Consider the following 59,214-nt stretch of genomic DNA (forward strand, 5'->3'; position numbering starts at 1 on the left):
GATACTTCTGCTGATACATGCTGCTGTTAAGGTGTATCCTAGTGTCTGGGAGATTTGAGGAGAGAGTGCCCAGCTTGGAAGAGGGTAGGGCTGGAGGAGGAGGGTTGTCAGACAAAATTAGATGGAAGAGATGACATCGGAGATGTTTTGAAAGATAAGTGGAATTTTCCAAGTGGAAAAAGGAAGGAAGATCAGTCAGACAGAAAGGCATGGAGCATTTGGGAACGACAAGTATCATTTCCAAACGACAGGGTGGGAGATATGGCTGGAGAGCTGGATCAGGGCCAGTTGTTGGGCATCGTGTGTGTCTGGGCAGAAGATGGGAACACCAAGAGGCCACAGGAAAGCCCACGGGCAGGGCTTTTTCACCATAAGGGTGAAAGCCCTATGGAAGCCCAGGAGCTAGAAAGACTTTCAGCTGTCTCAAAACTGACACCTCAGGCCTTGTTTATCAGCATCGGGACTACCCATCTAGGCAGGCTGCACCACCCAGCCACTTCTTGGGGGCCTCTTGCTCACAGCCCTAGTATAATATTTTGCCTCCCAGAGCTTCCAGGGGTTTCCAGTCTGGAAGAGACCCAGGGATCTCGAGGAAGGACTGAGGTGAGGGTTGAGTGCTCAGGCAGCAGGCAGGAAGCCTCTGAGGAAAATAAGATAAAGCTCCAAAGCCTGTGAGTTTGAATTTGGAGGCAATTTGCTGACTGCATTGGGGAACGTCCATCAGACACACCTGCAAGGTGCAAGAAGTATTTATAGAGAGAGGCCCTTCATGGACCTATCACTGCTTAACGCCAGCTTGAGATGTGGTCTTGCCCTCAAGAGGCTTACAGTCTACTGGAAAACTAAACTAACCCAAGGGAAAAAATTAGTGAATAATAAAGGACTGAACCGGTTCAGAGAAGGCATTCAATAGATGGCTGCCAGTTAAATGAATTAAAGTGTGAATGAATGAAACTGGAGGTACTCAGGGAAAATGCCCCAAGAATCCAGGTGAAACAGAGAGCCTTGGGGGTGTCTCCGAGGAGGTGGGACTGGAAGGGTCCAGGCAGGGGCCACAGGCTTCTGGCCTTTCTGGGCACGCCAAGTGCCCAGATGGGGACCCCGGGACCGGGGTGCCCTCGCGGCCCCGCTCCGGGCCGCCTGGCCTGGCTGGCTCGCAGGCGGATCCCCGTGGGCGGAGGCGAGGCGCTGAGAGGAGTCGCGGTTTCCCACCGCTCCCTCCCCGGCGCAGGGTCCAGAAAAGGGCCCGAGGGGAGGAAGCGCGAGTCCGCGGCCCGCCCCGTTGCGTCCCACCCACCGCGTCCCCTCCCCTCCCCTCCCGCTGCGGGAAAAGCGGCGGCGGCCGCGCTGGTTGCCGTGGGGCGGGCGCAGCGCGGCGGGCGGCGGGCGAGATGCGAGCGCGGCCGCGGCCCGGGCGGCTCTGGGCGGCTCTGCTGGCGCTGGGGGCGCTGGCGGGCGTCGGCGTCGGAGGTGAGTGAGCTCCCGCGCCGCGGGGACGCGCCTCTCCCGGGATCCGCATCGCCGTCCAGTTTGCAGACTTGGAGCCGCGGAAGCCTTGCTGGCGGGTCCCGCGGGCGTGCGCTCCAAGTGCTGGGGGCCCTCCCGGCCCCGCGGGGGAGCGGCTGGGGGGCGCGCGGCGCCCGGGGGCCGGTCCTCCGGGACTCCGAAGCTGTCAGCCAGGTTGGGCGCCTTCCCCGGGCGCCCTCGGCGCGCGCGGTGCGGTGGGCGCGTCTCGGAGCCCGGAGTTCGGCTCCTGGGCGCGCGTCGCCGGTGGTCCCACCGGGCTAAGGAAGACTGGCCCGAGACTGGCCGGGGTAGCAGAGGCGAGGTGGGGCTTCCCGGGGCTGCTCCCGCGCGTTGGCCGAGGGATGCGTCTGTAGCTTCTGCAGCGAGGGCGTGCGCGCGCGCGGGTTTGCCAGCTACTCCACATTTGCTTTTTCTCCGAGTGTTACACTTTCTTCCAAGTTATTTATTTATTTATTTTTTAACTTGGTGGCTCCGTGCAGGCATGTTTTGGAGCAGGATGAGGGCTCTGCCTCCTGCAGTGTCCCCGGGTGGCAGCGGTGCCTCTGCTTCCGGGACAAACCTTGCACCCCCAAAATCTCTGGTGTATTTGGGGAGCCACAGCGAGGCTCCCTTGGGCTGGCTTGCATCCCTGCCTTTGTCTCCCTTGCTGCTGCGCACACCATCAGCCGCCTAGGCAGGCGACATGTGGCCTCCTCATTGCCGGGGTCAGGGATGGAGGCATAGAGCGGGCACAACCCTGGGGTGCTGTCGGTCATCTTTCCGGAGCCCTTGGGGATCTTGGGCTCTGGTTCCTGGTTCCCTGGGGCCACTCCTTTCTGAGGACACCACAAGAGTACATATATGTACTTTTAATGTGCTCATAAAGTACTCATAAAGCAATTTAGACCCTGCAGAAGGAACTGTTTTCAAGGTTAAGATTTATTGATAAGTCCATTTGAAAGACAGACTATTCTGAAATACTTTGGCGATCGACCGCCTTCAAGAATCTTCTATGTATGCACAGGCAGATACCAGACAGGGTAAGAATATCTTGGAAGAGTTGCAGTCGATGTATACCGAGCTGTTGAAGTTGTTACTGTTGAACTTCCCGTGTGGTAGAGACTAAAACAGGTCACCTGGTATCTTTAGCTTGCAGGGAGCAGCCTGATGACCTTTGCTGGGAAATAGAGTGTCCAGCACTTTGCCCTGGGAGATGTGAGAGCCTTTGGTGAGATGCAGGGCAACTCAGCTTCCTCCTGCAGAGATGCCGGCTTCCATGAACTCAGAACAATTTTTGCTTTCATGTAAAAAATTTTTACATCCACAGTTTTCTAAGTTCAATTCTGAGTGTAATCATTATATTTTCTTACAGTTTTGGAAGTTATGAGGTAACATAAGACAGTGCCTAGCTGGTGCTTGGCTTGATGTTAGTGAAGATGAAGAGTGTATATATTATTTTGGTGTCTCCCTCCCTTTCCCCCACCTCTCTGGAGCCCCAGTATATCTTACCTTGGTCTGGTTCACACAGTTGTAATGGTCCATGTAGGATTCTACTGCATTCACATACTTAAGTTTGCATTAAAGATCATTTAGGCAATCTGTTCACAGATTTATCTTGTGATGGGGGCGATTCCAGGAGTGTGATGGGTTGTGCTGAACTAGCCCCGGACCCCTTCTGAGAGGCAGGGTAGAGTAGTGTTTAAGAGCAGGGGCTCTAGAATCAGACTTCCAGAGTAATAACCACCCCCCACCCCCAAGCAAATTCTATCATTTTTACATCCGCTATCCCAGTGGTGGTAGCAGGGTTGCAGATATCATTAGGTCCTTGGGGAAGCAGGTTGTGGGATGAGCATGGAATTGTGTTGGGACACAAAGTGTTGAAGGGACACAGAAAGAACTGGGTGGGGTTGGGGATGGCAGAGAGAGGCTGTCCTAGAGTAGGAGAGTCTGGTGTGGGTAGGTTGTTGAAAGGTTGTTGGGGGATAGCATTAAGTTTTTTTGATTTTATGTACAAAGATGGTCTTTTTAGCTTCACCTAAGAAGTACTGGGTTTTGTGGCTTCCCCATATTTAGGTTTTTATTTCTAACTTGTTTAATTCAGAGCTGAGGTGCTTATTTCTCTACCGGACTTTATATCTTAGAAATTCTCGGCCGGGGTAGTGGCTCATGCCTGTAATCCTAGCACTCTGGAAGGCTGAGGCGGGAGGATCGCTCAAGGTCAGGAGTTCGAAACCAGCCTGAGCAAGAGTGAGACCCCGTCTCTACTATAAATAGAAAGAAATTAGCTGGACAACTAATATATATATATGTGTGTGTGTATGTGTGTGTATATATGTGTGTGTGTATATATGTGTGTATATATACATAAATATATACATACATATATATATATATATATGAAATTAGCCAGGTGTGGTGGCGTGTACCCACCGAGTAGTCCCAGCTACTTGGGAGGCTGAGGTAGGAGGATCGCTTGGGCCTATGAATGTGAGGTTGCTGTGAGCTAGGCTGATGACACGGCACTCTAGCCCAGGTGGCAGAGTGAGACTCTGTCTCAAAAAAACAAAAAAGAAAAAAGAAAAGAAATTCTCCAGTTGAAACCCTTTGTTGGACTCCTCAAGTCTTAGAAAAATTTGGGAGAAAGCCTTGTTAACTGGGGAAAGGGACAGCTATGGTTTAAAGTCAGTCGGATGTAGGTTTGGTTCTTGATTTTGCCCCTTATTGGCTGTGTGAACTTAAGTTACCTAATCTCTTGGATCCTCAGTTTCCTCATCTGTAAAGTGGAGAAAACAATAACTCTGTGATTATGCTGATTAAATGAGACAAAGGCACAAAATAAGTATTCAGTAAATGGCAACTACTCTTGTCATTATTCTTCCCATCCACGTGATCTACAGTGTACTGGAGGCAAGAGCTGTTACTGCTTCATGCATGAGCACTAGGCAGGCTCCCAGAGTGAGACTGATGGGGTCCTTTTGCCCACACCTCTGTGAGCAGGGCCCTTCTTCTTTCGGCCCCTTTCTCATGGGTGGTTTGGCATACCTCAGCCACTCTGACCCAACAAGAATCGGCAGAAGAGGCCAAAAAGTAGAGAGGCTCTATCTATGAGAAAACCTCAAGCCTTGTCTCTGGGAACGGAGGAAGGTAAACAGCATCTGCAAGATTCCAGTTCCACGAGAGGGACATGTCTATTTTATTCAAAACTCTATGCCCAGTGCCTGGCACATAGGCAGCAAAATAAATGTCTATGGGATGCTATGGCATCTGGAGGTGACGTGCCTCACCTGAAGAAAACCAATGTTTGAATATTTGCATCGTTCTGTAAAGATTCTCAGGTGGGAATGTTCTGGAGGATACACAAAGTACAGCCGAGACCATGCATTCTTTGGGCATTTGGACTGCTGTACTGTGGTACCATTTGCACCTCTGATCTGAAGGTGCTAGAAACTCAAGGGATCCTCTGTGAAGTGTCTGCCCTTTTTTCCTCTTCTGGGAGGAGCCATCAGGAGAACAACATTCTCCTTTATTGGGCGGGCAAAGGTGAGGAGTGGAGGAGGTCTCCATAAGTGGGGAGACCAGAAGAAGGGGCAAGGAGGTGAGAGTAAGGAGGGGGAGCCTGGGTATGACTCTAGAATTTCCTAATAGAAATTCCTCTTCCGCAACTCCCCACCCCACTTGGGATCTCTGGTTATCATCCCCTCTCAGCCCCAAGAATATTTCTGCCCTTGTTGGCAGGAATGGCCAGGAAGCGTGCCCACAAGAACCACAACTCATGAATCAGACAGATAATTAATTGGCAGAGTGACTGAGCTGCTATGGGGCTAAACCACATGGCTTTACCCAGCCCTTGCTCTGCCCACAGAGCGGGCCTGCAGCTTAACCCCATCACCTCGTCTCCCTTTCCCTGAACCTTGGCTCTTCCTAAGTGGGAAGATAATTCTGCCTGATGGAGCTCAGGCCACTAGTGGAAATGAAGGTGGGAGCAGAGAAATGATGCTGTTTGAAACTGCCTATTCCTCCTATGTAAACTGCTGGCATTTATCAAAATGTGAGATTCTCCAGCAAAAAATGACAAAATCTGCCTTTCTTTCCATACACACAGTCTTACCAGAAACATTTTTTTTTTAAAAGTTAGGTTGTTGAAGTATTATTTATGTGCAAAAACATTCATCCTGTTTAGGTGTACAGTTCTATGAATTTTGACAGATGTATAAGTTCAAGTAACCATCAGCATAATCAAGACACAGAATATTTCCATTGCTCCCCAAAATTCCCTCAAGCTCTTTCATAATCAATTCCCTACCTCTGTCTCTAGTCCCTGACAACCACTGATCTGTTTCCTGTTCCTACAGTTCTGTGTTTCACAGAATGTCATATAAATGAAATCATACAGTGTGTAGCCTTTCAGTCTGGCTTCTTTCACTTATCATAATGTATTTGGGATGTATTGATCCATGTTGCGTGTATCAATAACTCTAAGAGGCTACCTAAGGCATCATCCTCAAGTGTTGAAACATTATCCTGAAAGCAGTGGGGCTAGATCTATGATCCTTTAAACTCTGAAGATGCCATCCAGCTTTCAACTTCTATTTTCCTTTTTCTTTTTCTTATTTTGGAGTCAGGGTCTTGCTCTGTTGGTTGGGCTAGAGGGCAGTGGTGTCATCATAGCTCACTGCAACCTCTAACTCCTGGGCTCATGTGATCCTCCTGCTTCAGCCTCCTTAGTGGCTACAGGCATGTGCCACCACACCTGGCTAATTTTTTCTCTTTTTAGTAGAGACAGGGTCTCACTCTTGTTCAGGCTGGTCTCTAACTCCTGAACTAAGTGATCCTCCCGCCTTGGCCTTCCAGAGTGCTATGATTAGTGGTGTTCCTGGCCCAATTTCTAAATTTTCTTATTGTATAGATGTATTTGCCATATATAGTCCAGTAGATATACCAAGTGCTAAGTAGTTAAAGACATCAGGATATTGGATAGGATTTTGCAGCAAGCAACACTTTTATTATTCTTGGTCCTAAGATCAATAGATATTTTGTGGCCAAGTGCAGTATGTCAGAATCCTTGGAGGCAAAAGCTGTTAAGTAAACCTGGGGCTATTCTACCTTCTTTTATTTTGGTAGCATCTCTGACAAAACAACCCAAAAGAACAGTCTTCCTTTCTGTTTTTCTGTCATGTTCCCATAAAAAGACTACTTATTCACCCCTCCCTGTTCCTTAGTTCAGTTTCTTAGTTCAGTTAGTGAAGATGTTTAAACATTCAAGGGAAGAATGAGTTGATTCATGCTCATCATAAGAAAGTCAAACATTGGAGAGTAAAATTGCTGATTCCTTTCTAATTCTACTCCCCTATCATGTCCACTATTAATCAGGTGGTATATTGTACTCAGACATTTTCCCCTTGCTTATATAATTTTCACATGTGTGTGTGTATTCCTTTACCTAAACTTGTGTTATACGATACTTCCTTTCATATATAAATAAATAAATAAATAAATAAATATCTCAGTGTGAAAAGAACTGTGGGTCCACATATAAGAAACCTACATCCGATTCATGGTTCTGCAGGCTTTCTCATCAACTTGCTGGGTGACTTTGAACAGGTATCTTACCTCTGGCACTCATCTCTTGGTGTCTCAGGGGCTGCAGAGCCCGTGAAGGATAAGATGAAGGGAGACACCAAGGTTTGCTCCTGTCCCTCCCCACCTTCAACTGAAGTTTCTCCTTTGACTGATTAATAACTTGGAATTTCATGCAAGGATTTCTTTGAGAATAAAAGGGAGGTCCTGTGGTTAAAATCAAGCCTGAAAAACATTGCACTAGAAGATAGCTCCAGAAGTTTGGCAAAAGGAACATTCAAGAGCCACTTTAAAAGTCCCTGTAGTTGATCCTAAATCTCTTTGCTAAGGGCATTTTTTGGATAGAGAAAACCTGGTCTATGAGATCCACTGATGGTTCCAAACCCCTGTTTTAGCCAGGACACATGATAAACTCCAGATTAAACCTTGACTGGAGCCGCCCCGAGGAGCATGTTTGACCAACTCCCCAGTGGAGGGGAGCATGGTGTCTCCCTCCTGGGACTTTCACAAGTTCAGAACAGACCACACTGTGGCCTGGGTAGCTCTTGAAGGCTAGTGGGCTGGACAAAGTTTATTCTTATTTTTCTATTCTCTTTTATTATTATTAATTTTTAAAATTGAAAACTTAAATTTTATTTCTTTATGATATACATGATGTTTTAAAATATGTACACATTGTGGAATGGCTAAAAATCAAGTTAATTAACATATGCATTACCTCACATGCTTATCAATTATTTGTGATGAGAACACTTAAAATCTACTCAGGAATTTTCAGGTGGAGGATACATTGTTATTAACCATAGTCACCCTGTTGTGCAGTAGATCTCTTGAACTTAACTTGCCCAACTGAAGTTTCATATCCTTTGACCAACATCTCCCTGTCCACCCCAAATTCCAAAGTTCATTCTAGTGTTCCTGCTGAGCTTTGGGGTTCTGAGAGGTTTTGATACTGATGGTGTAGTTTGTAGAAGACCTTGGGGAGCATATGTTTAAATAAATGCAAATGTAAAAAGGGAGGCAGAACAGAGGACATTTAAAATTAGCTTTAGGAGACTGGGTCAGTGAGTGAGTTGGTCGGAAAAATAAATAAATAAAATTAGCTTTAATTTTCTTTTATCTTAAAAAAGTAATTCAGCTTGCTGTAAAAAAAGAATAAGCTAGACAGTATAGAAATATAATAATGTAGGAAGTACAAGTTCCTTATAGTCTTGTCCTTAAAGATAACCACTGTTGACAGAGTTTTTTTCCCTATGTATATGTCAACATATATAATTATTTATCATTATTGTTATTTCTCAAACAGGATCATCCACAATAGGATCATTGCCATTTAGTAATATGGCCTAGGCATCTTTTTATGTTGGTTTGTGGCTTTCCATTACTTATCACAAGAGCTATAATTCTAGCCAGAAGACATGCTGTTATGTGGCTGTATCAGAATTTACATGACCAATTCCCGGTTGGCAGACATTGGGGTCATTCCTAATTATTTGCTACTACAAATAAAGCTACAGGGGATATCCTTATTCATTTACTATGCACCTTTGTTCAAGTGTTTCTACAGACTAAATTTCTTGAACTAAAGTTGCTGGGTCAAAGGGCATGACTATTTTAAATTTAAATTTTAATAGCTGTTGCTAATTTGTCCTCTAAATGGTTGAACTAATTTGCCTTCCTACCAAGATGGGCTGCCCGCTGTCCACACCCACAGGACATGAGCTGGGGGAGGGAGGAATCAGAACTGGACTACTGGATGCCAAGGAGGTCACCCACAGGGCACTGTTGGGCTGGTCCTCCAACGGAGCTTGGTACAGGCCTGCCTCTTCTATACTGAATGAGTCAGATGGGAGGTGGGGTTGGTGTGCATAAAATTTTCCAGAACTTTGAGATGCAGCATTTGAGTTAAATCCTAGTTAGGCCACTAGGAAGAAATGGCGACTTGTGCATTGTTTGAGGGGTCTTGGGCCCTGGGATGCTGGGCCTCCTAGAGTATTAATTGCCCTGGTGACGCTTTCGGGCTGGAAGAATAGACACTTCCAGGTCTGGCAGCACCTTGAAGATCATCTAATTGGACACTGTTTGTTTTACAGAAAAGCAAAAAGGAGTTCCTAAGAGGCGAAGAGACTTGCCCAAGGTCACACAACCAGCTTAGTGGCATTGGTGGGGTCTAGCCCTGTGGACTCCTGTCTCCCAGCCAGAGTGGTTTCCTTACTATATGGTGTCAGAGACCAATGGCCCTCTCACATCAGGCCCTGAGGAGGAGGGGAGGGGCATGGACATTCCTAGTGTAGGAAGTGACTAGGTGAAGGTGAGGGGGAAGGAAATGAACATTTATTGAGCATCCACTAGAGATGGTTCTTTTAGGTAGGTTACATCATTTAATCCTAACAGCTTGGGAGCATGGGGGAAAGGGAGTAGCTGTCTGGGGTCTCTAGTGCATGGCTAATGTGGCTGGGTTCAACCTGTTAAATACTAGGGAGCAGTTATAAATTCTTGAATAGGGCTGTGACACAGAATCAAAGAGGCACTTGCCTTAGAGAGAATGAGGGAGATGAAAGGATGTGCTTGAGGCCATACGGCCAGCGGAATGGCAAGGGTGGCTTTGGCCCTGAGGTCTCCCACCAATGTGCATACTTCCCCTACCGCGGTGTCCACTGGTTTACTGTCCCTGCCTCACCGAGTTTCACAGGGGCTGGGTGTTAATGGGCTTTGTGCAGTCTTCAGCATCTGGCTACCTAATTAACCCAGTTGGAGAAGATAACCAGACAAGATCGGGCTTCATTTATAATGCAGGACCTACTGGCTGAGGGGTCAGTGAAAGGGTATGACCAGTGGTTGAAACATTGGAGCTTTGTCCAAAGAGAATCCACTTGCTCAGGCCAAAATCCTTCCTGTCTTTCCCTTCTGAACAAAGTTCTCTGAAAAAGGATTTGGATGAAAGAGACTTTATTCCAGTGAACAGTTTGCAAACCCGGGAGATGCAGCCTTCCTTGGGTATGAAACAAAGGTGCATTCCAGAGAAAAAAGGGAGTTCCGGGTTTTATTGTGAAAGTTCTGTCAAGGTTCCCAATCAGGTTCGTTTATGCAAATTAGGGATTCCAACTCGCTTGATTCTGATTGGTTGATACAACTGAGCCCTGATTGGTCAAGGCAGCTGAGCCGATTGGTTGGTCCAGGTTAGCTCTGGAAGTCCCAAAGTTGAACAGAGGTGCAGGTTTTCAGGGAACTCAGAGCACGTGTGTGAACTCTAGTCAGCAAATGGCCGCTTGGCTGTATTTAAAATTTAGGTCCAGTTAGTCTATCTTGAAGGATTGGCTCTTTCAGGGTCACATTTGTTCACACCTTCATGCCCCACATACCATCCATTAGCGAGTTTTGGAATACATCTAGAGTCTGACCACATCACCGACCACTGCTACCATCCAAATCCAAACCACTGCCATCTGTTGCCTGGATTATTTTAATAAGTGCCCAATTGGTCTCTTTCCCTCTTGCTTCCCTCCTGTCGGTCCTCACTCAGCGGGCCAGGATTATCTTTTCTTTCTCACCTCTGCTCAAATTTCTCTAGTGGCTTCTTACCACGTGGAGAAGGGAAACCACATTCCCTACCATGGCTGTAGCTTTCTAGTGTTTTGGTCCCTAACTGCTTCTCCAGGCTCGGTGCCTCTCTCCTGCTTCCTTTCTCTTTCTTCCTGCTATTTCCCTAACAGGCTGAGATCCATCCAGCTCTCATCCTGGGTTCTTTCTGGAATGCTTGTGCCCTAGATCTTCCCATGATTCGCTCCACAACATCATTTTGAAATGTCAGCTCTGCAGACTTTTCCTGACCGTTCGCTAAAGGAGACTCCTTACCCTCATTGTTTGCTATTCCTTTATCCTGCTTTATTTTCTTACAGCATTTGCCACTGTTTGAAATTGTTCTTTTTTTTTGTTGTGTATGTTTTTGTTATCATCTTGCTCACTAAAATTTAAATTTCACAAGAGTAGGGGCTTTGTTTAGTTCAACAATGTGTCTCCAGTGCCTAGGAGAGTGCCTGGCACAGGCAGATGCTCAATGAATATTTGTTGAGTACATGAACAAGTGAATGAATGCTGGCACCACTGATATCTATTGGTAGGAAAGTCTAAAGCTAAAATAACTACTTTTCCAACCTTATCCACATGTGGATTAAACAGAGCACGATTTTCATTCCAGGCTGGCATTTTTCAGTCATGCAAAGTATTTCAGGACAAATGTTCCTCAAAATGAGGTCATATAAACTATGAAAATGCAAACTCATTTTTATTAGTTTCTTAGGGCTGCTGTAACAAAGTACCACAAACTGGGTGGCTTAAAACAACAGAAATTTATTCTTATTTATTTATTTATTGTTGATATAGGTCTTGCTATGTTGCCCAGGCTGGTCTCCGAAGTGATCCTCCTGCTTCAACCTCCCAAGTACCTGGAGTTACAGGCACACACCAGCATACCAAGCTCAGAAATTTATTCTTGCTGGAGGGTAGAAAACTTGAAATCAAGGCATCAGCAGGGCCATGCTCCCTCTGAAGTTCTGGGAAGAACCCTTCCTTGCCTCTTCCTAGCTTCTGGTGGTGGCTGGCACTTCTTGGTGTTCCTTAACTTTCAGCTGCATCACTCCAATCTCTGCCTCTGTCACCACATGGCATCTTCTCTATCTTCATGTGATGTTTTCCTCTTCTTGTAAGGACATAAGTCATATTGGATTAGGGCCCACTCTAATGACCCCAGCTTGATTACATCTGCAAAGACCCTATCTCCATGTAAGGTCATAATCACAGGTACAGGGGCTTAGGACTTCAATGTATCCTTTTTTAGGGACACAAGTCAATCTATAACACATTTTAATATTGGTGGAGGCAAATTATATCCAAATGCTTTCCATTGTTAAATACCATATGTACTTGGCTCTGATATACTTTTAAAATCTCTGCAATCAGGATATATCCTACATCCATAGTCTTAGATTTGATGAAATACAGGAGCTTGGGTTTGCTACTGGTTTGGGCAATGCTTGTTGGAGCTTTTTGCTCAGAACACAGAGGTGTATGTTATCTTGAACTCCACCTTCTTGTTTCCTTACCCTTCCTTGGGTTACTTAGCTGCTACTACATTTAAGGAAGAAACAAAAGTAAAATAAACTTTCTTAGAAACTTGCTCTAGAGAAACCACTTGCATATACATAGGGCAGTTAGCATGAGATGTTTTGTTTTTCAGTGAGTCACCCAGCCAGGTGACTACAATGGAAGATCAGGCACCATCTGAGTCACCTATTGTCCCCATGGACCTAATTGGGAAGTGATCAGTCAAAGGTTAGTAGCCGGGCAGGGGTCCCAGGCTGGAACTCCTCTCTGGCAGACAGTAAGAGAGATGTTCATAGTGTTTGCAGTATGAATCGTCTTCCCTTCCCGCCAAACACCTCTCACTCTGAGTTAGCTTTCTCCTAAAGTCCCGTGGACTCATTAGGGTGGCCTGTTCCTGCATTCTGACATCCTGTCTCGTTGGACAACATGTCCTCAAAATAGCCCCCATTGACGCATTATGATTTCCACGGGTTCCAACTCCCTTCCTTGTTTCCTTTTTTTCCTCTGTTTTTCCCACCCTTTGTCTTTTCTTCTGTTTCTGTGATTCAAGCTGATGTGCCAAACCACAGCCTTCTATGTCTACTTTCCAGGCAAACATCTTGGCTGGCCTTGTCTATCTTTTCTCATTGGCCTTTGCTCCTTGGCCATCCCTCCTACATTGGATTTTTGAACACTAATATTTCTAACTCCATTTAGAAGCCAGATCTGACAATTGATCATTCTTCTCTAGCCTGATACTTTCTGACCCTGCACTCCCCCACCCCCCTTCCAGTTCAGGGCATGCTTAGCTCTGTGTCTAGTGTCTTGTAGAATGATGTCTTCAAGGAAAAATCATTTACCTCCCCTAAACAACTCGAGACTCAGAGTAGAAACAGTAACAATAAAAACAACTGTAGCAGCAGCAGCAGCAGCAGCATAGCATTGATGGAGGGCTTTCTGTGCATCAGCTGTTGGGCTCAGAGTTTTCAGGGATTAGTTCATTTCAACTTTACAGCCATCCTGTGAGGATCAGGGCCAATTCACTTTGTTTCCTGGCTCTGGCTAAAGTGTCAGAGGAAAGGGGCAGTCAGAGTTCATTCTTTCGGTGACATCCTGGTGAATATCCCCACTTCTCCTGCAGGGCTGAGTCTGGGCCCCAGAGGCTGAGCAGGAACATGGGCTTTGTGAATGACTGGGAACAGAGGCCCAAACTCCTTCCACATGTTCAGGAGGGAGGGGTGGCCCCGGAGCAACAGCTCATTGAATCTGCGTGGGCCCAGTGCAGGGAATTCTGATGAGTCAGTCACTTTTAACCACTGCATTCCAGGGAGCCTGTGCTGGTAGCAGGGCTTGGTTGGGGGTATCATGGGGTAGGGGGGATCATTGGTTCTCATGAAATCAATCTGTGATTCATCAAAAAGAGGGGATGAGGGGAACTGGATAACCATGACTCCCCAGGCATGACTTTCTACAGGACAAATCCTGGCAGCCCATTTTATCCTCTGGGGTCAGGGACCTCCATTCACTTGGGAGGGGCCTGCTGTTATTTATTTTGTGTCTGGCAGGGCTTTCTATTGTGGCTACAAGGCAAGGACTCACAAGGAAATGCTAATTTGAGAATGAATGGATGGTTAAGTGGGTAGACTGGGAAAAGTCTTTAAAAATAATTTGACAGTGCCCCTACCTCCCACGGGTCCTTGTCCCTCTTCTAACTCTTCCTGAGGTCTCCTGCTGCTTCTCTCCTGGTGAAAATCGATGCCATTTATATCTGGAATCACTGCCCTGGATGCCAATTCCCATGGAAGCTCCAAAAAGGAAGGGAGCTACCTATTGATAAAATAGTTCAGGCTCCTCTCAGAACTCTCTGACGGGGCAATAAAGAGAGGCTGTGTTCGCATCTGCCTGGGGAGAGAGCAATTATAAGGCTAAGAGATGGGCAGCCAACCCTTGGAGGGAGAAGCCTTGGGTTGCATTGTTTGTTACGAACGTTCACGCGTTCTGAATCTAGCAGCTACTTTTCTCCCGTTACAGACATTGCGTGGCTCAAGACTGTCCCACCTCAGAGGTGACCTTGATGCTCTAGGGTCAGGCCTGCAACCAACATCATAATTCCCTCTCCACAGTCCTCATGTTCACACGCTAAAGTTGTAATCAAGTCAGAGGGTGGAGCCCCAGAGGTTACTTATGGGCCTCCTACACATAGAATTTTTTAGAGTTTGGCAAGGCCTTTGAAGTTAGACAGACTCAAGTCTCTGAGGAAACCTGGGGCTTCCAGGAGGTGCTTCAAGAATTCCACACATAATCTAGTGTTCTTGGGAGAAAAATGAAAGTTTAAGTTGTCTGAGGAACCGTTGCAATGCATTTACATGATCTATATTGGAATTCTGTGCATAATTTTGAGAAATGAGCTCAGTTGCTTAAAACAAAACAAAACCTGATCCAGTCCACTACCTTTCACTTTGCTCCAATACATATTTACTGAGCAACTTCTTTGGACAAGAACTGGAGCTGAGCAGGCAGGCCAGAGCAGGCCTCCAGGAACTTAAAATCTATTGGGTGGCAGTGTTGTTAAGGCAGATACAGAAATAGTTACAATATAGTAGGAATCTTAGGATTGAAGAAACTGAGGCTAAGAGGAGTTAAATGACTAACCCAAGGCCAGCTATTAGTGGGTGACTCAATTAGGACCATAGTCTACTGATTTCTACTGATTGTGTGTGTACACATTCTGTTAGACCTCTCTGCCCCAAAGGGAGGCTCTGAAATGCATATTGTCAAAATATAATTTTCAAAGAGTTAAAAGTATGATTCCCATAACAAACATAAAATGAACATGTGTCAAAGATTTTATTTTTCTTAATTAATGAGGAGCCAGTAAGATGTTAGGACTAGTTCGAAAGAGAATTCAAAGAAGGGAGAGTTATAGTTGGTTAGTCAAAGGAATGCTAGAATGAATTAGCTAATAGATTCACTGGTTAATGCCTGTTCTACAAGACAATAAACCTTAACCTTTGTGGGCTACCTTTTCTAGGAGACAGAAATCACTGGCATTGTTGGTGCATAAGAATCATAAGCATTGTTTTCAGTAAGAATCATTTCCATTGCTATTGGTTTTCTACAAGTTAACCTCTACTCTTACAGAGTTGTAAAATATCCTAAGGAGCACAAGTTAAACCAAGATATACATTCCTAGAAAATCAGATAGTCTATAAGCATGGTGGGTCTGCTAGTCAACACCCTGCATTGCACTGAAGAGACACCCAGTATTACCTTTGCTTATTTCCACGTTTTATATAATTTTTCTTAACAGTACTCTGTGTGTGTGTGTGTGTGTGTGTGTGTATACATAGCATTTTCTGAGTATGTTTTTGTCCAGGTGTTGGGAGGGAGGGAATTCAGTCACATTTTAATAAGATGGCCTGAGACACTTAGTGAGAATTTTTGGGGACACTGGGAAAACATCCCAATGGTCAGGATGATTTCTCCAAAAACAGATTTGCTGGTCTCACTAGCTGGGGGCAAATGGGCCCCTTTAGAATACTTCATAAAAGAACTGCCAGGATGCTGGGTCACGAGGAGGAATGGATCTCCCGTGATTGCCCCTTGCATTGGAAAAGGCTCGCTGGGACACTCTGGGGAGAGGGGCTTACCTGGCTGAGGTAGGAAAGCTGAGCTGGGGAAGCAGAGAGGACAGTGGCTTCTGCCCATGCAGAGCCTGGGTTTGGCTTCCCTGCTGAGCTTCTCAGGGCTATTTTCATTCCCCTGGTTGTCTCTGCTCCTACCCTCGGCCCTTTCTCTGCCTTAGACAGTATGAGGACTGTTCACATTTGAACAGCACTGTGTAGCATACCAGTGCTTCCTTTTAACTCACTGAATTCTTACACAAATCCTGTGAGATAGATACTGTCATTTCATACAGCTTAGGTGAGTTGCCTAAGATCATGCCACAGCTAATTAAGAAGAGCATTCAGAATTCAACCACAGACCTTCTAACTCCCAAATTCCATGTTCTTCCAGTTTCTATCCATCAGCCTTTTCTAACATTTCTGCAGTTCCTCCTGTAGCATTTTATGCTTGGATTCCAAGGTATAGGTATTGGGAAGCTTGGGAAGATTTCAGGAGATGTGCTTTCCCCTAGCAGGCCAGAGGAACACTGCCACTGAGGTCACTGCACCCTCTCCACACCTACCGTGTTTAATCTATGCATTAATGTCAGTGCCTCTGGACCTTGGAGCCCCTGTGTAGTGGCTGTGACTGTCACTAGAATAATTGAAGAGAGGACATACTGCCATTTCTTTGGGCCTTCAGATTTTTATTCGCACAATTATGCAGGTGTCAAGCCAGTAGTTAATTAAAGCCTATCTGTCAGTTGGATTCTGACACTTGGGTTCATGGCTTAGCCTTGCCCCATCACTTGCTATCACTGTGGCCTCATTAACTGAGGGTGGTGATGGATTTCTCCCAATCTTCTTCATTCTCCTTCTTTCTTACCAGTAGCCTGCGTTTGGTAAATGTCTGTGGTACGGTTAGAGTATATTTGCATGTACCTGAGAGCTGTAAACCTGGATGTTGGGGAAAGTTGGGAAGGATGGGGTAGGCCAGTACCTTCACTGAGCCAAATCAAGTGCTAATGCCTTTGTCTGTCTTTTGCAGGGCCCAACATCTGTAGCACACGAGGTGTGAGCTCCTGCCAGCAGTGTCTGGCTGTGAGTCCTGTGTGTGCCTGGTGCTCAGATAAGGTAAGGAGCAGACACCCCACCTTGTTTCTTCCTAGACTTAGCTGCTTTTGTGTAAGAACAGACCCTCCCTCCTAAATACGTAAGCCCCTTGCCCCTTCTGAGCAAAACGAGGATGGATCCTTTCCACTGGTGGATGGTGACGAGCCGAGCCGTCATGGGGAAGAGCATGTTGCTGGGAAGATCATCCCCAGTCTACCTCGTAGCCTCCAGCCCTTGCCGTTTGGTTGGGCCTCCTGGTCTCACGGTAACTCTCGCCACCCCCTACCACACCGCGCTTGCCTTTGCTGGGCTCGGATAATCCAGGGAAGCAGGGCCTCAGGTCTCAAAAGGAGAGGCAGCACAGGTGTGGATGTGGAGGGGCAGCTGGTTACTTTTCCCTAGAATCTTAGAAAGGCAAATAGAAGCGGAACCTTGCATTTGTGCGTGGGGACATTTAGTCAGAGGATCCTTTCTCTTCCCTTCTCTCTGATGCCTGGGTCCCATGGCTCTACCCTTTCCTCTCTCTTTCCCTTCTTTCCCTCCTTCCTCCCCTCACCCAGGTGTCAATGAGGGAAGGGGCCGGGCCACTTGGTGAGGAGGAGGAGGGTGACAGGAAGGGGCTAGCTGTGTCTAGGCAGAGTTTGTTGTTTCTGGGGCCCTCGGGAATGAGTGTGTCTGAGGGAATGGCCGAGTTTGTGGCTGGGATAGAAATTTGGAGCTGTGAGGGCGGTGGGGGTGGGGTGAAGGTGGCTGGAGAGATTCCTAGTGATCACAGTCGGAGGCTGAGTCATGGCCGTCTGTCCGCAGCAGGTGGTTACCTGAGCTCCTGGGCTGGCTGCTTCTCGGCTACCTCAGGTGTCCTGTCTGTCACACAGCAAGTCCCTGCCCTCTACAGTTTTACAAGATTGCTTTAACCCGGCTCCTCATTCTCTCTGTCTGCTTCTCTGAGTTTCCTAAAAAGGCAACCTTCCTGGCAGGCTGGGGGAGGAGAGGGGGCTGGGAGGCCGTGTTTGGGCTGGCCAGGAGGCCTGCCAGAACAGCGGAGGCCGGCTCAACACGCTGCTTTGGCCTCTGTGCTGTTCAGCACAAGAACTGCTTCTAGAGGCAGCTGCCCAACATCTGGGCCACATTGACTTCATTTAGCAAATGAAACATTCCCTGGGGCTGGGGGTGGGGGTTGAGGGGAGATGGGTGAGTCCCTCTCTCCCCCAAGCCCCCACCTGCAGGTTCTCCTCCCCTTGTGGGCTGAACTGGCTGCCCAAGTGTGATATAGTCTCCTCCCTTGTCATCTGCTGCATCCTCCTTCCTTTGGCCGCCATTATGATATTATTAAGCTTCTTTTACAGGGAAGTTGCAATTCTGCAACTGAATCCTGGAAGAAGGCAGAGCTTGGATGGGGAGGGTGCCTGGTTTGGCTTGGATGGCCTGACGCCTGCTGGAGCAGAGAGCAGCCAGGGCAGAAACCCTAGTGTCACTCAGAGGGTGCTTCTCCTCCTCCTTCCCTAGCCCAAAGAGTCTGGGCAAAAGGAAACATTCTTGGAGAGTCTGTCCTGTTCCCCCCCCCCCCTCGCTATTCTTCACCCCTCTTGATCTGCTGTGTAGCTGAGATGGGCTGAGATCTGACCAGACAAAGCTCCCAGGTCACGTGCCCAGATTTCTACCATGCAGATGAAGAAAATTTATGGGTGACTGGTGAATCTGGTCCCCAGGGGTAGGCCAGGGGAGGGCAGAGGGAAAGGCACAGGGTAGGATCAGAGCATGACGTAGGACCAGCCTAGGAATGGAGGGTAGAGTCAGTTAGGAAATGGGCGTAACTAGGACCAAAGAGAACTAATGAAGGGAGGTAGAAAGTCCAGTGAGACATTCCCTGGGAGAATGGCATATAAATATGAAGATAGCAATAACTAGCCAGGTATGGTCGCTCACGCCTATCACCTCAGCACTTTGGGAGACTGAGGCCAGAGGATCACTTGAGCCCAGGAATTTGAGAAGAGCCTGGGCAATATAGTGAGACCCCATCTCTACAAAAAATTAAAAAAAAAATTAAGTGGGTGTGGTGGTGCACTCCTGTAGTCCCAGGGACTTGGGAGGCTGAAGCTATGATTAGGCCACTGCACTGTAGCCTGGGCAACAGAGTAAGACCCTATCTCTTAAAAAAAAAAGAAAGAAAGAAAGTAAGAGCAGCCAAAGGTTTAATGAATGAGCACAACTATCCCTAAGCAAGAGGAAGGAGGGGAGAGGAGGAGCCCAGTGTGAGGCAAAATGTGTAGACCAGGGAGGGATGCGAGATGGAATCCTGTACTTTAGCTGCTGTTCTTTTCCTGAAGGAATCAGGGCTTCTGCACAGGCCAAGTGTAACTGCTAAAAGCACTTTGGCCATTGACTTAAAAAAACTAAAGGTCCGCTATCTGGTCCATTTTGCATATAATTTGTCGAATAATCAAACCCCGGAAAGCCCTGTGTACTTCTGGTCCCCTGCCTTGGCAGTTCCAGGCAAGTTGGCAGTGCCTGGAAAAACAACTGGTTGGGCTCAACTTTCCCTTGGTCCTAGAGGACAGCCGCTCTTGGGTGTGTATAGTGAGCGCTTGGCTGGGTAATAGGAAAACGTAGCCAACGTGGATGAGCATGTAGTTTTGGGCCCATCTGTGTGGGGTGTGTTCTTGGAGGGTTGGATACTGACATAGATTGGGGTGGCGTGCTGTCTCTGGTCTGTACATCTAGCCAAGAGGCTGGCTTCATACAGAGATTCAACTTGTGGCCTTGGTCCCAGCGGCACCATGCTGGAGTCTAGAACCTTCCAAACTCATCTGGTGGTGAGAATTACCTGGGCCGCTTGTTGAAAATAAAGGTTCCCAGGATGGACCTTGGATCTATTGCATCAGAATGGGTTGTTATGATAGCAAGTTTGACAAACATTGCTAAGCAAAGGGAAGGCCTGTTGGAGTTGAGGTGGGTGGAGATTAAGTTACGGTTGCCAGATAGACCAGCAGGCTCATGGGAGTGCTGGTGGTCCCCTGATCTCCCCGCACCCTTTCACCTTACGTTTTGTGTTCGTGCCTTTGTCTCTCCCATCTCTTGCAATGCATACTGCCCCGGGACCTGGTTATATCGGGGCATCATGAACCCCTGATAAATGATCAGCTTTTTTTTTTTAATGAATCTTAAGTAAGGAAGAAAATCAAAAGGGGCTGACCCTAAAACTTGTGCAAATATGTCTATTCCATTGCTTCACCTCTTCATTCCTAAATTCATCAGTTCATTCAATAGATATTTTGGAAGCATCTGAGATTCCCAAAGCATTGTAGTATGTGCTGTAGAAGCCTGTCTGGATATAAGCAAATGATGCTTACTAATATTTTCAGCACAAGTAACCACATCTAAACACGCAACCAATGTAGAGAGATTTCCAGTATGTGTTTTGGTAGGCTATTAGGAATGCAGACCACAGCTCTCTTTTCTCCTGGAAACTTTCATATTTAAAATAAATAGCAACTGTTTTTTCTGTGTACTGATATTGCCTTTAAGATAGCAGTGAGAGGTATCAAAACAAAGGGGTTCAAACACCCCCACATCACATTTCTCTAGAACTCCTGTTATGGAACTCTCTCAGCAGCTTAAAACAAAAACAATTTTTTTTTAAAGGAAAGTGGCCTCTCATTCAACATTCTCCTTCCTAATCCCTTCCCCGAAAAAAAAAAAAAAAAGAAAAAGAAAATTAAAAAAAGATTGTCAGATAAATACAGAACATCCAGCTGGATGTAGCCTATAGACCCGGCTACTCAGGAGGCTGAGGCAAGAGGATCCTTTGAGCCCAGGAATTGGAGGCTGTAGTGCATTATGATTGTGCCTGTGAATAGCCACTGCACTCCAGCCTGGGCAACATAGCGGACACCCCGTCTCTAAAAAATTAAAAGATAAAAATAAAAAAATCTAAACTATAGAACATCTAGTTAAATTTGAATTAAACAACAAATAATTTTTAGTATAAGTGTGTCTCAAATATTTGCTAAATTTGACAACTGTGAAGTAGAGGGAAATACTAGAAATTCTTTTTTTTTTTTTTTGAAACAAGAGTCTTGCTTTGTCACCTGGGTTAGAATGGCATCAGCCTAGCTCACAGCAACCTCAAACTCCTGGGCTCAAGCAATCCTCCTGCCTCAGCCTCTGGAGTAGCTGGGACTACAGGCACGTGCCACCATGCATGGCTAATTTTTTCTATTTTTAGTAGAGATGGAGTCTCGCTCTTATTCAGGCTGGCCTCAAACTCCTGGCCTCAAGTGATCCTCCCGCCTTGGCCTCCCAGAGTGCAGGTGTGAGCCACTGCGCCCAGCCTAGAAATTCTTATATAAGCCTGAGTGCACCTTGGAGGTGGACCAGCTCCCTCTTAGCCTGATATTCGAGGGTGAAAGAAGAAGAAGGGGTTTGAGTCTAACAAAGTAGAGGAAGATTCCAACAGAATTTCCTTCTCATTTTCTTCTCTACAGCTGCAGGGGAGGGGTATAGGCCAGTATTTATATTTCTTTTTAGTCACGAACATAATTTCATTCTCACTTCTGCAGTGCAGAGAGGTGATCATAGTTCACAGCAGCCTCACACTCCTAGACGCAAGGGATCCTCCTGCCTCAGCCTCCTGGGTAGCTAGGACTACAGGTGCTAGAACTAATTTTTAAAATTTTTTTGTAGATGCCTGGCTAATCTTTTTGTAGAGACAGGGTCTTACTATTGCCCAGGCTGGTCTCAAACTCCTGGAATCCAGGGGGCCTCCCATCTCGGCCTCCCAAAGTGTGGGATTACAGGCATGAGCCTCTGCACCCAGCCTCTACTTATTTTTAATTTGGAAGATAAATGTCCATCTTCAGAGTTTTGCTCCAACTTATTGTAAAAAAAAAAAAAAAAGTATAATATTAAGAGTACTCCTCTCCTTGTAAACAATGAAGTATGAATAGCAACAATTGTAAACTAAAATGCTTTCCTTTTCCTGTCATCCTTCTTTCTGTCCCCTCCACACTTCTCTCTGGTGCACGTTCAAGTGATTTCTTGTCCTCACAGGATGAGTCATTCAAGACAACAATGTTAATTTGTTTAGATTTGGAGATGTTTTAGTGGCACTCTGGGATAAAAAATTTAAAAAAAGTACTAGGGAATGTTGCCCCTTGCTCTTCAAGAAAAGAGTACACAATAATAGTAGTAGTTATCATGGTAACTGTAGAATAGAGTCACCTTACATTTGCATTTATTTGTTTATACCACATCCAAAAGAATTTCAGTATATTTGACTCACATTGAGATTTTTCTATTTGGAAAGCATGTGACACTCACAATCTTACTTTATGCCCTGACCAACCCTGTGAGCTAGGCAGGATAATGGTAAGTATTCACGCTGTACTTTCCCAGTTTCCAAAATGGGGTTAATGGAGATGGCACTAAGAGCATGTGCCACTCTCCCCAGAGAGGGAGGTAATTCGCAAGCTTGCACAGCACCGGGCTGGAACCTCCCACCTCTGTGCTCAGCACCTTCCCCCGGGTCTTGGCTATTTTTACCCTTTTTATGTAACATCCGGTTTCACTGGGGACTGGACCTTTAATAGCTACCCCCCCCCCCCCCCAGCTTTCTCTCTGAGTAACCAGGAAACATTCCTTCTACCTTTTCAGCCTGGGTTATTATTAATAAGAAAGGGAATGCTGCCCCAGTGAGTTGAGGTCACTGCCTTGGTGTCCCCTGGGACAGGCGGCGCTCAGCTGATGAGCAAGCCTGTTAAGTTCCTGACCTCTGATGTTGCTGACCACAAAAGGAGGGAGGGAGGGAGGCAGTTTTTGTTTTTCAGTGTTTAATTTTTCTAAGGAAACTCATAACAAACCATAAGGCCTGTCAGCATGTCTTAGAACTTCAAACCCTCTTCTGATTAGGACTGCCATGGGAGAAACTGGGAGTCAGGAAACCCCCCTCTAAACGCCCCCCCCCCCATGCAGCCAGAAGATGCACGATGGCCTTGCTGTTTTCATTCAGCCTCCCGGTCTCCCCTGGCTCTGAGCATCTGTCTCTGTCCTGGGAAGGATCAGCTCCTGGCTGCCTCTCGGCCTAGCCAATCATTGCCTTTTTTGGAAGGTTTTCTCCCTGGGGCTTTGTGGGCAGCTGCAATCAGCGATGGGGGTTGGGGGTTTTTTGAGCAAGAAAGAGGCTGTTTCCCGAGGGACAAGGAGTGGGAGAGATGGGCAGGGACCACAAAAGGAGTCTGGGCACAAAACCTGAAGTGCCCGAGAGTTCTCCCCGTGGCCATTCTGTCCTCGCCAGAGCTGGGTGCCAGGGAGGAGACGCTCATCTTTCTTAAAGCGGCGGAGGGTCTGTGATGTCCCTGTTGGAGTATTTGCCACCAGGAAGGTTAAGCCTTACTCACTGGTTCCCATTGCTGAGGCCGTTTCTCTGCCTGCATACCTGTGAGGCCGAGACAGGAGGAAGGCAGCTGCTTCCTTCCAGAAGCTCTTCTCATTTTCTGCCTGGGCCAGGGAGGTCCCCACGCCAGTGGTGTTGCCCTGTTCCTGTCCACGTGGGGAAGCCCTCCCGCCTGTCAGAGGGGGACTGGGCCGAGGAAGGAGACAGACTTTGAGCCTTGGTAAGGGTTTTGGGTTAGAGAGTGTCTGGGTATGGGTGGCTCCTTGTGGCCCAGTCCCTCTCCTGGTATTATGGCCACCAGATCACATGAGGGGCCTTTGGAGGTAGGACGTTGTACATCCATCTTCACACCTCTCATGTCCCCACCTTGCGTCCCGTTCTCTACGTACAGCACTGTCCGTGGCGGTTCTTCCTGGGACCATCCCCTTCCACACGCCTGCTCGTAGCCTTGACTCTCACTCGACAGAATGTAATAACACTTATCTTACGAGGATAATTACAGTCTGACAATCTAGTTGACACTCAATGCTGTCGTTTCCTAGCCCTGCAACTTTGGGCATGTTCCTTAACTTCTTCACGCCTCGGGGCCCTTACCTGTGAGATTGGGTTCCTCATTGGTGAAGCCGCCAAGCCTCGGTTTCCTTACTTGGGAAATAGTGATAGTTCCAGCATTACAGAACTCTCAGGAGGATTGCAGTAATCCCTGTAAAGTGCTCCTCACAGTCCCTGGCATACAGTAAGTGCCTAATAAATGTTAACACTAGCTGTTCTGAGATATTGGCGTGGGATATCCAGCTGACTTCTGGAAGCTGTTGTGAGGGAAGTGGGTAGGGGTGGGCGCGAGGGGACAGCCTGAAGGCCTAGACATTGTGGATGGCCCAGGAAGGGGATTTCCAGCTTTCTGGCCAGTCCCCTCAGCCTGGCGAGGAGCCCTCCTCTTCACACACCCACACAGTGCTGGCTCAATTTGCTGAGTGTCAGAGCAGGAAGGGACTGAAGACACCATGTCATCTAACCACCTTATAGAACAGGTGAGGAAATGGAAGCTCAAAGTGACTTATTTGAGGTCACATGCCTCGTTTGTGGCAGACCTAGGATTTTCCTGATTTCTAGTGTTCTCTCCAGTGTAGTACGGCCCCTGTTCAATACTCAGGTGTGAGCACACAGAGCCCCAGAGGCCCGGGGGACACAAGCCAGTGTTTTTGGAGGGGTGCTCACTTTGTTACTGGTCTGTGGTGAAGGAGGAAGCTGAAGTGATAGGACAGGCTCCGGTCAGGTGCCTGGCATCATGGTGTTTTCCCAAGCTTGTGGAGTTCATTCATAATTAATTTGTCCAGGAAGTATTTCTCAAGCATCTCATAAGAATCACTAACATTTATGGAGTACTTACTCCACGCCAGGCACTGTGCTATGCATTTCAAGTGCATTGTCTTCTGTAGCGCTGCGTGGCATTCTGTGAGGGAGGGATGCCAGCATTATCATTTTTTTAAGCAATTTTTATTGTGGTAAAATACATGTAACAGAGAATTTTACCATCCAAATCATTTTTTGTTTTGTTTTGTTTTGCTTTGTGAGACAGGGTCTTGCTCTGTTACCCAGGATAGAGTGTAGTGGCATCATCATAGCTCACTGCAACCTCAAACTCCTGGGCTCAAGCAATTCTCCTGCCTCAGCCTTCAAGTATCTGGGATTACAGGTGCATGCCACCATACCTGGCTAATTTTTAAAATCTTTTTGTAGAGATGAGGGTCTTGCTGTGTTGCTCAGGCTGGTCTTGAACTCCTGGCCTCAAGTGATCTTCCTGCTTCAACCTCCCAAAGTGCTACCATTACAGGCGTAAGCCACCAACCATTTTTAACTGTAGAGTTCAGTGGTGTTAGATACATTCATCATGCTGTAAAACCATCACCACCATCTATCTCTGTACCTGTTTTCATCTTGTAAAACTAAAGCTCTCTACCCATTAAACAACAATTTCCCATTCCTCCCTCTCTCTAGACCTTGGCAATCACCATTCTACACTGTCTCTATGATTTTGACTACTCTAAGTACACAGGGAGGGGCCATTATTATTTTCATGTTACAGCTGAGGAAACTAGGCTTGGAGAACTTGGGTGACTCGCCCTAACAAGCAGTTGTAAGTGGCAGTGCTGAGATTTAGTCTTGGCCAATTGACTCCTGTGCTCTTGACCCTTTCTCTCTACTGCCTCCTACACTGCCTTCCCCCCTCACCTTTAACCATAAAGGTAAGTCCTGGGTTGGGTGCTGGGAATAGAGAGGGAACAAGACACACACAGTCCCTGCCTTCATGGATCTCAATAGGCTCTAAAACTGCAGCTCCAAACTGTTTTGACCTTGACCTACAGAAAAACTCACATTATACAGTCTATCATTATTTATCACACATGTTAGACCCCACTCCCCAATACATAAAAGTTGCATAAAACAGCACTTATTTTTTCTGCTTATATGCTTACATGTTCTATTTTATTCTATTCCATTTTATTTAGTAAGATGATGGTTGAGACATGTTAAATTGATTTTGGCACCCACAAATGAGTTATATTTCACAGTTTGAAAAATGCTGTTCTAACAGGCATCTTACTGCACGGGCCCACTTCCTAGCTACCCACCCACAAACAGGCCTTTCTGATCCCTCACCTTCCCCTTTCTGTACAACGGTCCTAGGGAGAACCTAGGAAGGACCACACCAATTTATTTATGCTGGTTTAGCTGCAAAGTGCTGGGTAAACTTTAAGCCACTGGGAAGTAGCAGGGCCGGTGGGAGGCACAGAGCTGCCATAGCTTCCCCTTGGGCTCTTGTCTTACAGGCCCTGCCTCTGGGCTCGCCCCGCTGTGACCTGAAGGAGAATCTGCTGAAGGATAACTGTGCCCCGGAGTCCATCGAGTTCCCGGTCAGCGAGGCCCGAGTACTAGAGGCCAGGCCCCTCAGCGACAAGGGCTCTGGAGACAGCTCCCAGGTTACTCAAGTCAGTCCCCAGAGGATTGCGCTCCGGCTTCGGCCAGGTAGGGATGGGGCTTGTTAAGCCAGAGACCTTGAGCAGGTGGGTGTAGAGCACAAGGTGGAGGTTGAAGCATGAAATCTTGGGGAAGTAGCTCAGAAAAGAGGTGGTAAGGGAAGAGAAGGATGTGGGGGGAGGTGTGGGCAGGGGAATGGATGAAAATAAAAGGTGTTAGCACCTGAGTCAGAAGATTTGAGTTTGAATCTTGACTCCACCATATATTAGCTATTGGGCAAGTTACTCAACCCTCCGGCATAGTAATGCCTCAAAAAATGTTTGTTTCTTCTTTCCCCTAATCCCTGTTTTACCTAGCTTATCGCCTTGTGTTGGGGTACAAATGAAATATAGGATGAAAAAGCAATTTGTAAGCTCCCTTTTCAAGGAGGACTGGGGAAGTAGGGTCACGAGACTGGAAGACTAATAGGATTGCAAGGGAAGAGAAGGGAGCAGGGCTTTCAAGTTTGGTTTGATCAAGCAGTTACTTAGTCTCACTGTGTCCAAATCTACTTATTCAGTCTTAGAGGGAGAGGAGGAGAAAAACTAATACCTTCCTGCCTTCTAGATGATTCGAAGAGTTTCTCCATCCAAGTACGGCAGGTGGAGGATTACCCTGTGGACATCTACTACTTGATGGACCTGTCTTACTCCATGAAGGATGACCTGTCGAGCATCCAGAACCTGGGCACCAAGCTGGCCTCCCAGATGCGCAAGCTCACCAGTAACCTGCGAATTGGCTTTGGGGCCTTTGTAGACAAGCCTGTGTCACCCTACATGTACATCTCCCCACCAGAGGCCCTCAAAAACCCCTGCTATGAGTAAGTCCCTCCTCCAGAAGCCACGACGGCACCCCTCACTTTGCCCCAGGCAGGTCCAAGTCCTGGTTCCTATTTCTGGCTCTAGGGTAGCCTTGTTGGCTGCCTTCTGGCCAAACCATAGCTCCCCTCTCTCTTGGTGTCCCTGTCTGGCAGATGGGCCAGCCTTTGATCTGGGGTGTTTGTCAATAGAGCCCAAGGCTGTGGAGAGACCTAGAAAGAGAATTCATCAGCTTCTTGGTCACAAATAAATGGGAGGCAAGAGAGAACGGGAGGGAAATGAGATCAAAAGTAGAGAGAAATTTATGGATAAGTAAACAGACAAATTATGATTTCAGAAGGATTGATTCTATTGCTTGTCCTTATCATCAAGGCTGGGAAAACTGTGGAGTTTAAATATAAGATATTAAGTCCTTGGCTGGGCAAGGTGCTTCACACCTGTAATCCTAGCTCTCTGGGAGGCCGTGGTGGGAGGATCGCTCGAGGTCAGGAGTTTGAGACCAGCCTGAGCAAGAGTGAAACCCTATCTCTACTAAAAATAGAAAGAAATTAATTGGCCAACTAAAAATATATAGACAAATAATTAGCCGGGCATGGTGACGCATGCCTGTAGTCCCAGCTACTCAGGAGTCTGAGGTAGGAAGATTGCCTGAGCCCAGGAGTTTGAGGTTGCTGTGAGCTAGGCTGATGCTACGGCACTCTAGCCTGGGCAACAGAGTGAGACTCTGTCTTTAAAAAAAAAAAAGATATTAAGTCCTAGAAGAACACAAAAGAGTGGAAATGACATTTATCAAACCCTTTAATAGTCTGTAAATTGATAACTTATACCTGTGTTTGACACTTTGGCCTACGAGTGAATGGCTTATTTATTTAATTGGTAGATGCAAATCAATGTATTAAAATAATTTTAAATGATGGTTACTGAGTCTGACAAGATATGAATTTACTTTTTAGTTTTCAAAGTCATATGATGTGGCTTTTATCCTTCTATCGGGGTTATAAGGTTTCCGAGTAAAGACATCAGCTATCAATTAAACACGTAAACTATTAGTCTGGGGACAGACATGCTCCTGTCTGGCATGATCTATCAATTTATTGATGGTTCAGGGACTTTAACTTACTGATGGACTTTTGCTTTATTGTTTCTTTAGAGAAGTGGTAAGCATAAGGTGATAGCAACATCTTGAGCCTCCCTCTGGTCTAAGTACTTTGTGTGTGTTAACTCACTCAAGCCTCTCAGTTACTCCTGTGATATGTGCGATCATGTTCTCGTTTTCATAGGTTAGGTTCAGAGAGGCTTGCTGAAGGTCCCATGGCTAGTATAATAATGGGGGAGCTGGGGTTTGAACCTAGGCGGTCTGGTTTTACAGCTCACTCTCTTATCCTCTAGGCTAGCTGGAGGTAAGGCTGATGCGATGCAGCAGGGAATTTGAGGGGTTTGCAGTCTGAACTGTCTGGGTAATTGTGGTTGTATAGAACTGGCCTCGGCATACCACTATCTATATTTGTCCCCCTCTCTTTCCCTCTCGGTCCCCATGATGCCTTTTCCATTGGAGCGTCTGCTTAAATTATCTCCCCTCCCTCCCCAGTATGAAGAACGCCTGTTTGCCCATGTTTGGATACAAACATGTGCTGACGCTAACTGACCAGGTGACCCGCTTCAATGAGGAGGTGAAGAAGCAGAGTGTGTCACGGAACCGAGATGCCCCAGAGGGTGGCTTTGATGCCATCATGCAGGCTACAGTCTGTGATGTGAGTTTGGAGGGCATGGAGTGCCAGATGTGGTTGGCACAGATGAAAATGGGGAAGGAAGTGGCTCAACTCTGGGGATTTCTCATGTGAAATAAGAGATAAGAACTAAGCAGAGCTTCGTGCAGCATGAGTAACACCCAGTTACTCTTGGTATGCAGTGTCTGCTTATATCCACTCCCTGGCCAGAGCTGACATTTCCTTGAACCTCTGTGGTCCCAGATATTCCTTGGGAAGAGCATCTTCCCACTTTGTTTGGAATTATTTCAGAGCCAAGTCTGGGTTAACTTAACCTCAGCAAAGTGGGCAGATGTTCAGATGAGATTTCTTCCAGCCCAGCCCAGTTCCATGGATGCAGGTCAATTGCTAGATAGGCAATATGATTGTCACTGGAAGAGTTATGTTTGGAGTTAAGAAGGTATCATTCAGATGTTTGAACTAACCAGCCATGACACTGTTTTCCTAAGACAACAGAAACCCTGGGATTGGAAAGCTCCAGGTTGGGTTCTAAGGACTGGAACCAAAGCTCTTCTTCAAGCCAACTTGTCCAGTCCTTTATCCAGGGAGGCCCTTGGGTCTTTGTTCTCCACCAATGACATGGCTGAAGCTGCTTTGTCTTCTCTGCCTTTTTTTTTCCGACAGGAAAAGATTGGCTGGAGGAATGATGCATCCCACTTGCTGGTGTTTACCACTGATGCCAAGACTCACATAGCACTGGATGGAAGGCTGGCAGGCATTGTCCAGCCCAATGACGGGCAGTGTCATGTTGGCAGTGACAACCATTATTCTGCTTCCACTACTATGGTGAGATCCCTGGCACCCTCTATGGTCCCTATTCACTATGGCCAGCACTGCCCTAACCCAGGCAGAATCTTTGTGTGAATATGAACATGGCAGCCTTTCCTCTGGGCAGAGTGCAGGGCTCGGTTTCAGTCTGCCCCTGACCCCTACCAACTGGACACCCTCATCCAGGGTACAACCTGCACAACCATTAGAGATGGCCCTGACAGTGTTGTCACTGCCTCCACTGTCACCAGCAGCAGCAGCAGCAGCATGACATCCAGAATGGATCCAAAGGACTTCCATAGGTCCAGCTGGAAAGCATGGCTTCCTTTCTACTCTGATTAGCCCCTTCTGGGAATACCGTGGCCACTTGTAGTTATTGGAAGAAGATAGAGGAAAGAGAGAGAGAGACCATCAAGCATGGAGAGCAGGTCCTGTGGGGAAAGGTTAAAGGGCTCAGAGAGTAACTTGGCGTAGGGAAAGGAAGCTAAGGGATGCCTTAGCTGATGCATGAGAAGACTTCTTGTACATTGTTTTATATGGCTGTAGAAGGTTAAATAAGAGGAAAGGAGTTTAAATTGAAAGCAGGAGAGATTTCTGTGAGCCATAGAGATATGTGCTGATTTCCAGGATACTGAAGCTCTTGAGGTATCTGGGGGAGGTGTGAAGTCTTCATCTCCTAAAGATGATATAGCAACTCCCTTGTCTATGTGGCTTAAAGGGACACCTGTGTAAAGGGAGAAGCCTGAGCTGGAGGATCTCATGAGCTCCCTACAAGGTCTCAGATCCCATGGACATGTTCATGATTTGCCACTGTCCCTGTGTCCTGAGTTCCTTGGTGTCAGCCATATTCAAGCTGAGCACTAAGTCGAGCACTAATCTACACAAGGTACTGGATCAGTGGCTTAGGGAGGTAAAGAGACTCTGTACAGTTCTACCCCAAGAGAGTTTTCAGTTTAGCTGGGGAGAAAGGATATATGTATTTACTAATAACACGTGATCATGATTAGTGCTGAATAGGTGGCACAGTCAATAAGGGCTTTGGGTACCCAAGGGAGGAAAGGTCATCGTGAGCTGGGGGGGTCAAGGAAGGCCTCCTGGAGAAGGTGGGGCTTGAGCTGGGTCCTGAGGAGGGAGGAGGATTACCAGAAAGAAGGCCACTCCAGGTGGGAGAAAGAGAGTGGGCCACTCAGTGCTGAGTGGAAGAGGGAGTGCGGTGAGTGATATTTGGGAAGAAAGGCTGAGACCACATGGTAGAGGATCACGAGGGCCAGGCCAAGGCATTTGTCAGGAGCTCCAAAACAAGGAGGCTAACCCGGTGCCTGGTCCCTGGAAGCCATGCTGTGGTATTCATGCACTGACTTTGAGTAGGAAGAGAGGGGCTTACTGTTGACACCCCCAGCCTGCACCTCTTTATCTCTCCCTGGAGTTCACAACTAGGTCTGTGCCGCTACTTACCCTTCTTGCCTCACTTTCACCATGGGGTGGAAAGGTTTAAGCACCACCAGTGTCTGGGCCGCAGCCCAGATCAGCCGAGTTCTAAGGCTCAGAGCCTAGGGCTGTGTGTGAGACTTCAGTAACTCTGTACCTTTCATTTTTCCAGGATTATCCCTCTTTGGGGCTGATGACGGAGAAGCTGTCCCAGAAAAACATCAATTTGATCTTTGCAGTGACTGAAAATGTAGTCAACCTCTATCAGGTGACTTTGTCTTCGGGCTTCCTGGAGTAGGCCCTGTGATGGGGCACCTGCCCCAGGGAGCCAGCACCGGCCGTGGTCCCCAGCCAGGACAGACCCTCCTGTGGCCCACTCCCCAGGAGCTAGATCCCTTTCTGGGTCTTTCTCCTCCAACCTCAAACTTACTACTAGAAGAGTGCACGTGCGGTGGTGGAGGGGAGGCAAGTCAGAGGCGTGAGGGGCATGAGAGGTTTCCTGTACCTTTGCTCAGGGCTGAAAGCCTGCTAGATATATTCTTGGCAGTGGCAAGTGAAATATCCCGCTTTCCTTCAGTGAGCCCTGGAATCTTTGTCTTCCTTTCTAGAACTACAGTGAGCTCATCCCAGGGACCACAGTGGGGGTTCTCTCCACCGATTCCAGCAACGTCCTCCAGCTCATTGTTGATGCTTACGGGGTAAGTGTTTTGCACTGGGAGCGGGCCTGCTGGGAGATGGGCTCACCTAGCGTACGCAGCAGGGCTCAGATGTGGGAGCTCTCCTCCCGTGCTCCCAGGGGCCAGGCAATGGCCAGACCTGGGAGGAATACAACCTTCTGGGAAACGGTGCAGAAAGGACTGCCAGGGAGCAGCATGGACAATGAGTGGAGAGCTTAGAAGAGGGGGATGGGGATGGTGATCGATGGAGAAGGAGCAGGGCCTTGAAATTGTAGGGAGCAAAAGGGGAGCTGGGCTCCAACAGCGGAGAAACGAGGGAGCTGAGCCATTGGGAAGGTGAGGATGATTATAAATTAGGTGGAAAGTCCTGCTACCCACGGTGACCAGTATGGGCACTCCCATTGCACACCCTGAGGCCTGCAGGAGGGTGTAGCTGGTAGATTTTACCTAGACTCGCCTAGACACAAGCGGGGACAGAAGGAGGGAGCAGGTTCCTGGGCAGGAAACAGGCTCCTAGGGGTGCTCTGGCAGCCTCCAGGTGAACCTCAGCATCTGGCACTGCCAGGGTGAGTCCGGGACTACCTGGTAGATTTTGCTTGGGATGGAATTGGCTCTTGCCTTTTAGCTCATTTCCTTACTTTCTTTTGCCATGTTTTGCTCAGAAAATCCGCTCTAAAGTAGAGCTAGAAGTGCGTGACCTCCCTGAGGAGTTGTCTCTGTCCTTCAATGCCACCTGCCTCAACAACGAGGTCATCCCAGGCCTCAAGTCGTGTGTGGGACTCAAGATTGGAGACACGGTGAGGTGGGCTAGGCAGGGGCTGAAGCTGCAGCTCCAACCCTGGCCTGTGCCCTGGGGCATCTGCGGCCACCTCACCCCTTTCCTTCCTTGTACCTTCCTCCTGAAGGTCATTATGAGTTAGATCTAATGGAGCTGCCGATCTTTTTCTCTGAGGTTTGTCACCTAAGCCATTTCTATGTTAAGTGAACTTCACTATCAGGATTTTTAAAAACTTGAGTTTTGGTTACCCCTGTTTTTGTATGCACAGTATGCAAATGAAAATATTTCTTACCTTCAGCCCTTCCCCAGTTTCCAACCTCCCCAAGGTAATGTTGTTTTTTTTTCACCACAATATAAAATGCGAGTATTATGTATAAATATTTATTGAGCACTGACGATACTCCATAAATGTGCCAGGCATTGTTCTAGCTGCTGAAGATTCAATAGCAAATGGAACAGGCAAAAACACCTGCCCTCATGGAATTTAAGAATGCAAATGTTCCTTTTGCCTCTCCAGTCCCTGCATGGGTTTCCTTATTGGTTGGTTCTTCTCTGCTTCTGCCTAAGGGGAGATGGGCTGGTGGAGGGCCAGGGAGGAAGGAAGCAAAATCAATTGTTTGATCCATTGATCCTTTCTATTGACCTGTCTGTCGATCTACTTATCTTCTAGGCACATGTGCACACACCCCATGTAAGAAATATTGGCCTGAAACACGCTTGATTGCATGAATAATGAAATGTTATGTGGAAGTCAAACAATAGATCCTGAGCTACGGTTGACCACCATGTGGCATCGTGTGGTACAAAATAGTGTGTTATGTTAATGCATTTTGTGGATATTATGTAATCAGTCCAGCTAGCTTAGTTGGCCAGAACAGAGTGATCACAAGATCACAGGTTCTGTTTAGCTTGAGCTGGTTTATTTTACATGTGGAATAAAAAACAGCCTTCTACTTCTTGACTATAAGCCATGTCTCTGTATCCAGTTAGATAAGTCCAAAAGCACAACTATCCCAGTGTCCTTGTCTTTGCTTTGTAGACCTTGCTAGTGGGAAGGCCAAGGAACTCCAGATTGAAGGAGGATAAGATACCCTGTTTGGGTATTCCTTGGCAGGGCAGGGAATGACTTTTTTCTCCAGAGTTGGAGTGTTAACTGGGTCCATCTGTGTCTGAATGCCATCTTGCTTTCCATCCAGGTGAGCTTCAGCATTGAGGCCAAGGTACGCGGCTGCCCCAAGGAGAAGGAGAAGTCCTTCACCATCAAACCTGTGGGCTTCAAGGACAGCCTCACCATCCAGGTCACCTTCGACTGCGACTGTGCCTGTCAGGCCCAGGCTGAGCCTCACAGCCGCCGCTGCAACAATGGCAATGGGACCTTTGAGTGTGGGGTGTGCCGCTGCGGGCCTGGCTGGCTGGGGTCCCAGTGCGAATGCTCAGAGGAGGACTACCGCCCCTCCCAGCAGGATGAGTGCAGCCCCCGGGAGGGCCAGCCCATCTGCAGCCAGCGGGGCGAGTGCCTCTGTGGTCAGTGTGTCTGCCACAGCAGTGACTTTGGCAAGATCACCGGCAAGTACTGCGAGTGCGATGACTTCTCCTGCGTCCGCTACAAGGGGGAGATGTGCTCAGGTGAGTAGGACGTCAGACCCAGCCATCTGGGAACCCACATACCCTCACACATCTGCAGCCTCTGGAAACACAGGTGAGGGCTGGAGGTGGGCAAAGGCAGGCAAAGCTGTAAGTCATTGATCCCTACTCTTTTTGAGTATAAGGACCAACCTCCTTTTCAAGTTAAAAAATCACTAGTAAATGACAATTAAATGTTTAGTATTTATAGACTTAGAAAACATATGATATCAGAATATATAATAAAGTTAGTAATAATTTTACATGAATTTATCTTTTTATCCCAAGAGGCTTGAAAAATAGCAGTATACATGCAAGACATTGAAGCACACTTAATGAACTAATATACTTAGAACAATGTCCGGAAAATGGTATGATATTAAATGTTAGCACTATTTTATTATCACTGTTACTACTATTGGCACCATTGTTACTTTTTGGGTTCTAGATCTGTGCTGTCCAATATGGTAGCCATTAGCCACATGTGGCTATTTAATCAAAGTAAAAAAAATAAAAAGTTCAGTTCTTCAGTTGATCAGTAGCCACATGTGGCTAGGGGCTGCCATATTGGACAGCACAGATCTAGAACATTTCAACCTGACAGAAATTTTGTTGGGTAGTGCTGCCGCAGGGAGTCCCTGCCTACAGACTGGGGACTACGATTTTGAGTCCTTCTACCTGCAGGGTGCTGAGTTTCCTTCTCATTACTAAAGGCAGTAAAATCTCAAGGCCTACTGATTATCTCAAACTGGTGTCTCCTCGCCCCCAAAGCCATCCCTGGGTCACCTCCCCAGCTAGTAGTCAAACTAATGCTAATGTAGTCTTTATCTGCAGACATGCTGCCAGTGGTCTCACACGGCAAACAGGCAGCCCGAGATGTTCCTGCGGCACTAGGGATAGGTTTTGCTGAGCCACAATTGCTGCGGCTTCATTCCTCGCATGACAGATAGGTTGCAGACACTTGCAAGGTCACTGGGATTGGGTTATGGGTGTACTGTGTGGCCAGTTGAATGGAGAGATTATAATTGTTTTCTGTTAGGATCCATGGTGTAGACTGGCTACATGTGTGCTGGGGTTCTAAACGGCTCAGCAGGTGTTCACTTTAACTGACATTAGCCTTTAAAAGAGCTCACTTGAGGCTGAGGGCGGTGGCTCACGCCTGTAATCATAGCACTCTGGGAGGCTGAGGCGTGTGGATCTACTCGAGGTCAGGAGTTCGAAACCAACCTGAGCAAGACCCCGTCTTTACCAAAAATAGAAAGAAATTAATTGACCAACTAAAAATATATACAAAAAAAAAATTAGCTGGGTATGGTGGCACTTGCCTATAGTCCCAGCTACTTGGGAGGCTGAGGCAGTAGGATCGCTTGAGCCTGGAGATTCAGGTTGCTGTGAGTTAGGCTGATGCCATGGCGCTCACTCTAGCCTGGGCAACAAAGTGAGACTCTGTCTCAAAAAAAAGCTCACTTGAAAGGTAAATCTGTGTCGTTTTAAAGCCTGCCCAAGTAACATAAAAATGACTCCCTTTTATTGTCTACAATATTGTTTCTTTTACTCATGCTGACAAAATTTTCGAGAGAGTTTGGAGGAAAGTGGTGGAGAGATTAGGGGAGAGAGCATGTCCGCACAGATGAACACACCCAAACAGCAGCAGTTTGAATTAGGGGGTAGGGCAGGAATTTCAATTCATTTTCATATTTGACAGTATTTATATCTAATTCAAAGTGCCAAAGGAAATGGGCAGGTTTTATGCGTGGGAGACCCAGAGGAGGAGGTGGGACTGAGGGGAGAGGGTCGCCTGGGAGGGGCCACAGATGGCCTCTGCCTCTCTGCGGCCGGCTGCTCCTGGTCTGCAGTGAGGCAGTGTGGGAGGACCTGGCCACAGTGTGTGTCCTTTGGCTGCGGCCCCACTGAAGCCACAAAACAAAGCTGACTGGGTCAGTAGCGCCGGTTCCTGCCTGCCACCCGTGCAGGGACAGCTTGTCCTCAGTCTAATCCGTGAGGGAACCACAGGCAGCTGCTGCCGCCTCCCTCCACCTCCTCTTGCCAGGCTGTCAGGTGCCGGCTGGCCTCAGGTCTGGGCTCTTGGTGCCGTCATTACATGCTCCAGCGACAGGTACTCAGGGACACACGTTCATTGAGCACCTGTGCTGTGCCAGCATTTGGTCCCTGTGAGTGAACAGGGGTCATGTGTGATTTCTGACCTCTCAGAGCTTGTAGCCCAGGTCCCCTTTGCCCCTCACCAGAGCGGCTGGCCCTGTGGTCTGTCCTTTGCCACCCCTGGCCTCTAAGCATGGTGGCAGGTTCCTTGGCTGCCCCCTTGTCCCCTCGCTATTTTGGGCATGGTCTCCGTGGTTGTGCATTATCAGCACCTCTGCCTCAAACCTCAGGCAGCGCGTCCTTGTCCTCACGGGCTTTCCCACCCGCCACACACACGGATGGAGACTGACCAGCACCCTCTGCGAGCCACGGTCTGTGCTGTAGTGGGACAGGGGGACACGAAGAGGACAGTTTCCCCTTTCATTAACTTACCTAAGGATAATTCACGGGCAGAACCTGACCGACCTCAGAGCCCAGAGGCGAGGGGTCGTCAGGGAGTGTCCCAGGAGCCCACTGGGGAGAGACTCGCGGACAGCGGTGACCCGGGTGGCTTCATGGAGGAGCTGGGATGTCTGATGGGTCTCAGAGGAAGGGCTGGTCATGCAGGAGGGGGGTGGAGTGCGCCTCGGCCTAGGAGGGCCAGCTGTGTGGGGACAGCGGTCAGCCCAGACGTCTAGCCGTGTGGGGAGAGCGATTGCTCGCTCACGTTCCCTCTGGCCTGAATTCCCTGCTCCTCCCCCCTCCCTCCCTTCTCTTCCACTCTTTCTCTTCACTCCTCACCCCTCTCCTCTGGCTTTCCTATGAACCCAGGCTCAGCCTCCTTCTTGCTGGAGGAGTGCCATTTCTGTGACATTACCACACTGTGGCTTCCTTTCAAGGGCTGACCCTGCCAGGGCTTGAGGTCAGTCTGCTGGCTCTGGCCTGCCACTTCCACTCCCAGCCTTGCTCCCTGACTGGCCCATCTTGTCAAAGATCACTTTGTTTAGCCTCACAAAGGAAGCGCTATGGCACAAGGATTTGTGCGGAGGCTGAGACCTCTGAGTGCTGCCAGGCCTGTGTGGTGTCGGTCTCTCCCCACCCAGGACCGTGGTCAAAGGCAGGGTGTAGTGGATGCCACGGGGCTGGGCTCCGCTGCTGGCACACCCCTCCCCCAGCTGCCGTGAGGGTTGGCTGGTGACGGCTCACAGCTGCCCCTTCTCTGGAGGACTGCCCTCGGCTGACGGCTGACGAGAGCTGCCTTGCCCCCAGATGTTGGCCAATGACTGAGGGACAAGGGGTTACACAAGGCCAGTCCCTTTGCCCCAGGGTGGGCCTACACCTGTGGTGCCATTCATGCTCCTGAGCCCACGTGGGGTCAGGCTGAAGGTGTCGCTGGCTGAGACCACATTCCTGCCAGCTTTGAATCTTGCCCTATCTTGCTCTCTCCTTCCTCTTTACATCCCCAGCGAGTCACCTGAACAATAGTCCTCCCCACAAGCTGTACTTCCAGGGACCCCAACCTCAGGGCACAGAGCCTTTCTGCTCTCCCCACCAGCAGGGCATCCCTGCTCTCCAGATGTGCTCAGCAGCTGGAGTTATGTTCCCCACCCTTGCGGGGAAACAGACATTTCTTTCCGAGGCAGTGAAGGTGTGTCTGAGTCTTGAATGCTAGTTGGTTACTAGAGGAGGTGCTGGGGCCATAGCAGAGGTCCCCATGGGAGTCATGAGACACCAGTCAGGCCACTATCCAGCTGTTCTTTCAGCCTGGCCGTGTACTACCCAGCCCTCTACCTCCTGGGGGCCCATCTACTCACAGTGACACGGTTTCCAGCCCATTCAGGATACTTTACCTTTACCCTCTGCCTTTCCTCTGATTAACAGTCAGATTTTTATTATTCATCCACTTCTTCCTGATTCAGAATCCTGGAGAGTGAGTCACCTTTCTGCATTGTTTAGGAGTCAACTTTTAAAGCCTTATTAAGTGAGTATTAGGGGGCTCCAGCAGTGGGAGTTCATGCCTGCCTTTAAGCAGTCTAACCCTCCACCTGTCTCCTCCCAGTCCTACACTTATAATAGAGTGAATAGGTCTTTCCTGCTAGGGCTGATACTGTAACAGTGTGACACAGGGCACACATTGGTGAATGTGTGTGCATTTTCTGGGAATTTAACTAAGTTGTAAACTCCACCATAGTAGGAACCTTGTCTGTCTTGTTCACTGCTAAATCTAGTGCCCAGCATGGGATATGAGCTCAATAAATATTTGTTGAATAAATGGATAAGTGAATAAACATTAATTGTATGCCTTCTCTTTAGCAGATTTCATGCTGATCACTGTTGATGGAAAAAAAAATTGTTTTTGAGACAGGATCTTGCTCTGTTGCTTGAGCTAGGGTGTGGTGGCGTCATTCTAGTTCACTGCAACCTCAAACTCTGGGGCTCAAATGATCCTCCTGCCTCAGCCTCCCAAGTAGCTAGGACTATGTGCACATGCCACCATGCCTGGCTAATTTTTAAATTTTTTATAGAGATAGGATCTTGCTATGTTTCTCAGGCTGATCTCAAACTCCTGGCCTCAAGTGATCCTCCCACCTCGGCCTCCCAAAGTGCTAGGAATGAGCTTACATGCTGGGCCTAATGGAAAAATTATTGTGACATGTTCTCTCCCATCAAGGAGCTCACAATCTAGAAACACAAACAGATAGGCAAGCAAATGACCAAAAAATAAGGGTAGAAATAAAGGTAGACATAAAGTACTGGGAGAACACAGGAACACACACACAGTTGATTGTGCCTAGGAATATCAGTAAAAGTTACAGCAAGGAAGGAACATTTGATTTAGGCTTTAAAGGGTGAGTAGGAGTTTGGTAGTGGTCACAGAATGAAAGGGCATTTTGGGTAGAGGAAGCAGCATGAACAGAAACAAGAACATAAGGATAGTTCAGAAGACAGTGAATCATTTGGTCTGGTAGTTAATATGTGGCAATGTGAAGCCGGTGATGAAATGTAAAGCTGGAAGGAGCTTGAGCCCCTTGTAAAGGCCTCAAAGCTTTGCTAAAGACTTAGACTTAATTCTTTAGAGAATATGGAGTCTTTGTAGGTTTTTAGGCAGGTAAGTGGCATGATCAAGTTGATTGGTGTTCTAAAACAGTGGTTCTCAACTGGGAGGTAGGAGCTGTTTTTGTATTCCAGGAGACATTTAGCAATGTCTGGTGACATTTTTGATTGGCATAACTGGAAACGATATCTATCGGGTAGACCCCAGGATGCTGCTAAACATTCTATAATGCACAGGACAAGCCCCCACAACAAAGAATTATCTGGCCCAAAATATCAAAAAGTACCAAGTTTGGGAAACCATGCTTTAAAAAGAGAATCCTGGCTGCAGAGGGACAATAAACAGGAGAACAGAGATGATTTAGTTGTCTGGGGACAGGACCAGGCTAGGGGCAGGGGATGGAAATGTCTACGATGAGTCCCAGAAACTCAGCAGTCAGAAACTTCCCTTCTGTCCCCGCCACTCGACTAGTTCAGTATCTTTGAATTCCTAAAATGTTCTTGAAATTTCTCACTAGTATCAAGCTTAGTTACTGGACTTCCTGTGACTCCCTTGTTCCAACTTTAGTCCTCTTTCTTCCACTGGTCTGGCCTTATCTTCTACTGGCTAAGCCTGTTTTCTCTGTAAGTTACAGAAGTCTCTGGAAAGACCATATTAGTTTAAATAGGGAAAGGCATTGTTTATAATACTGCATAGAGGCTAAGCAACTGGGATCTGAAGTCACAGGGACTTCAGTTTGAGCCCTGATCCTGCCGTTTACAAACTGTGTGGCCTTGGGGAAATTACTTAACCTCTCTGACCTCACAGAGTTATTATAAGAAATGAACAAATAACATACTAAAGAACCTGGCACAGTGCTTGGCACGTATTAAATGCTCAGCAAATGTTCGTGGCCATTATTATCATGGTTGTGGTTATTGTTGGCACCCCCTTCCATAGGGAATATTTACCTCCTCGGTTAGTTTGCAGAAGACATACAGTTCTGTTCTCTAAATGCTTTCCAAGGCTGTTCCACTACACTTCCAGGGCCACATAGGATATAACGAGGCCAGGTTGAGAGGAGAACTGGGACAAGAAAAACAGGTTGTATGGGTGAGGCTGGAGATAGTTGAACTGTGTCTGTAACTTAAAAAAATTAATTAATTAAGTTTTCAATGTTTAGTTGTAGTACATGTTCTTGCAACTTTTGAGTACAGAGGCAGGACAGAGGATGAGCCAACAGAGGCCACTGGGCTATGGTGAGCTCACTGCTAGCTATTGTCTCCACTGCTGTTCACCTTAGAAATCGCTCTTTTTTTTTTTTGAGACAGAGTCTCACTTTGTTGCCCAGGCTAGAGTGAGTGCCGTGGTGTCAGCCTAGCTCACAGCAACCTCAAACTCCTGGGCTTAAGCAATCCTCCTGCCTCAGCCTCCTGAGTAGCTGGGACTACAGGCATGCGCCACCATGCCCAGCTAATGTTTTCTATATATGTATTAGTTGGCCAATTAATTTCTTTCTATTTATAGTAGAGATGGGGTCTCGCTCTTGCTCAGGCTAGTTTCAACTCCTGACCTTGAGCAATCTGCCCGCCTAGGCCTCCCAGAGTGCTAGGATTACAGGTGTGAGCCACCTCGCCCGGCCAGAAATCACTCTTTTTTCTTGTTTTGTTTTTTTCATTTAGCTTCTCTTATTTTTGGACTTCTTTTCTCTGTAGCATTCATGGGATTTATTTAACCATACTGGCCCTCAGCAACCTGTGAGGTAGGACATATTTGTTCTCGTGCTTACTTACTTGGTTCCATTGGCTGACTCAACGGGCTCTCTCCGTGCCCTCCCTCTGCCCCTGGATGCCCCGCCCCATCCACCCATGCATTCAGGGCACTCTGTGTGCAGCTGCCCTGCTCAGGCATTTGGAATAGCCCTGTGTTCTGGATCTCTCCATTCCTCCCTTCCCCCTGTATTACGATTTTCCCATCTTGCTTGTATTCCCTCAGAGCTCTGCTTCTCATCTTGCAGGGTGACACCTTTGCTGGTTTGAAACATGGAATAATGGAAATTAGTGGCTGATTTGTTAGTGAGAGGGGACTACATTGTCCAAACTGGAGCCTATGTTGTTGTCTAACCCAGTCGGGTGGTGACAATGATGACAAAGTTGGGACTCTCAGGTCAGGTCCCTGTGTCAGGTCAAAAGGAGAGAATTTGGGGGCTTGAGGGGCCTTTTGCCATCAACAGGTCACACCACCAAGGCACTGAGTGCCCTGTCTGGGCTTGGGGCTGTGGCTTAGTGCTGTGCCAGCCTTCAGGGCTGAAGAGCTTGATTCTATCCTTAGATTAGAAATTGGCAGAGAAGGCAGAGGGGTTCAGAATAGGGCAAGAGGAAAGGTAGAAGGCCTGGGAGACTTAGTTCCTGAGACTTCTTTGCTCTATGATGGCTCAGACCAAGTCCCGCTACACCTTGGGGCACCTGGAAAACTGAGTTTGTCCTCACTGGGTAGGGTTCCCCTGGTGATGAGCCAATTCCCTGGCAGTGTGGAGGTCTGGTTGGGGCCGGGGTGGCTGTAGCCTGCTGCCATGGGGATGGGAGCCCTCACCAGCTGGGCTGTGTGCTTTCAGGACACGGCCAGTGCAGCTGTGGGGACTGCCTGTGTGACTCCGACTGGACCGGCTACTACTGCAACTGCACCACACGCACCGACACCTGCATGTCCAGCAATGGGCTCCTGTGCAGCGGCCGGGGCAAGTGTGAGTGTGGCAGCTGTGTCTGCATCCAGCCAGGCTCCTATGGAGACACCTGTGAGAAGTGTCCCACCTGCCCGGATGCCTGTACCTTTAAGAAGTGAGTGGGCAGTTTGGAGAGAGTTGGGAGGTTGGGAGGTGGAAGAGGATCTCCCAGACTGGAATCCCCAACTCTCCAGATCTGTGTCTTACTGATCCAAGCTTTAGCGAGAAGAGTCTGCTCCAGCCAAAGGGCCAGCTCTCCTCTTTCCAGGGAAAGCTTCGGGGAGGGTGGAATAGAGCCAAGTGTGGAGGGGCCACAGTAGCGCCAGCTGGACTTCAGTTGGAGAAAGCCCTCCCTGGGGTGGCATCCTGAATCCCTCTGACTTGGGAGGAAGGATAAACCAGATATCTCTGGGAACATTCCAGTGCTGATGTTCTGATTCTGTGGGAGGTGTGGGGGTGGAGTTATGGTGGATACTCTTTGAAACAGAGGATTTTAACAGTACAGACTCACACCTTTGGGGAGCAGAGGAAGGCCCTGTCAGCCCCATCTGTGGCACTGCCATTCCTCTTCCCACTTTAAGCAGGGCCAGATTCATGGGTGTACAACCTGTGCAAGCTAGCTGTCCAGGGCCCCATGCTTAGAAGGGCCTCATGTTTGTTTTAATGTTCTGCTGTCACCTTGAAATTCTTAATAATTTTTGAATAAGGCATGTGCCATTTTAATTTTGCACTGGGCCCCCAAATTACATGACCAGTTCTGACTTCAAGGTTGCCAGAAGTGGCACAGGGCTCACCATCCTGTCACAGCCCTGGATGGGACAGGAAGAAGTTTAATGAAGGATCTAGGGGACCTCTGGCTGCCAGGTCCTACCTGTGGGTGAGGAGGACACTCCACTCCTGAACTCCACACCCCACCCCATGATTGTCTTAAAGGGCCGTGTGTGTGTGTGTGTGTGTGTGTGTGTATGTGTGTATGTGTGTATGTGAGAGAGAGGGAGACAGAGAGACAGAGAGAGAGAGAGACAGAGAGAGAGAGAGAGAGAGACACGGGTATATGTTTTAACTGAGGTGGAGTAGCTTTCTGGATGCATGGCGGTCAGAGCTGGATTGGGACACGCTTGGGCTTGCTGCTCCCTTGCCTTAATCTCTGTGTCCTCTCTCCTTTAGGGAATGTGTGGAGTGTAAGAAGTTTGACCGGGGACTCCTACACGAGGAAAATACCTGCAGCCGTTACTGCCGTGATGAGATTGAGTCAGTGAAGGAGCTTAGTAAGTTCAGCACGTCTCAGAGTTGTACACACCCCGGTTGTAAGTGTTTCTGATTCAATCTTAGAACCCATCCAACTCCCGTCTGTAAGACGGAAGAGTAGTTCCTACCTCAGGGAATATTGCACAGCCTGATACACAGTGAGCACTTGATGAAAGCTGGCATCTCGGAGGGTACCCTGTGTCTCCACTGATGTGAGTGGCAGGCCTCCCACTTTGGCTTCCCAGAGCCTGCACACTCAGCAAGAGCCTGCAAAGAACTTTTCTAGGGGATAGAAATCAGGCAACCCTAACTTCACCTCCCCAAGGAAAGCAAGATAATGTTTCTCCTTTCACGGATGAAGAAACTGAGGCACAGAGCTGGGAAGTGGTGCCCATGGTAGCCACCGCCTTAGCTTAGGCTAGTGAGCACTTACCAGCTTTACTTAACCAAGAGTGGTAAGCACTGCCCAAGCTTGGCGGAAAGCTTTGCTGACTTGGAAGGAAACTTTCACTCTTGGATTTGTAACCAAAATCTTTATCCTGCAGCCCTTCTCCCTCTCTGGAGCCCCCTCCTGAAATAAGACAGACAGAAATACAAACAGTGGGAAGCAAAACTCTTGCTTGCAATTATTCTGGTCCGTACTTCATCTTGACTTAAAAGGAGATGATCTTTGCTGCTGTTGGCACATCTGATATGATTATCTGGGCCAGCTAGGCATTGGGTGGTGCCCAGGAAATAGTGATCTCCCCAAAGATATCAATCTCTCATGAAGCCAGGAAATGTGTGTCAGTGAGAGAGCCACAGTAAGACACAGCCTTCAGCCAGCTTCTGGGTGGGGGTGTTATGGAAAAGAGTCAGACCTCTGGACCTTTTAGCTAATATCAGAAGCATGGCTGGATGAGGTTTGCAATTTGCAGATTGAGTTTGGAGAGGCAATTTTTCTACTTGCTATGATTAGCTCGGAGGATAGAGACTGTTGAAATGTTGAGATATTTTTATCATCTAGACCAGATGGGTATTACAAGTTAGTTTATTGATAAGTATTTCTGTATCTCTATCTCGCTTTGCCACCATAATAAACATAAAAATAAATGCTTATTTATATAGAATTTTATAACTTACGAAAGTTATAAAAGTATCTTTCATATGCATTATCTTATTCTTCTCCCAACAACCTACTGAAGTGGAATTATAGTACTATTGTTACCTTCATTTTGTGGATGAGGGAACAGGGTATCAGGAAAGTTAAGTAACTGGCCCAAGCAAGTGGTGGATTAAGATGAGAACTGGCCAGGTGTGATGGCTCATGCCTGTAATCTCAGCACTTTTGGAGGCTGAGGTGGGAGGATTGCTTGAGGCCAGGAGTTTGAGACCAACCTGGGCAACATAGTGAGACCACAGCTCTACCAAAAAAAAAAAAAAATTAGCTGAGTGTGGTGATGCACGCTTATAATCTTAGCTACTTGGGAGGCTGAGGCAGGATTGCTCGAGCCTGGGAGTTAGAGGTTGCAGTGAGCTATGATCATGGCACTGCATTCCAGCCTGGGAGACATAGTGAGACCCTGTCTCAAATAAATAAATAAATAATGAATGAATAAATACATAAATTTCTGAAATCCTCTTTCCCCTGTACTATACGATTGGTTTGCTGAAAGCTTGTTGAGGTCAGGTCTGTGGGATGTCCTTTGAGACTCCTCTCCTCATCCCGCTCCATCACTTATTTGCTGTGTGACCTCGGTATGTTTGCTCAATCTCACACGCCAGGTTTACTCATCTGGTTTCATCAGTGTAGGGCAGAGTGTAGCTGGTGGAGGGTAACCCGCAGTGTCCCTGGCAGAATAACAGGCTTTAGAATTAGAAGGGATGGAGCCTACAAAACCTGGTGGGAGTCAGAGGACAGAGGACGGCCCTGGGGAGGCACGTGGGACCAGAAACAGAAAAGGAAGAGATGTAAGAGCCGCATAAGCAAACCACTGAGCATCGCTGAGCAAGCAGAGCGAGGAAACAGAGGGAAGGGGACACTTCTGAATGTTGGGCCCTGTTTACTTTTTCTGTTTAATTATCCACCAACTCTGTGAGGTGGGGGTATCATTTTTTTTTTATAGATGAAGAAAGAGAGACTTGACTTGCCCAAGATCACACAGCTGGTAGGTGGTGAAGCCAGACTTTGAATTAGATTGTGCAGTACTTTCACAGAACCAAAAAGGGCCTGTGCAGGACAAAATATGTCAGTGAGGGTCAGTGAGTGGCAATTGTCAGGCATGACAGCCTCTCGAATCTAGGCATCTTGCACATGTCAGGTACAGGGCTCCTGCCGCATGCTTTCTCAGAAGTCCTGTGATAGGGGATTAGGGTGGCCCCATCTTCTAGTTATTGCTCCATTTTTTACTCCTCTGTCTCTCTTCCCCCAGAGGACACTGGCAAGGACGCCGTGAATTGTACCTACAAGAACGAGGATGACTGTGTCGTCAGATTCCAGTACTATGAAGACTCCAGTGGAAAGTCCATCCTGTATGTGGTAGAAGAGCCAGGTGAGAGGACCTTGCCCCAGGGAGAGGGAGAACCGTGCTAGGCAGGAGTTTCTACCCATTGCCCCTGTTAAACAGAACAGATTAAGTAAGCCTGGCCTTACAAGTGGTGAGTTAGGGTCTGCCATCTGGGTGAGGGGGATTTATAAATACAAGTAGTAGCAAGAAAGTGACTTGCTAATCAAAGAGACAGAAAAACAAAGAGGTAGATAAAGAGAAGAAGAAGGTAGGTATGGCTCTCAGCAATGCATAAAACATATTACATTTTTTGAGGCAATAATGTCAATAAGTAAAGAATTTTAATTCTAGGACTTTATAGCACATGGCGTCTACTCTACTAAATATGAGATGGTTGCCAGGAGCAACCTGCCTGTCACTTCAGAGGAGGCCTTCATGGTTGGAGGCATTGACCTGGCTGGTTCACTGCAGGATGTAGGGGTGGGTTTGAGGTGCCAACCCAAGGCTTTCCCTGAACACTAAAAAGACTTGCTCTTGAGGCCCTCTGGACGTAGGAGGAGCCCCTCCCATCACACACAGACCAACCCCAGGGTTGTCGCCATGCAACACTGTAGATCTGCTCCCCCTCACCACCTTTATAGCCTCCCTTTCCCTTAATCCCACCCAGATTAAGGAATGACTCATTAGAAAATATTTTCGAGTGCTTCCTATATGTCAATCAGGCGCTGTGCTGAGACTATAACAGGAAATAAGGCAGACACGGCACTTACAGGCTGTGGGGGAGACGGGCATGTAAGTCCGTGGTGACACTGCAGCGGGATAAGGGCCATGTGGTGGTTGGGGGTGGACAAGAACGTTCGGGAGTGAAGGAACAGCCTCTGAAAGTAGAGGCAAAATCAGTCGGTCTCTTGACATTTACAGCTGTAGGAGTTTCTTCAAATCAGCTTTTAGACTGGGGGCCAGAAAACCTTTTCTGTAAAGGGCCAGATGTTAAATATTTTAAGCTTTGTGGGCCATATGGTCTCGGCTGTGACGACTCAACTCAGCTATTGTAGCAGGAAAGCAGCCGTGCACAATATGTAAATGAATGGACATGGCTATATTTACAAAAACAGGTGGCAGGCCACATTTGGCTCATGTGGAGTTGGCCTACGCCTCTGTGTTCTTTACTGGTGTTTTCGGTAATTGGGGTAACCCCCCGACATTTGAGTGCCTCTGCTTCAGACATGTCCTCTCCCCTGAGGAGCCTTCTCAGAGCTTCTTTAGCCTCTGTACCTACCGCTGACAAGGTTTGGTGCTTCTGTTTGACTCCCAGAGCATCTGTGCCTCCCTTATAAGGGCCTTCATCACACGAGTAAATTGCTCCTTTAATCATCTCGTCAGTAGGTCCTAAGATCCAGGAACGCAGGAATCATGTCTGTCTTATTTATTATTATATCCCTGTACTTAGCTCAGTCATCTACAAAGAATATATTGAATAAATGGGTTTTGAATAAATAAATTAATAGGGCAGATTAGTCCTATAGGACAAGTGGGCTTATTTTTTAGGAGAATTCTGGCTGCATGGGGAAGCTAGGGCATGACGGTGGGAAATGGGCAGCAGCAAAGCCTGGAGGAGCTACCTCGTGTTGCACTTCCTTAGGATGGGGCTGCCATACCTGTGTCACCAGGGAGTTGCTGTCTCTGTGGGTAGAGGAGACCATTGTCCCCCATCTGGAATATTATTGGGTCAGCCCTTCCCAGAGCTTTTATCCTTTATAAAAGAGAAGGAAGGTATAAAAAGGGAACCTCCTTAATTTTATTTAGTGACTCAAGGAAAAGTTGACATGGGCAGAGGAGAGGGAAGTCTGGGTATGTCTGTAAGGGAGCAAGTGTGTGTCCCACTCACCCACATTAACACAATGCATGATTTTTCTACACTCTGTTTGTACCTTTGTCCCTTCTTATTTCAGAAGGCTGGTGCGTCTTTGCTTTGGGATTTACCATTATTTCATCTCTTTGCTGGTGCTTGGGCTATATCACTCACCAAAATCATTTGGCTTGGCATTTTGAGCCTGGAACCTGTTGCCTGAAGTTGTGGGGCGCATAGGTGATGAGAACCTGGGATGGTACAAGTAGCCCCTGGTGGGTACCTCTTCAGGTTCACTGCTGGTAGACCCCTTATTCCACATTAGGAGATGAGACACCAGATCCATACACCTGTATTTCCTGTCTGGTTGCCCTGGAATTCCAGACTCTGCCTCCCCTCTCATCCTCTACCCCAATCACTTCCAGGGGCTGTGTCTTTGAGTAGAATGTAGCAGCTGGGGTCCCAGAGCATAGGGGGAGATTATTCTCTTTCTCTTCCCCAACTTGTGCTCTTGCAGATGCTCTTTTTGCAGGGCTGAGCCACTGCAGGGCAGTAAAGAGAGCATTGCCAAATGGTTTGGCATTGGCCAAGTGGAGTTTAGCCACATGGAATGGGCTCCTCCTGAGCTGGGTTCTTGTCACTCCCAGATAGGGTTGCCAGATAAAATACGGTATGTCCCAAGCAATATTTGGTTCTTATATAGAAAAAAAGAATTCATTGTTTATCTGAAATTCAAATTTGTCTTGGCTTCCTGTAGTTTTGTTTGCTAAATCTGCCAACGCTACCCAGACTTCCCTGACCTCGAGTCACTCACCATGCATCTACTGCGGTGGCTGAGAGGCCCCTCCAGGGACCACCTGACCTTGTCTTCTGCTTCCAGGAAGCCTGCCACCCACTCCTTTCAGGACAGGTGGCTAACAGATGGTTTTCCCCTGAAGACCTCCTGGCACTCTACCTGTCCTGCCCATACTGATATGCAGAATTAAAGAGATTTCACTTTGAGGTTTGAGGGTCAGCCTTACCCCAATCTTCTAGAGAATTCATAATTGTTTTTCCCAAAAGAACTGGGGCCCTCCACTCCTGGGAACTTGGACACTGGAACCTCACAGCCTCTCTCCAGGCGCTTCTTTAATTACAGACAGGTTGTAATTTGGCGGGTTGGGCGATGGCCAGCCTGGGTTTGTGGTGGTGGTGGTTTCTGTGTAGAGTGTGGTGAGCAGAGGGTGTGTGTTTAGAGAAGAAGGTGGGAGACAGGGTGGAAAAGTGGATGTGACTTCCTCTCCAGACTCATCAGTACCCACATATACAAACACCTGGTTTCATAACACTTGAGGTTACTGGAGTGAGGTCACCGCTCAGACACCTGATGTTTATGGGAAACAGAGCTCTGCAGAATATACTCAGCTTGACCCCCAGAGGGGTTGCATGCCTCTGTCTGTGTTGGTTGTTGACTGGGGTTGAACAGGAAGTCAGTTTTCAATAGGGTTATGATTTTAGATGACTAAATATTTTGGGAAAGAACCCAAAATATTGTCTTGGCTGGTAGACCTCCTGGTCTCTAAGGATGCTAAAATGGTCATTAGGTTCATAGCCCTCAGGAATGTAAATATCTAGACCAGGGTAACAGACACAAATGCCTGTTAAGTAGCCAAGTAAATCAGTGAAAACATTTGGGTGTAAGAAAAACATCAGTTACAATGGTAGCTGATATCTATTTAGCACTTCTTCTGTGTGAGGCACTGTTCTGAGTTCTTTAAATATATTTATCTGAATTATTCTGCATAACAACTTATTAAAGTCACTGCTATCACTTTCTCCATTGGAGAAGCAGGAAACAGACACTCAGAAAGGTTAAGTAATTTGCCAAAGGTCACATAGCAAAGTTAAGTCGTAAGCCAGGATTCAAACCTAGCAGTCTGGCTCTAAACTCCACAGTAGCACAGCTACAATGGCAAATCACACTTTGCCTCCATTTAGGGGAGAAAAGCATGAGTGGTGGGGATGCCAGCAAACCAGAAATCACGTGTCTCAACCAAAAGCGGCAGCTGCTCCTTGGCTATAGCCAGTTGCTTCACTGTGGGAATATAGGTCCCCGTGTTTCTAGATTTTTTTTTTTTTTAAAGAGAAGAATAATCTGAAATTTTAGGGGAATAATCTCCTGATTCTTCAATGTTGCCCACAAAATCATTTTATTATTATTATTTTATTTTTAGATACGGAGTCTTGCTGCATTGCTCAGGGTGGAGACAGTGGCTATTCACATGCACAACCTTAGCTCACTGCAGCCTTGAACTCCTGGGCTCAAGTGATCCTCCTCTTTCAGCCTCCCCAGTAGCTGGGACTGCAGGCACATGCCACCATGCCTGGCTATAAAATCAATTTTTAAAATAAACATTTGGGTGAACTGTCGCCCTCGGTATTGTTGGATTCTCTCCAGGGGTGACCAGTTGGAGACATCTGATTTAAACCACTCAGGACAGATTATTGCTGTCCTAAAGATTGCCCCCTTTTCCAGAAAATAATTAATTAATTTAAAAAAATGTCTTATTTCCTTCAGAGACCTTTATTACTTTGTCAAGAAACCTTATTCATAGCCAGTTCCAGGGATTCCTGCTTCATTCACAACCGCTCTGCTCTGTGCTTCTTCCTGACAGAGTGTCCCAAGGGCCCTGACATCCTGGTGGTCCTGCTTTCAGTGATGGGGGCCATTCTGCTCATCGGCCTTGCCACTCTGCTCATCTGGAAGCTCCTCATCACCATCCATGACCGAAAAGAGTTTGCTAAATTTGAGGAAGAACGAGCCAGAGCAAAATGGGACACAGTAAGAGGCTGGGCTGGGCTGGGCTGGGTGTTTTCTAAAGCTGTTGGTTCAAGAACCTGAAGTGGAAGCAGCAGATACTTAGGGTGGCCAGGTTCAACCAGCACCAGAGAGCTACTATTCACAACTACTAAACTTTGGGAGATTTTGTTACTTTTTGTTGGAAAATAATTTGGGAAACCTAGTAAGGGTCTTTTTCCTGATAACATGACAGTTTTGCGGGTATTGCTCGAAGTGATGAGATGAAGACAAATTAAGACTTATTTGGGCAACAGCCGTCCTCTGTGTTCTGACTGCCACCTGCTACATTTCACATCCCCAGCACTGTCACAATGAAGGAAAAGGGGAAAAGGGCAATGGAAGGGAGAAATGGAGAGGTTGGGTAGAAGCTATCCCAGAATGTTGTGGGATCACCAAAAATTGATGGTCTGAATTTAAACCCTTAGAAATAGTGTCAGGATGGCATTCTGCCTTGCCTCTCCTCATTTCCTGTCCATTCCCATCCTGAGAGCTAAAGTGTGAATAAAATGAGTACTAACCTGTTTCATTGATGGTATATTCTAGAGAAGGGTGTCTCAGGCAGACTTCTCAGTTGAGATTTAAACATTTAGGGCAGGGAAGGACCGAGGCATTCACTGTAAGACACTTTTCTGTTCTCTCTGCAGGCCAACAACCCACTGTATAAGGAGGCCACGTCCACCTTCACCAACATCACCTACCGGGGCACTTAATGACCTGCAGTCACCGTCAGATCATTATCAGACTGTGCCGGGATTGTGGGAGTCTCTGCTGTCATGTTTACAGAGGACAGTATTTGTGGGGTGGGATTTGGGGCTTGGAGTGGGGTGGGTTGGGAGAACATCAGCATGTGGAAGTGTGGGTCTCTGTGTGTGTGTGTGTGCGTGTTGCGTGTGAGGGAATGTGTATAATTTAAAACTTGTGATGTGTCCTAATAAGCAGAGCTCCTCGGCCTTTGTCCTCAGAATGCCTCCTGCAGGGACTCTTCCTGCTTAGCTTGAGGGGGACCGTGGAGCTGAGCAGGTGTTCTTCATTACCTCAGTGAGAAGCCAGCTGTCCTCGTGAGGCCATTCTCTCTGAAGAAAAGGGCAGGGCTGAGGTCTCTGAATCCAGAGGAAGGGACACCAAGCCTTGGCTCTACCCTGAGTTCATAAGTTTATGGTTCTTGGGCCTGACTCTCAGTAGCCATGTAGGAACTACTGGGCTTTTGCTGCCCCAGTGTGTCACCTGGGCCTCTATTCGCTTTCCCATCCCTCAGGCTGAAGAAGGGGTCAGGGGAGAGCTGGACTGTCCGAGCTGCCTGTGCCTTTTACCATCCCCAGTCCAGCTATGGTTCTCTCACAGGGGAGTCCTTGCTACCTAATTCTTTGACCTTTTGGGAGTAAGGATGGCAGGGCCACTCAGGGGTCATGCATGGCCTGGGGGATGTGCCAGCATCATAATCACAGCCCTTCAGATTTGGGTCATTGGCAGCTCCATGCTGGAGGTTTGTTTAGGAGAAATGTGCCAACCTTAGACTACCACCACCTCTTTACCTCCTACTGCCACACCCTCGCTGCTGCAGACCTTTGCCATGTGCTGAGGATTTCTCTCATGACCAAATGCTTTTCCTCCACGGGAGAATGCTATAGTTTAGAGCCAGAGGTCTGGGCCTACCCTTCAGGCCTTTTGCTCCTTGTCCAAGGCACCTCCATGTACCTAACCCTGTGCCTCTGTGTGCTATATCCATCCATGGGGCTGATGGCATTTATCTACTACCTCTTGGGTGTCTTGTGAAGGAATCATTCCAGTGGGTCTACTGGGCATAAGTACCAGGATGGAATGATGGGCCAGTTGTATCAGCATGTGTGTGTGACCTGTTCTTCTATGGGCCACACAACCTCACTTAACTCAGTCTTTGATCTGAGAGGCCACAAGTGCAATTTTATTTTGTTTTTCTCATCGGGGCACCTGAATCCATGATAAGGTTTGCTTCATCTAAAGGAACATGTACATGAAAATACTTTCATTGTATCTGTAAGTTTATGTGATAGCAAAGAAGGAAGCATAGAAAACCACACAAACATGGGGTATGCAGACACTTGGGGGGACATAGCATCATTCCTAGCAAGTCACTGCCCAGTCGCTAGCTCTGTAAGGGGCTTTCTAATCCCCGAAGCCTGTGGGGATGGATGTATGGACACACTGGACCTCTCCTGAGGAGGAAGGACTGTTCTTTTATCCCATCAATAGCAGTTGCTCCATTGGCGTTGACATACATCTAACATTAAAAACCACCCTCCCCCACTGCCCAGGAAAAAGGGAAAGACTTATAAACAGTGGTCTGATGAGCAGAAAATCTGAGTCCTGGCCTCAGTGTTGCAAGTAAGGAATCTTTAACCTTAATTAAGAAAAGTCACTTCTCCCTGGGGCTCAGTTTTCTACTCTGAAAAATGATGGGTTTGAACAGCTACTCTTGAAGGTCTCTTTCAGTATCAACAATGTAAGATTTTGGGACTTACTGTGGCATCAAGTATGCAGTCAAAATTCTGTGGAATATTGATACTATTTGTTTTTCTAGTTGGGAGATCTGAGAAGACCTGGCTTTGGCAAGAGCAGATGTCATTCCATATCACCTTTCTCAGTGAAAGTCTCATCCCATCCTCTCTCTAAGCCCCTTCACCAACTTTTGTTAATAGTTATGTCTCCTGATGTAGCACTGAAGTTCCATTTAGTTATTATTTCTTACTTCACTTTACATACATTTGCATCCACATATTAGGGAAGAGGAATCCACAGGAAGTAGCTGAAATGTATTAATATATTCTGTACCCTTGTGTTAATATAGTAAGTAAGCCTTGGGATTAGGAATGGGGTAATGACTGAGCCCGGTCTCACCCATGGATTACTCCTTACTGTAGGGAATGGGAATTTGGTAAAGGGATAAATGGGGGTGGGGGAGGGATAACCATGAATCTAACAAATTTATAACCTAACTGTAACCTTCAGCTACTGAGACAGAGTCCATGAGACTATTAGTGGGACATTTTCTTAGATAAGATGGTTTATGTGAAGAAACTATATTAAAGGGGGAAGAAAATGTATAAAGGATGAATAAAATCAGTAGGAGTCTCGTCTGAGCTACTGGAATTAGGTTCATAGGCCTTGAAGACCAGTACTGTTTGTATGTGGGGATAATCTGTAGCTCTGTTCCGAGATAGTGAACAGCAGTCAGTTTTGGTACATAGGGTGAACAGCTATGTGGCATTCTGGCATTGGATAACATAGCACAAAGGGATTGTGCTCAGTTCTTTTGGAGATCATTTATGTCCAGACTCAGGATCTGCGTATATACAGAAAACTTTGAACATTCCTAACAAGTTGCCATATTAGAAGTCAGTTATTTACCTCTCAGATATTCCTAGACCATCCATGATTTCAAGATACTTCTCTTTTTTAAGTATTCCTGGTTGAAATTACTTATGTCCCTTTCTGATTTCCTAATCACCCTCTGTGTTTGAGTTGTGCAACATTGAATTAAATGTGCTTTCCGAAAAGAATTTGCCTAAGGCTGCCCAGTGCTTCCTGTGTTGTTATTTCTGTTTCCTTTGGGTGAAAAGAATAAGTGTCATTGCCTCACAAATGATTACTTTAGAACACGCATGTTTCTAAATGTAACAGAATGATGACTGCTGTGGGTACTGAAGCTAGCTTCAGAAGCCAGGGCTTTTCTTTAGACTTAATATATTTTCAAAATGAGTAGGTTATTACTGTTCTAAGAGTTTTTTTTTAATTGAGTATTATTTAGGAATTTGTACAACTTCAATAGAACAGACTTCCAAAACAGCCTAGCTTTTGTTTGTAGGAAGCATAAATGGATAAAATAAAGGCTTTATGGCGGCCGGGCGCGGTGGCTCACGCCTGTAATCCTAGCACTCTGGGAGGCCGAGGCGGGTGGATTGCTCAAGGTCAGGAGTTCAAAACCAGCCTGAGCGAGACCCCGTCTCTACCATAAAAATAGAAAGAAATTAATTGGCCAACTAATATATATATATATAAAAATCAGCCGGGCATGGTGGCTTGTGCCTGTAGTCCCAGCTACTTGGGAGGCTGAGGCAGGAGGATGGCTTGAGCCCAGGAGTTTGAGGTTGCTGTGAGCTAGGCTGACGCCACGGCACTCACTCTAGCCTAGGCAAGAAAGCTAGACTCTGTCTCAAAAAAAAAAAAAAAAAAAAAAAAAAAAAGGCTTTATGGCAAATTATTTATAGGACCATGTAATACACAAATTTTATTTAAGGCAATGGGTATCAATGTTTGGTCCCAAGACCAGCAACATAAAAATCAGCTGAAAATTTGTTAACAATGAAAATTGACAGGCCCTAACCTAGAACTACTTGAATCAGAAAATCTGGGGATGGAGGCCAGAAATCTGTATTTTAATAAACCTTCCTGGTGATTCTGATACATGCTCAAGTTTGAGAACAGCTGATTTGAGGAATCACATACGTATCCATCTGGCCTAGAAAAAAGTTTATAGTAAATCAGCTTGGTTACTATATGCTTAAGAACATATCTTGGCTGATTCAGAAAATCAAATATTCAGCCAGACAAAATGAAAATCTACTTTTGATCCATTTTCCAAGTTAAGTGTTCTCGGGCTTCTTGGGTTCACTCACGGCCACAAATTCCCATGAAAAACTAAAAGAACAGATCCAAATCCAGGGAAAACAGCTAATAGGATACTTGGCAGGCACGTAAGAAAGCTTTTTATGTGTAGCAAGCTGCAAGCAAGAAAATATTCTTACAGAATTTATTCACAGGAGATGGGAACAAAATCAATTATTAGCATTATCATACATAGGATGCTGAAATAAGACTTTAGAATTTGTAACTTTACTTTTTGTTATTTAAAATTTATTGAGAACTGACAGTGTGGGATTTGAGCACTTTACAGAACACTCATAACCTTTGCCTTTGAGTCTTAAATTCCCTACAGAATGTACATTTTTTTGAACACAATACAATGCATGACATCATAGATTACATGAACATAGACTGAGTCCTTTTATAGTGGAATCTTGTGAGATTTGCTGTGTTTTATGTACATCTCAGTGCTGACTAAATGTCTGGATGAAATTGGAGGATCTTATGTGAAAATGAAATGAAAAGCTATATGTCAAACCACATTTGTAATCCTTTAACTCTTGGACTCTGCAGTCTCAACTTTACGTAACAGAGCCATCTAATGACCACTGGGACCAATTACAAGCAGATTGTCTGGGAATTACAATGCACTCAATTTTCACCATGACATAATGGAATGATAATATATGCTTTGCAAATAAGTCATCTAAAAATCATTTGTATTTAGTTTTATAATACAATATATTTATGGGAATACATATTGCTAATTTCATTTGCCTAAAACATGCAAGGAGGCAGTCTTAGATGTTTGTGATTAGAGTTAAGTATATCACTAAATAAAATTTTAAAAATCCACTTAATGTAGCTACCTAAGAATAGTTTGTATGTGAAGGGAAAAGTAAGAGATCAGGAACCTTATCACCTTCCTTGCAGCTTCTAATGTCATAATGATGTCCCTCTAACTCCTTGCATAAAGGAAAACATCAGCTGGTATTTGCTGACAATACACCAAAGAATGCACACTGAAAGCAACATTTAGAAAATTTAAGAGCCTTTAGGCAAAATGCCCATTGTAAATTATTCATTAGCTGTGTCTTGGAAAGAACTTTGTAAGGAAAAAGTTTCACAATTGATTTTCTTTTACCCAGTATGTTAGCTGGGTTTTCCAGTCACTCGTAAATAATTGGCATGATTCTTTGGAGAGGTCCCAGTGATGAGTGTGTAAATATCACTTTGGCCAACGGAAATACTTGAAACGCGTTGATGGGTATATGCTGGGCTTTGCCTTTCCTGACCTTTATAAACACCATTATGACGGGGATTGCTAATTGTGCCCCAGTATCTGTTTTCCCATTCTCACACAGTATTAGAACTCCTAGATTTTAGTTGGGCACATGGCTTCCCAGAATAAATACTATGTTTCAGAGTCTCTCTTGTAGCTAAATATGCCATATCCATCTTATGAGATAGATAATGAGATGTAAGTGAAAGAGGCACATGGAACTTCCAGTAAATGCCATTTAAGGGAAAGAGCATACCTTTCTCCATTTCCTTCATCCTGCAGGCTGGAATGTAGAGGCAATAGCTGGAATTTAAGCAGCCACCAGAGGTCAATATGTGACCTAGAGGATTGTACTATTTTATTTAGTGATTTTTCTTTTTCTTTTTCAAAGGACATAGAATCTCAGTATGTTGCCCAGGCTGGACTCTCAACTTCTGGGCTCGAGTAATCCTCCTGCCTCAGCCTCCCAAGTAGCTGGGCTACTACTGCGGGGATTGTATTAACTATCTATTGCTGCATAAGAAATTACCTCACAATTTAGCAGCTTAAAACAACAAACATTATCTTGCAGTTTCTGCAGTCAGAAATTCAGGAATGGCTTAGCTGGGTGCTTCTGGCTCAGAGTTGCTCATGAGGCTGTAGTCAAACTGTTGGCCAGGACTGCAGTCAACTGAAGGCTCAAAGAGGCTGGAGAATCTTTTTCCAAGATGGTTTACTCACATGCTGCTGGCAGGAGGCCTCAATTCCATGCTGGCTATGCGCAGTAGCTCCTCACCACTTGGACACCTCCATGGTGTCTGCATGACATGTCAGCTTGAGTGTCTGCATGACATGTCAGCTGATATCTCCCAGAGGGAGTAGTCCCAGGGAGAGTACAGAGGAAGCCACAGTGTTTTATATGACTTAGTTTTGTGTCACACCATCACTTCTGCCATACTCTATTCATTATAAGTAGCTCACTAAATCCAGCCAACATTCAAGGGGAGGGGAGTAGATGCCACTCTTGAAGGAAGGAGCATGTGGACAGAATCATTGCCCTCTAAAGGTATGCACATCCTAATCCCCAGAACCTGTGACTATGTTAGCTCACATGGAATAAAGGAATGTGTTGATATAATTAAAGATCTTGAGATAAGGGGATTATCCTGGATTATGTGGGCAAGCTCAATGTAATCACAAGGGTCCTTATGAGGAGGCAGGAGGGTCAGAGTGAGAGTGACAGGCAGAGTAAGAATGTAATGGTGGAAGTAGGTCAGGGTGACATGGCCCTGAGTCGAGGAATGCATACAGTCCATAGAAGCTGGGAAAGGCAAGGAATGGATTCTCCTCTGCAGCCTCCAGAAGAAATGCAGCCTTTGAATTTAACCCTGTAAGACTCATTTTGGATCTCTGACCTCCAGAAATGTAAGATAATAAATTTGGGTTGTTTAAACCACTGAGTTGTGGTCATTTGTTACCACAGCAACAGGAAACTAATACAGACATCAAAGTGTTTGTGGACATATTTAATAACCATCACAGTCCACCCTCTGGCCACAAATTATTTATAGTTCTCCAAAATAAACTTAACCCTCTCAAGGCCCCAGAGTCTTGTCCTATTATAGCATCAACTCCAAGTTCAGAATCTTATCCTTTACCTAGGTCCAGGGGCATAGGAGCCTTGTTGGGTGTGATTCCTTATATAGTTACTCAATCAAATACTTACCTCTCCATCTGAAGTTCTGTGAACTGAAGGAAAAAGTTATATGCTCTTTTCCCACAACAACCAATGTAAGTGGTGGGACAGACAGGATAACTGGTGTAGTATAGACAATCCTGTTCTAGCAGGTGGAAATCCAGAGGCACCCAGAAGTCACTGGTTCATAGAAATTCTGAAATCTACTTGGTACAAGTTTGGAGTTCCATATTCAAAGCCTGAGAAGTATTTTCTACGGCTTTCAGTTCTACCCTCTGTACTCATTGTCTAAGTCATCCTTTTATCATGAAAGGTATCATGCATTTGCACCTACATAGTTTTCTCAGCCTGCTTCCCGCTTGTCGAAATGTGGGGGTCCAAAGGCCTCCTTTCCTTTTTTGTACTCTCAGCCCAAGCTTAAAGTGTTTCTGACGATACAATTCTCTTAAAAAAATTTGTGAATCTCCTGTGAATCTTACGAGGTTTTAGTCCATGAGATAAAAACCACACCCGCAAATTTCTTTGAGATGTCTTTCTCTATGTTAGGCTTCTGCTGAAGGAAAAAGACCTGTCCTTCTTAGAAGCCCTGCTGTTTGAATAAGAGGACCTGTGAAACATACTCTTAAAAATTTTAGAGGGTCTTTTGTCCGACTGAACAGTATTCTGAGGTACCACCCTTAAACACCACTGTGATGAAAGCCAGTGGAGCAATAAAATAGAAGAAGCCTATGTCCTTAAATTTTGGCACATAATATCAGCCCTAGAGAGTATCTCTCAAGCTCCTGAATGTGAGAGAGAAATAAAAGTCTACCTTTTCAGAGACAGGGTCTTGCTCTGTTGCCCATGCTAGAGTATAGTGATGTGATAGTATCTCACTGTAACCTCCAACTCCTGGGTTCAAGTGATTCTCCTGCCTCAGCCTCCCGAGTAGCTGGGATTACAGGCATGCACCACAATGCCCAGCTAATTATTAAAATTTATTATAGAGACAGTGCCTTGCCTTGCTGTGTTGCCCAGGTTGGTCTCAAACTCCTGGCCTCAAGCAATCTTCCAGCCTTGGCCTCCCAATGTGCTAGGATTACAGGTGTAAGCCACTGTACCAGCCTCAAAACTACAATTGTTCAAGATTTGTTAAGCATCCACAATCTGTTGATTAGCATGCAGGCTGAACCCATCATAATCTTTACACATTAGAAATTGATGCATTATGAATAGGTAGAAAATGTTGTT

The 59,214-nt window shown here is 46.7% G+C and overlaps 1 protein-coding gene across 2 annotated transcripts; it reads left to right on the forward strand.

Moving 5' to 3' along the window:
• The first annotated feature begins 1,322 nt into the window (after window positions 1-1,322).
• ITGB3 (integrin subunit beta 3) lies at window positions 1,323-53,943 on the forward strand. 2 transcript variants are annotated; one of them, XM_012751082.3, is made up of 15 exons: window positions 1,323-1,470; window positions 16,819-16,904; window positions 26,106-26,301; window positions 26,860-27,112; window positions 28,699-28,861; window positions 29,501-29,662; window positions 31,245-31,340; window positions 31,681-31,770; window positions 32,412-32,546; window positions 33,724-34,153; window positions 41,878-42,100; window positions 43,153-43,253; window positions 45,645-45,764; window positions 50,223-50,389; window positions 51,052-53,943. In XM_012751082.3, exons 1-15 carry the CDS (start codon window positions 1,392-1,394, stop codon window positions 51,115-51,117), a joined length of 2,367 nt encoding a protein of 788 aa, XP_012606536.1. In that variant the 5' UTR covers window positions 1,323-1,391; the 3' UTR covers window positions 51,118-53,943. The 2 variants fall into 2 exon arrangements, with proteins under 2 accessions (XP_012606536.1, XP_075850773.1); XM_075994658.1 differs by lacking the exon at window positions 32,412-32,546.
• The last annotated feature ends 5,271 nt before the right edge of the window (window positions 53,944-59,214 follow it).

Source organism: Microcebus murinus, chromosome 18, assembly GCF_040939455.1.
Source record: "Microcebus murinus isolate Inina chromosome 18, M.murinus_Inina_mat1.0, whole genome shotgun sequence".
Taxonomy (NCBI): domain Eukaryota; kingdom Metazoa; phylum Chordata; class Mammalia; order Primates; family Cheirogaleidae; genus Microcebus; species Microcebus murinus.

Bases quoted from the DNA above. Each gene is read 5' to 3' on its own strand.
- ITGB3 (XM_012751082.3), top strand. From the start codon at position 1,392: ATGCGAGCGCGGCCGCGGCCCGGGCGGCTCTGGGCGGCTCTGCTGGCG. The intron at 27,113-28,698 runs GTAAGTCCCTCC...CTCCCTCCCCAG, and splicing joins CTCAAAAACCCCTGCTATGA to TATGAAGAACGCCTGTTTGC. The intron at 32,547-33,723 runs GTGAGGTGGGCT...CTTTCCATCCAG, and splicing joins GACTCAAGATTGGAGACACG to GTGAGCTTCAGCATTGAGGC.